Genomic DNA, 72,089 nt, shown 5'->3' on the forward strand with positions numbered 1-72,089 from the left:
GAAGAATACTACAGATGCATTGAAAAAATCTGTGAGCTCTGAGAAGTTCTCTTGGTGTAGAGAAACAATGGGTGTTTCAGGGCTGGAAAAATGACTAAGCTCTCCTGTGGCCCCTTGTGGAAAGAAAACAACTAGTGGGAGATTGTTGGGTTATGTTATATTCTTTCCACGACTAACCGATGTAGTTAAACGGGGGGTTAGAGGGGGGCGGAAGCCCCCCTTCGTTGTGCCGATTGCGCAGCGGGGGGGTCACAGGGGGGGCGGCAGCCCCCCCTGTCCGGGGGGTTTGAGGGGGCGGGTAGCCCCCCTCTACGGGGTCCAGGGTAGTGCCCCGGGAATTTTTTTTTTTTGGACCCTATATTAGGTTGGGCGAACCTACCTATGGTTTTGTGCATGATTTTTCGCACATGGTATTGGACGCAATGGTTTTTCGGTCCATGGTATTGGATGCTTCCGCATGTATAAATATGTATTGTAACATTGAAAGGAACATAATGAAAAATCAAGCTGGTAGTCCCGGTTTTGGGATCCAGGGAAAAAAAATCTCTGTGCATATGTGTTTTATGGGTTATGATCTCACATTGTTTATTTTCTTTGTTTAAGAATTCGTATGCAGGTAATTTCTGTATAGGGTTAAAACCTACAAGGCAGCAATCACTCCCACAGTAATGGGATTAAAACTCAGCAGAGAGGACAACAGCAAGGATTTTGATCCTAGTTTGTACAAGAGTATTGTTGGCAGCCTTATGTATTTAACAACTACTAGGCCTGACATTATGTTTGCTGTTAGTTTAATTTCCAGATTCATGGAGAGGCCAAAGGAGGCACATTGGCAGGCAACAAAAAGAATTTTGAGGTATGTCAAAGGTACCAAAATGTTTGGAATTTTATATAATGTCTCAGAACATTCAGATTTGGTTGGATACACTGATAGTGATTGGGCTGGAAGTGTAGATGATCGGAAAAGCACTTCCGGTTATGTTTTTCATATGGGTACAGGAGCCATTTCATGGGCTTCTAAGAAGCAGTCCATTGTAGCATTGTCTACAGCAGAGGCTGAATATGTGGCAGCTACAGCAGCAGCATGTCAAGCAGTTTAGATGAGAAGGATGTTGAGGAGCTTAGGCCAAGAGCAGGCAAAAGCGATAGTGATTTTTTGTGACAATAGCTCAGCTATTGCATTGTCAAAGAATTCAGTGTTTCATAAGAGAACGAAACACATTGATACAAGGTTTCACTACATTAGAGAATTGGTGAACAATGGTGAAATTGTCCTAGAACATTGCAGGACTCAGGAACAGGTAGGAGACATCTTGACAAAGCCATTGGATCAGAAAAGCTTTGAATTTTTGAGAAAGTGTCTGGGTATGACTGAATGCCCAGCAGTTGAAATTAAAGGGGAGTGTTGAATATGTAATTTCAACGCAGCCGTACCAACGCCCAAACCGCGCAGCAAAACCAAAAACCACCTTGAGGGATATTGGACCGCTTTTGTGTGAAAGTAGTATCTGTATATTTGAGCCCGATACAATATAGTGCAGACACGTGGCTCTCAGCATACGTAAGCATTTCTGACTTCTCGGGATGTAATGGTCAGTCATGTAATGGCTCCCGATATTCTCCTCCACCATCAGATCTTCTCCATCATTCTCCGCCGTCCATCGTTTCGAAGTTGCATTCGAGCCAGCATTTAGTACTTGCATGGATTAAATATTAAGTTTGAGTTTGATCGCCCCTCCTGTCTGCCAAGAAATTAAGTGAAACTCTTCCAAATCGTAGAAAGTAGGTAGAAGTTTTTAAAGTTTTTTTTACGGCACGTAAAGCATTTATTTATGTTTATTGTATGTTTTGATACATATGTTTTGTATTAAGTTTTTTTTCATAATGAGCCAAGTGAAATATGCTCGTTGTTGTATTGGTTGCACACGGGAGAGTTGTTGCACGCAGCTCATAAAAACAAGGGAGCGCACATGAAGCAAGGAGTTAATTTTGCACAGCAGTGCATAAAAGAAAAGCAGAGGAGCACATTCGTTTTGTAAGAATGTGTAAATTTTGTTTTACAGTAGTATTTAAAAGAAGGTTTTTACACCAGTAAGTAAAATGTTTTCACAACAATGAATGTAAATGAGAATTTTACCCAGCACAGTAAATTCTCAGGTGGAGACAGAGTTTAGCTTTTGATGGATGAATGTAATTTTTTTTTGGTGAATCCCTCTCAGTAAAAGAGGATGAATATGTATCAGACATTTTGTTTTAATGAATAGAAATGTTTTTATGGTGATGTAATACTCTATTCTTCAGTCATTTTTTTTAAAAGCTTCCATGCGCACAAAAGATCCTGTGGAGAGGAGACAGAGCATTGCCTCTGTGGAGTTTATTTTGTTTGTTTTTGGGATTTTCTCATAAAAATCCCCAACATAAAGCTTTTTGGTGGGTTCCCAGGTAAAGGTATTATAAGCATAATTCCCTTTCAAATAGCATTCATAATTTCCTTTCAAATAGAATTCTTATGCTACAAGAACAGCGTAATGGCCGCTTGCCTACACAACATACCTGCCCTAACTGTTCGTGTGTTTGTCATTGTGTGGTTCGCAATTTCTAGCATCTTGTTCTGCATGTGCATCAGGGAGTATCAATTTCTTGCGAATTCTCAGGTCGTTCCGCTGGGGCTGTCGAGAAAGAGTAAGCAGTGGACTGCAAGGTTCCCAGAAAGCAGATTAAGGTGGTAAGTGAAAGTTGAGCTGGATATTTCTTTGCAACAAAAGCATGCAAGTTTGCAACTAAGCCGAGTTAGAGCGCTCAACCAAGAGGTAAGTACAGAACTTCTGACCCTGCTTTGCTAATCTATTTGGAAGACAATAATAATCTATTGGAAGAAAATAATAATCTATTTAGGTTGCTCACACTCAGACCTGGCAGGCTGCTTGCACATCCTCACAATATCGATGTGCTTCCCTAAGGCACCATGAGTTACCAGAAGAATATGGGTGAACCCAAATAACGATGGAAATGTAGTCCAAATAACGGTGGCAATGTACATGCACTACATGTGGCGGCAATGTACATGCACTGCAAGTGGTGGGCTTCAAGCTTCTTGGTCGACAACCGTGGCAATCTACATGCATAGTTGTTGTAGGTGGAAAAAAACTTGGGATAAAATCATTTGTCCCAATATTTGGTCATGGAAAACAAACTTTGGATAAAAGTAGTGTCCCAACATTTTTGCAACCGAACTTTGGATAAAATAACCATGTCCATCGTAATGTGCCTCGAAACAAGTGAGGTTTCCAATAAGAGGTGCAAGTGAAAAGTTTGGTTAAAATGTCATTGCGCGAAATTGAAATGCCCAAACCTTAGCTTAAATTTCGGTGAACAATGTGGTCAATGGCAACTAATACCTGGTCAACGCTTGATCGAATGTTATAGTCCCTGCTATGCCGGAGGCAGGGACTAATAACGATATGGGGCAACAAATACCAAAATTTCTTTGAACTATAGGGATAAGAAGCTCCACACCTTGATAATATATAATAATGAAATACAAGTGGTTTCGAGAATGAACCCTCCTTTAACAATAGAACAGGTGTACCCGAGTGAAATAAGATGATCTTAAAATGAGACATCCTTAGAATATATATAGGAGAAAAATGGTGCAATTAGAATTAAAGGGTGTATTTTAGAATGCTAATGTAATAAAAATATATAAAAATATAAAATCAATATAGTATGCATACCATGGGGATTTATGCTTACCAACATGGTTTTTTTTACAACCTAACTTTAGGTGAACTTTAAGATCCTAAAGAAATATGAATGTGAAAGAATTATTTACCCCAAAAAATTACTGGTTACACTTAAGTAATTACCCCCATAGTTTAGCAAACAATTCCTACTTATAAGTAATCAAGAAAATAGTATAGAGGAGACTCTTCACTCTCATCATTCATTTTGATAGAGAAGAAAGTTTGACTAGGGAGAGAATAACAAGGAAAGATATATTTAATGAATAAAAAGTAGAGATTTTCATGAAAAAACTATCTTCTACCTAATATAAACTATGTAAGAATGGAATGGGGACTACAGTGTTGCAATAGGGACTAATATTGAAAATGAAGATATCCTCTCAATTCTTTCTATATTGGTCACCCTTCTAGGTTATCTGAGAAGAAAAATTTAACTAGAGATGAAATATAAAATTAAAAATCAATTTAGAATCCTACTACTGAAGAGTATAAAATTAAAAATCATTTTAGAATCCTACTACTGAAGAGTATAGAGAAGAAGACTATTTTTGAGGTACTAGAGAGTATAGAAAGGAATGTCTACCTATGATGTATGGTGTAACAAAGCAAATGGAAAAATTGGTATAACTTACGGATTAATTAAAGAACTTAGTAGTAATTAGCAAATGAAAAAATTGGTATAACTTACGGATTAATTAAAGAACTTAGTAGTAATTTTGTTGATTGACATTAAAAACTATTAGTAAGGTGGAAATTGAATTGGTAGCCTTTAATCATTATCCCTCACCATAGTGGTCTCATAACTAACTAAGGGGGTGGAATGAACAAAGTATTTCATATTTTTATAAACAACATTGCTAACCATGTTAGATTCAATGGACTTATATTTTACATAATCTAATTTCTTTCATTTTCCTTTTCTTTATTATTCAATCATTATTTTAACTTGTATAATATAAATTTAATATTGATTATAATAATATGCTATGATGTTTCATTGACTATTTGCATTGATTATAATGAATAAATTTATTGGTTGAAATTACTTAGTATGCAAATTGGTTATGGAAATGGTTTAGAAAGGAATGAGTACTAATGGTTTGATAGAAGGACTCATTAGGGCAATTTTGATGTCACAATGAGCCTCAAAGAAAAAAATGCACTAAGAAAATTCACTTTAAAAGAACCAAGAGGATTCAAAATGATGATGACCTTCCCATGGGTAAATATTTTGGAAGGAAAATAAGAAAACAACACTTTTTAATTATATTTTAGCTTATCTCCTTATAGCTTTAATCAAATGTTAAATTCAGTTACCTATTGAATGTAGAAATAAATTCTACATCCAATAGGTAGAAACTCAACATACTTCTTAGACCACATTATAAAAAAAAAAGTGCATTGAAACAAGTACCTACTCTACATACTTTTGATTATACACCCATTGACATGAAATTACATGAAAAACATGTTCAACACACTTTTGTCGTGTGTTTTCAATTTTTAACAATGTGGGTCTACTTAGCAGTATGTATAGTGGCCACTTGTTAGATGTGGAATTTAATTATGCATCCAATGGGAGTTTACACTTGACATTCGAGTAAACCTTTGAGGAGGTAAGCCAAAAATACAATTTAAAATTTTGTTTACTTTAGTTTATTTGTTTAGCTTTATAACTGCTATATTATTATTTCAACTATTATTTTATTATTATTTGTATGAAACACATTTTATACCTCATAATTCCCCCAATGATTTAGGGGAATGAGTCCTCTACTCATTTGATGTTGATAAACTAAGAATTTTAGTTTCTAGGAATGGTTATTTAACTTATGTAATCTCATTTGGAAAAGTGGAATTACATAAAATTCTTGCTATGTGTAGTTTGACTTCTTTGCCAATCTTTCTAATAATTTTAATAATGTATATATATTTTTAAAATTGATAGTAGTAGTATTAGTATCTCCTGAAAAATATGGTATATACAACAGTCTTGATGCCCCACACATGGGAAATGAAGGGCATACAAGTTCAAAAATACCATTTATTTTTCTTCACAATATTGCTAACATATTTCCACAGTATCTATAAGCCTACACATATATTACACACTCTTTTTGATTAAAAAAAAAGGGAACATATAACATGTCATTTGAGGAGATGGGTGCTTGCCCTACTCTCTATTAATAAACACAAACATAGGGGGTCCAACATAAGGGGCATCTCCCTAAATCTACTAATAATATGTGTGCATATGAACATCAATTTCATCATCTAGTAAAATGGGATTTGAGGGAGTAACTATAAAAGCGAGAACGTGATCAATATTATTCCTTGAAGTGTTCTAGGTCTTTGAGTAGTTATTAATCATGATACCAACATTAAAAATATTTAGGTCAAAAGCATCAAACTTTTGGACCATCACATGAGATTATGGATCATGGCTTACTATTGAATACCTTTCTCCATTACATGAGCAATCAAGCACTTATTTAACTAATATATCTCAACGTTTTCCAAAATATTAATGACCTTTGTTCTAGAATAGCTAGATTCTGCAATCCATTCTTCAAAATTTTCCTTAAGATATTCCATGGATATTTTTTACTTTGTTTTTTGATAGCATACTCCATGTTACCCAAATCATAATTAATTACCATAGAGAATCTAGAAAGAAATCCATATCTTATTTCATCAATCGCATTTGGATTTTATGATCTGATATGGTCCTTATTGAGAAAGGGGTAGCTTTACAAAGAAAAAAGTGCTTTTTCTAAGGCATCATAAGTTGCATTTAGGGCTACAATATTTTCATTTAGTTCTCAATAGAGGGACCTAATACTTAACATTATGTATAGAGGTCCAAGTGTATGGGTTTGAAGTAAGGGATCATGGAATTTGGTGATAAAAAATAGGGTTAAGAGTGCAAACAATCCCTTAAAAAATAAAAGTGAGTAAGGGAGCCTTAGATTGGGATTTCAGAATTCCTTGGTAGACCCAAAAGTTGGCCAACTCCTAATTATTCAGAATGTGTGAAGAGAAAATCTAGAAGAGCTAATACCAACACTAATATGGCAATAAAACGTAACCTGATAAATAAAGAGGGCGACCATAGATAACTAGGTTCTCAAGAGATAGCAATTTCTAAGGACATAGGTAACCAAAGATGATATTAGTGAGGATTGACTAGGGATAAGGATGGATAAGTGGTAAGGGATGGTTAGATTGGAAAAAGGATAGCCTTAAATAATTTTCCTAAGTTTTATCCCAAATTTATTTCATTTTCCGAAATTCCCCTTAATATAGAAGAAATTCCAAACCCTTAAAACTAGGAGGAAAAAAAAAATTGGATGATTAGAAAGAAGCCAAGATACTAATAAAAAAATTGGAATAAATCCATGGGAGCCAACCCAAGAAAGAAATCCACCAACATCATTATATATTTAGAATTTGTATTCTAACATAAACCACACATCTCTGAAAATAAAGCTTTCCACAATGAACCTAACCATTGATTTTTTCATAATAGTACACTTTTTCATCATCCTTTTGAAGTCATTCCTTAATATACTAAGAACATAAAAAATTCTACACTAGACTTATTCATCCTTCTCTATGGTAGCCTACTCATGACATTAGAATTTACTGTTGACACCTAATCTTTGGGATTAGGTAAATCCATGTAAATATTGTAAATACAAAAATAAAGAGAATTGGAAGACGAAGACACATTGGGAGATGAAACCCAATAGTCTCTCTCTCCATGTATATATTTGTATTCCATCTTAATTCAAATTATATTCATGTAGTTAGCTCCTGGAATGACATGGTACCAGAGCCAATCCCATTTTAGTTTTCTTTTACATTATAACTCCTGTATGCAGCTAATTTTCCTACTATTTTCTAACATATTCTTTGCCTCCTGAGCGCTTGCTCTTTGTTGTTCTTTTTGTTGATGATTGTTCAATGTTCTCTGCCTTGATGACACATCACATGCAAAAATAATATTTTTTTTTGTAAATAAGATAGTATATTAGTTGGTAAACTGACAAATTACAAAAAGGGTTGTGTGGGAAAGGACCTGACACAATACCAAGCTGAAAATCTAGTGTTGGTCATAGCATAGGCTGTATTTATAGTATGAGCCAGACAAAAGAGGGGAAAAAGTACAAAAGCGGAGCTGAGAGGTGCTCTCATTACAACGTTTTCAAAAATGAGAAATTAGAAGCCGAGAAAGGAAAAGAACGCCTTATGGCGGCTGACCATGCAGAAATTGTTAACCTCTATGACAAACAGAGCTTTGCGAAGGCAGAAGAACATACACTTGGGAGGAAAAAGAATGGAAGGAAACCAACTGCATCACTCCTAGTTGGTGGTGACCCGATCCTCATCCAGATGAATGGGAGTCTACTGAGAGCTTCCCTCCCGCTGCGTGGTAATGACCCGACGACTCGTGGAGGCCACAAGGTCCTCTTTCTTGATGCTTGGGGATCCTGTAGTGGTTTAATGGACCTTCGCTCTTGACTTCTTATTGATGAAAGTATAATTCAGAGCGTCCCAAGTGATAAATATGCAATGGTGGATGGCTTCTACATACACTACAAACTTTTCAGTGAGCCAGTCGATCTTAGTTTCCAGAGTCTTGGAGTGCTCCTATTGTTCCTGCATAGCAATCCCCATGATGGTCTTCATTTGCCACCATGTTTCAAATGTATGCGTGTAGAGGTTTTCACATGCCCGGGTGAGAGCAGGTTCCAAAATCCAAGCAAATTCCAGATCGACCTCCTCTGTGGTGACCTTTCTAAGGAGAATATTGGCATGTGCCTCTAAGTATGAAATTCGCTGTTGAGTTTCTAGGTTAACCACTGCCGTGTAGCACAGAGCTGCATGCCTAGCAGCAATCTCTGCACAAGTGGTAGGGGTTGAGCCAAAGGATTTCCAATGGGAGGCAGCGCAAATATGTGCACCTCCCCTACTTGGACTAGGGGTGGAGCCATTCCTCGGAGCAATGAGAGAAAAAAAGGGACTAGAATGTAGGGGGAACCAGAGAGAGAGGGGAAAACGGAGGAGGGAAAAGGCAACGAGAAGAATGATGGGGAGAAGGGTGAGGGGTGTATTTATAGATGCCATGAGGAGGAGGGAGGCTAGAATGAGGGAGAGGGGGTGGGAAGCGGGAGCATGCAGAGATCTGAGGAGGGGCGGTGGAGTAGTGTTAGGGTAGAGAGGATGAGACTGAGAGATGGCAGTCACACGAGGGAGAGGGGAGGTGGCATTGCAGGCTCTCGATACAGGCGAGCCAAGGATGAATTTATACTCAGGCGCCCTCCACCTGTCATTCTCATTGAGAAGAGAATCCATCTTTTAATGATGAAAATTACGTGAACAATTATTGTTCAATAGAGTAGTCATCTTCTTCATTGATTGATACGCATTGCTGATGGAGTTCCCCTTCCTCCAATTCCTGCCATGCTTGGGACTTCGGGCATAGGGTACCATCCGTACCCTCATTCTCCAGTTTGTCCACGAATTTATTTCCTTTCATTATGATTTCTTGGAAGTGGAGGCCTGCCATGCTATCAATTCCCTGCTTTATCCATCGTATTATTTTGTTTAGGCACCGATTTTTCGAGATCTTTTCCACCTCAAAACACTATTGAAGTTTTTTGCTAATTTGGGTAGCCACCATGGAATCTCCTTCAACTATTAGAGGACTGAGGTTTAGGTAGTGTGCTATGGTGATGCCATTTTCTAGGGCATGAAGTTCACTGGCATTGTTGGTGGCTGAACCTATATTTCCCTAATAAATCCTTATTATATCCCCTTTAGAGTTTCTAAAGACCCCTCCAAAACCTGTTGGGCCTGGATTCCATTTAGCTGCACCATCACAGTTGAGCTTGAAAGCCCCCTTCCCACCAAGTGTTATTTTTATTATCATTCCTGGGGAGGGGAGTGACTTCACGGACCTTGATATGAAGGAGATATAACATTGAGGGAATTCTCACTTCGTGGGGGGTGGGATGGCCTTTGACAGTCTGAGTGGGTAGAGATGTCACTATTTCATGGAGAGCACTTTTTATATTCACAATAATGAATTCCTCCTAGATGGAGAGGCTGCGAAAGGTTCTCGCATTGTGTTCCTTTCACAAAGCCAAACAAATCAAACTAGGAATTAAATTCCATGCATGGTTAACCAGAGGATGGGGGGAAAGGGTTGTTATCTAATTCACAGTGGTACTTTGAATGGAAGAGGGGTCCTGATTTGAGCTTTTAAAGACCAAATAAATCGAATTTCAAATATTGGACGTGAAAGTGTAGACATTTAACAAATGACTTGGGGTTACTTCTTCTTGTTGGCACAAGGGGCATCTCAAGGGGACAATAAAGCCTTTTCTTCTTAGATTGTCCCACGTTAAGACTTTTCTATGCATGACTAACCAAAGGAAGATAGAAATTTTCATCTAGTGCTTACCGTCCCATATTGCGTTCCACTTCAGATGTGGTTGGAGTTGGTCATGCTTTGATATGTATTTGTAGGCTTCGCTTAAGATGAAGTATTCTGCTGTGTTTCCCCCCATCTAAGATTATCCTTAGCAAAGTCAAGGAGGATTTGTATTTTTTGTAACTCTAAGGAGAGGTCTGACCAGTTTTGGGGGTTCATATGGGGAGTCCATTCGTTGGGATTGATCCAATTTCTCCATCTATCATTTTCTTCACTTTTTCCCCAGTACTGGTTGACTTTGATATTCCCTCTGTTTTTCATTTCAGCCTTGATATGTTGATAGTGATCTTGATTAAGTTCTGGCCTTTATTTCTAGGCATCCTCCTAGAAAAGAGCCTTATTTCTGTTGTGTATTTCCCAAAAACTATCTTTGAATTGTATCCCTATTCTCTCAAGCTTGATTCAACATGACACAACCTTTGATGTTTCCATTGGGCCTGATGATTTTCTCTTGCATTAAGGAGGGAGTGTACTTTTCCTTTCAGAGGGTACCCTAAGGGGAGTTGGGGTTAGCAATCCATCTCCATTGGTTTTTGGCTCCCAGGGCCTTTCCCAGGAGGTCTATATCTCTAAGATTGATGCCACCATATTTTTTGGCCTTGCATATTTTTTGCCATGCTACAAGAGCCCATTTATGTTTGACCTCTGCCCCTCTCCATAAGAAGTTCCTCTAAAGGTTTTTGATTTTGTTTGAAAATAATTTTGGGGTGGCCAGAGCTGAGTACATGTAAAGTTGGATGTCCTAAAGGACAAATTTAACCAGGACAAGACGACCAACCAAATTTAGATATCTGAAGGTCCAATTGGCCAATCTTTTCTCCAATTTGTTTAGTAGGTTCTCCCAAGTGGCCAGGGGAGTGGCCTATCTGTAATTGGAACATCAAGGTAAGTGGAGGGGAGAGAGCCAATAGGAATGACTAGAAGTCTGGTGATGTTCTTGAAAATGGGTTACAGAGTGTTAAAGAAAAACAACTTGGATTTAAGGGGATTGATGGAAGTGCCAGAAGAAGTAGAGAAGTCCATCACGATGGACATGAAAGAGGTAACCTTTTTGATGGATGGGAGGCCCATGAGAAGAGTGTCATCCACAAATTGTTGGTGAGCTGTAGGGGGGATAGAAGCATGGGGCTGCAGGCTAGAGAGCTTATATTCATGCACGAAAGCAATGATAGAGCGACTTAGCCCTTCCGCCATTGTAATAGAGAGGAAGGGAGAGATTGGATCCCCTTTCCTGATACCCCTTGTAGGATTGAAGGGTTGTGAAGGTGATCCATTCACGAGGATGGAGAAAAAATCTCCTGACACCATAGCCATGATCCACTTGATGCTTTCTTTGTGGAAGTCGAATGCATCCACGATCTGTATCATATAGTTCAAGCTAATTTTGACAAAGACTTTGGACATATCTAGTTGAATCATCCTGCTAGATATTTTTTGGGATTTTAGAGAATGAATAAGCTCATGAGAGAGGATGATGCTATCCATGATTTGTCTCCCTTCCACATAGCCAAACTGTTGGTGGCAGATAAGGAGAGGGAGGATGAATTTAATTTGACTGCCAAGAACTTTTGAGATTATCTTTTATATGACATTGCAGAGGGCTATGGGACTGAATTTGTCTAGGTAATCCCCATAGATTCCCTTGGGTATCAGAGTCAGAAACGTGGAGTTAAGGGCTTTAATGACAGAGTTTTGAATACGAGATTCCTCCACCAGGGTATGAACATCCAGCTTTATGACAGGCCAGCAAGATTTGTAGAAATCAATGGTGAACCCATCCGGCCCTGGAGATTTTCCATTGGGCATTCCCATGACCACATATTCCACTTCCTAGAGCGACGCTTTCCTTAGGAGCATTTTTTTATGGTCCTCCTTGAGGATTTTGGTAATATTCTTGGTGGTCTTGTTGATATCATGATCCTGATCATTCCTTGGCTCTTTTAGAAGAGAGCTGAAATAGTTTATGGGCTCTGTTTCCAACTCCTCTTAAGAGTGAATGAGATGACCCTCTTGGTTATGCAAAGCCAGAATTCTATTGTTCCTCCTGTGTTGTATCATTTTTTTGTGGAAAAAATCTGTGTTCCTTTCCCCACATTTCAGCCAATTTATTCTGGATTTTTATTACACAACTTTTCTTCCTGAATGGCCCTTTCATCCCATCTTTGTTGTAGTAGTTGTTCCTCTTTCTTACTAGTCAGCCCTTCTTCAATTATAATTTGTTGGAGAAGTTCCAGTAGGTGTTCCAAGTTTTTTTTATCTATAATGATATTTCCAAATGTTTCTTTGTTTCATTTTTTGATTTCCTCTTTGATATGTTTTGACTTTTGTTGGAAAGTATACATTTTGTTTCCAGTTATGATGGGAGAGTAAGTCCACCAATGTTTCTTTTTTTCCATAAAATTCGGGTGATTCAACCAGAAGGACTCAAATCTAAAAGGCTTATTCTTCAGACTCATGGAAATTTTAATCTTGAGAGAGATAGGCCAGTGATCATAGCCTGCTTGTGGAAGGATTCTCACCTCCATTTCCTAGGAGGTGAGATAGGTTGCTTCATATCGAAGGAAACAGACTAAATGGCAGGTTATTTGATAGTCTCCTCTTCTATTATTCCACGTCAATAATCCATTGCTAGTGGGAATGTCAATGAGGTTGAGGTTTTCAATGGTGGCAAGGAAAGCCTCAAAGTCCTTATCTAACTACCAGATTCCTCCTTTCTTTTCAAATAAGTTAGTTATCATATTGAAATCACCAACTATGATTTTGATAGGGTGGTGCAGAGGGTCAAGGAAATTGGATATGACTTGGAGAATTTTGATACTGTTTATCGCCTTGTGCGAGGCATAAGCATTGGTTATACTAATGGTCTCGTTGGTGCCTATGATTCTCAGGATCACTGTCAAGGAATGGTGAGGGGCCAGAGAAGATATTTGGTCAAGTTTGGAATTTTTCGAAAGAGTCATTATGCCCCCCACCGTTCCTGTAACCATATTAAAAAAGAAGTTGTAAGGCTTGAAGCACGAGCTAAGGAAGGGAGGGCGAGTCGAGTCCAATTTCATTTCTTGAATGAGTAGAATGTCGGGATGATTAAACAGGACTCTGCTTTTTAAGATGCATTTCTTCCCAGGACTGTTAAGTCCCCTAATATTCCAAGAGATGCAATTCATTAACATGGGGATGGGTATAGAGATAGATCCTTTACCTTTCCTTCATTGATTAGCTTGGCTCCCTGTTCTTGAAGGAGCTGATTGGTGGTCTTTCATCCTCACTTTCTACTTGAGCCTTTTAGGTTGAGTCCTTCTACTAGGATGTTGGATAATATGCCTTTTGAAGCTATACTTTCGTATGCTCGATAGTTGGCTTTGAGTTTTAATTCTTTCAGGAGGAGATAAGATCCTTTGATTTTTCATAACTCTTGTTCTGATATGGCATTTATTCCTTTTTGTTTCCATTCCTTTGGAATTGTTGCAAGGTCTACCCGTGCAAAGCTTCCTCTATTGAGTTTTCCTCTAGAGTTTCCTTTGTTTCTGCTTGGTGCATTTATGTATCCTCTAGCACCTGCTCCTTACCTCTATTGGTATTACTTGTATCCCTTCCATCTTGGTTGCCATCTACTGGATGAATTTATTCCTCTCCTGCTTCTTCTACTATCATTTCATTAGGGTCACTTTTCTCTTGGTTAATGTTCATTACCTTGAACTGATTCTGGCTTGCTTCTTTGTATAAGTTCTTCTTGGGAATGGCTTTGCTCCTGTTATTCTTGTTCCTGGAGATTACTTTGGTGAACCCTTTTCTGTATTTTTGTTTATTTGCTTGCTCTTGAATTTGAGGGGTTTTATTCATGGGACAGTCTCGGAAAAGATGCCCATGCTCGTGAAACTTTTTGCATCGAAAGGGAATTTGTTCATAGTCTATACTCTGCAACCAAACTTCATCCCTGAAGATTAATTTTATTTCTTATGGCATGGCACCACAAACATCTATATATACATAGATTCGGTCATAGGAAACATAGTGAACCGTTCTGGTGCCTTCAGATTTTCTCATGTATTCCCCCAGTTGGTCCCCTTTACCTTTTAAGATTGAAGTCACCCAATAATTAGTTGGTAAGGAGTAGAGTCGTACCTAGACTAGAAACCTAGTAAAATCCTCTTTTTTGGTGTGAAGTTCTCCCTCTAGAATCTCATGTATAAACTGCCTGAGTTGTAGAAATAGGGTCCTAAAGAAATTATGTCTTTGTCTTCTGGGAGGTCAAAGATGACTATAAAAAGTCCTTTGGAGCCTAGCAGAAGTCTGATCTTCCCTTTGGGTGTCCATTTTCTCCAAATCTAGCAGTTCAGGGCTCTTTCGGTTGGCCATATTCCCATGAACTTGCATATAACTACGTGTTCCTGCATGTACTCTCTATATTTAGCTACCCTCGAGTCCTGGATTTCCAGTTCTGGGATTTTCTTGGCTTTGGTATTACAGTTATTCTTGGTCTTTTCCCCTTGATCTTGTGGTTTCTCTTGAGATTGTGAAGTATTAACGTTGGCAAGGAAGGGCGAGTCTACGACCTTTCCCTTGTTTGCCTGAGTGTCCTTAGTTGATCTTTTCATTGTGTATTCATTCCTTTTTGGTAGCTCATTCTGTTTTGGATGAGTAGTTTCTTCTTTGTGAGAGCTTCCTCCTAGTGGTGTATAGAAGGCAGAGCTGGAGGCAAAATTTGTGAAGAATTATGCTTGGTTTGGCGGCCGACCAAAGACCATATCCTTGAAGGAGCGGGCACCAGGATGCTATAGCAGATCTGCCATGGTAGGCAGGGCCCTGAGGGCTAGAACCAAAGGCACATAGGAGAGATCACAGAGCCCACACAAACCCTAGCGCACACTTACTGTTCCCTATGAAAAAAAATCAATGAGGTCACTAAGTTTCTTAGAGGATGAGAAACCGTGTGAAAATAATATTGTGGAGGAACCAATAATGGAGTTAATATGCCGCAGTTTTGGGTTTTGAAGAAAAAATACAATGTGTATGTGGGGATTGAAAGACCCAACATCCTAGGCCCGGGTCCATGAATTGAGATGGGTTTCGAAATGAATCAATCCATCCTTCATCCATGAGCTTGAGTTGTGGAATCAAGTCCTATGGCTTCCAGTTCTTCATCGTATATTCTTCACACACTTTTCCCTTCGCTCCTCTGATTCAAATTTTTTGATTCGCTGAAGGCCGGTTTCATAGTTTTTAGTGGACTCTGCAATTGATGCAGCATAAAAATGTTTGTCTATTCTCTACACAAGGAATACAAACTATTTGATTTCTTTATGTTAGTCCACCATTGAAGTTTGTTTTTAAATTTGTGAATCTATATGGTGTGAGTTGTCTATTAAACCATTTTTATATGTGTGCTTCTCATTAAAGCCCATGTGCCCTTACCTATTGTCAAACTTATTATGTGTTAAACTGTATACAATCTCTATGAAGGCCATGAATGTGTCTTGTGCTAGGACTATTTATGCATTGTTTTTATGTTGAAAAGGCCGAATGGTATGTTGTTGAATGACTTATCGTGTTTAGAATTAAAAATATTTGTTCATTGAGTGGTTAGTGATATTTTTTTGAACCTTGTATATTTTGATATATGACATGCGAGCTTGGTTAATATATTGATTCATATATATTGGAGCATTGACTTATATATACATATTTGAAAAGGTCAAAGATTATTTGAAGACCGTGTTGGTTCATACATAGCTCATATATATGTATGTTGGTTCATACTATAGAGTTTGCACCATTATTTGATGATTCTCTTGAATACATAGTTGTGTACCAAACATTTTATTACAGAGACATCAGTTTTTTTGTCACAAGTATTCATAACCTTTGATGATGCTTTCACTAATCTCCATTGTGGGAGTAGTTCTCTCTAGAAAATAGAACTATCATGAGTGTTCGAGGAAGATAGAACACACATTAATTTTTAATGAGTTATGGAAAGGAATTTGTGAAGGAGAGTGAGGCAATCCACTGGAGAAGCCCACTTCTGACAAGGAGCTTTCCATTTGGAAAATAAATTAAAAATACCAAGGCATATGACTTGATTGTAGCATCAATAATTGAAGAGGTGAGTCACCATATTTCACATTTTTGAAATCATTTTGAAGCCTTAAAGAAATTAAAGGAATTGTACGAGTCACACTCTGAACTTGAAGTTGTTCAATTGATGATAAATTTGTTCAGCCTGGACTTGAAAAAAAATGATGACGCTCTTTCCTTAGTATTAGAAGTAAGATCCATTATGCATGACATAAAATCCACTGGTGTTGAAATAGATATTCCTCTGATAGCTTATGCCAGGGCACTATATCCCACATATTCACATTATGTTGAGTCATTACAAGCAAGTGGTAACCTTAAAGACATTACCTTTGACTCCCTTGAAAAGAAGTTTGCTGAAAGAGAGAAGGAATTGGGGAAGAAGATAACTCCACCTTAAAGAGATTACCTTTGACTCCCTTGAAAAGAAGTTTGCTGAAAGAGAAAAGGATTTTGGGAAGAAGACAACTCCTCAGTCTATTAAAGAAGTTATTTTCCTTGAACAAAAGGGGAAGAATCATGCAGAATATTCTTCTAGAGGAAGAGGTTGCCAAAGAGGAAGAGGAAGGAGGAATTTTAGAGGCGGGGGGGGAGTTCTAAGGAGAAAACATTGATCTTAATTGCATACCATGCAATAGAGATGGACATGATTCTTCCACTTGTAAGTCTCCCTGGGACCAGATTGAGCAGGAAATAAATGAAAGAAAAGGTAAAAAAAATGACAAAGGGAAAGGTTAAGCACTCGAATCTCATTATGTTGTAGCACATTGCAACATTGGAGTAACTAGAGACTTATTCAATGCTTCACTTGCTTCATGGAAGGATGATTGGTTGCTTGATTTAGGAGCAACTTTCCACATGAATTACAGGAGATATTTCTTTAAAGAATTAAATGACAATGTTGATGGAGTAGTATAATTTCCAGAAAAGTTAAACTTCAAGCCATTAGGGCTTGGCACCATGATGGCATGGCACCATTAGGTTCAAACTACTTGGTCTTCTAAAATTTCTTCTACATGATGTTCTATACCTCCTGGAGCTGAGGAGAAAATTGTTGTCTTTAGTCCACATCGACTAGCAAGGAAACTCCATTCATAAATTTGATGGAATGGTCGAGGTCAAAAAAACATCAGATCACTCACTTGTCATGATGGGGATAGAAGAAGAAATACTTCTGAATCTGCGAGGAATCTCTACTCATGCACAAAATATCTCATAAATTTCTCACTATGATGTAGGTACATTTCCATCAATTCTTTTATGGCATGCTATATTTGAACACTTGAACTATGAAAACCTCTGTTTGTTGAAGAAAATTGGCGTGACAGGTTTGCCTACAATTCATAGGAAACTTAAGCAATGTGATGCTTGTACCTTAGGAGAGCACAAAAAACATTTTTTTCATGATTCTCATTCCATAGCACATAAAAAACTTGAACTCCTTCATTATGATAAGTGTAGTCAATATATGATGACATTTATTGATGACTACACCAGAATGTGTTCGGTTTATTTGTTGAAGAACAAATGTGATGCTTTTGAAACCTTCAAGAACTTTCATGCACGGATTGAAAATGATGCACAATCTCATATTGGCTCTATTCACACTGATCGTGGAAAATAATAAGCTTCAATTGAATTTAAAAATGATCTTCGCTAGCATGGGATCCAACATGAAATAATTATGCCTTATAATCCCCAACAGAATGGAATAGTTGAAAGAATGAACAAGACAATCTTAAATATGGTACGTTCCATGATGTTTTTAAAAAATGTTAAAATAACGTTTTGGGATAATGAAGTTCTATGTGTTGGGTATATAAATAATAGGTGTCCATCTAATGCTATAAAAAAAAGGACTCACTATGAAATTTGGTATAGCCACATCCCTTTGGTCAGGCATCTCAAGGTTTTTGGTTCCACCTGTTATTCCTTGATACCTAAGGAACAAAGAAACAAAATCGGTGCAAGCAGTCACAAGTATATATTCTTATCTTCTTGAGGTACTCAAATACCTCCAAAGCATATCATCTCTATGATGAAGTCAATAAGAAGTTTATAATATCTAGAGATGTGATATTTCTTGAATCTCCCAATGCTAATAATGATGTTGAGTGACAACTTGATCACTTGGATAGATTCAAACATGTAAAATATTTTCAAGAGTTTGATAATGAGATTCCACATCTTGAAGGGGGGGTTCACATCCTAGATTAAACTGTGGAATCTTCTTCTGAAGAACTCTCTCTCTCACATGAAGCTCTAGCCATTGATGATACATTGAGTGATGTGATTGACAGATTTGGGAGACCAAATCTTGATTCAGCCCCATCTTAGAAAGGTACTCCAAAATGGATGACAAAGAAACTTGAAAGTATTCGTGTTGGGCATGGAATCCCCCCACAGCATGTTTTGGGGCTCAAAGCCCAATTTTTGGTCAAAGGTTTTGTAAAACTCCACGAATTTCATGCACGGAGCGCGAAGTATAGGATGAGTCATAGGGATGTCCACCCTAAAGTATTGTAATGTAATGTAAAGTCATGTCGGCCTACCCATGGTTCGTAGACCGTGGGATTGTATAAATAGAGCGAGGCTCTAAGTTGTAAAGATAGCTAATAAGAGGAATTAGAGAGAAGAATACGAATGGTTTGAGCTTAGAGTAGGAGTCTAAGTGTATTGGGTCGTAATAGTAGGAAGAGGCTCTGTAGCTAAGTGTGCAGAGGCCTAGTAGAGTCCGCAGTTGAGTGCGTAGACCCCTGTAGCTAAGTGCGCAAGGTGGTGTCGAGTCCATAATCTGGATTGAAGATTAATAAAGAGAAGTTGATTCCTATTTCTATGTATCTATTGTGCATTGCATTCTATATGTTTATACTAATTTATTTATCATGCACTCTGATATGATTGTTGAATATGGTGTAATAATCATTAGTCTTACATAAAGAAGTTAATTAATCAGAGAATAATATATTAAATAGCAGGGAACTTGGGTATTATACGGGTTGAACCCCAAATAGGGTTGCACGGAAGCAGCACCACAGGTTGCGAAGGGATAGTAAGTGCGGGTAGCAATGGGCCAAATCACGGACCTCCAGAAGCTCATCAGACATCCCTAGGGAGCTGAAACCTAGTTCTAGAACCCTCCCATGCTACTTTGGGTGAGACCTCAATCCATGCTCCATGAACTGTTGCCGAAATGGCTAGTAGTATTGGAATTTTCTTGGCTAAATCACCTCTGAACCTGGGTTAGGCCCATACAAGCCAACAAATGGTTCCATTGTTGGGACTGGGAGATGCATAGAGGATGTCTGATGTCGTGCCACTGGAATCCAACAAAGAAAGAAATTGAAGAGTGATTGGACAAGAAGATTCATGAGTTCGCGACACAGGAAAACATAAATCTGCAAGTATATAAGGAACAATGGTTGGAGCACTACTTGTATACAGAAATCCACGAAATTTTCTTTGCATTCTTTTCTTTTGAGCTGTATGAGTGGATCGCGAAGATAGAAGATAGCCAGGGAAGGTGTAGGCTTGACAAACCAATAGTGTGGACTCCAGAATTAGTGTGTGGACTAGAAGCATCAGGAGATAAGATAGCGCGAACTGTGGGCCATTCTCTCGACTGAATAATAGGGGGATTTATCACTGAGTTTGCAGTAGACACGACCGTCAGCTACAATGAGGCGGAGTGACGTTTTCTCAAGGGACCGTGAGGTAAGTATATTAAATCTTTGAACACTTGGATTATGATTCTATTGTGTGAAAAGCGGGTTATGCGAATAAATTAATGTTTGAGACTACACGAAGCGGGATGATCTATAAAAGTGGAAGTAGTGAACAGTTGGAAACCAGTCCCTTAATTTCACCCTTGTAGGAAAGCGAGGAAGACCTCATGAAAGTTTCTCCAAGAAGCGTGGTCAGTCTGATAAGGCAGTGTCTTCCGCGTTTACCACCTCCACCCACATCGCCACCTGTCTCACCCTCCTCACCTCCATCTCCACCCACCCCACCTTTTCCACCACCACAGTTCAGTATGGTGAGTGCGATCAAACTACCGGTATTCAGAGGAGTGGGAAATGAAGATTCAGACCAATTTTAGTTCATGGTAAGAGCACTATGGGCGGCACAAGGTGTCGTGGATGATAATATCAAAAAGGCTACGCTGGAAAGCGTGCTGCAGGATCACACATTAACATGGTATATCAAGCATTCTAATGACCACATGAATGCAGGAATTGCAGAGATTCAAGCCACGCTCAATGGGGAATTTAGCAGGCCAAAATCAGAAACGCAATCAATCATCAGGTTTAAGGAGATCACGATGCTCCTGGGTGAGGCCCCCTAGGATGTGGACCAAAGGCTGAAGAGTACGATCCACGAAGCCAATATGATGTTAACAGATGCACATCATCGTGCATGGTTCGTGGCCTCACTTTCGCCACACATAAGGACGGCGTTGTCACAACAAAAAATTTCCACCCAAGTCGAAGCATTGGAGATGGAAATGAGATTACATGAGACCCCTATGCAAGACCTTGGGTTGGGAATCCAGCAAATCCACATGCAAATACAGAATCTGTGTTTGGAAATGCAAAGTTTGAAACAGGATGGGACACCTCGGCTGGAGGCGCATGAGGAAGTATGGCGCATAAAATGCAAAGGCCAGGGGCACGACAAGGACCATTGTCCAGTGTTTGTGAACTACTTGGCAGGAGGTGAGCAGATGTCGTTAAGACCAGAGGCACAAGTAAGGCCGAGCGCAGAATCTACACTATGGTGCATGATGTACCATATAGGAGGAAAACACACCACAGATAATTGTCATTTGTTGCCGAAGTATACACAGACGTCACAATGATTATTTTGTAATTTTTGCATGTTTGTAGGCCATGATGAACACACCTGCTGAAGCTAAGAACTAATGATGGATCAGACTCCTGCCTATAGGGTACAGGCTGAAATCCGAGCCTTGACTCAAATATAGGGATGTTTTGTGTTGGATTCCAAAGACGTGGTCGAGGTCGAGGTGGAATGGGACCAGGAAGGGGTCGTGGACAACTAATTTGTTACAATTGCGGAGGGCCAGGGCACTATGTCTATGATTGTACAAACCCGACAAGAATATCATGTTGGTACTGTAATTAGTTCGATCATGAGGCAGAATACTACCCATTGTTGATAGCGAGGATGCATGAAAAGGGGGTACTCCAACCCCATCTGACTCATAATCTACAAATGATGAGGTCTGAGCCGCACGAAGAAGACCCGAATGTAAACATGATGCTCAAGAGCGATATGGCCATGTGAGATGATAAGGGGAAGCAACCAGAAGAAAGTGTGTGGGTTTGCAAGGCTCCTACAAAGGAACCCGAGTTTGATTTAGAACACGCGAAGGAGACATTCATGGAAGCTAAGAAGAGCTTCATGGAGGCCTCCACTTCAGGTAGTAAGGATCAACTAGAACTAGGGATAGATCCTTCAATGCTTACTACCTTTATGGAGACATGCATGAAATTACTGCGTGACATCAAGGTAGTCAAAGGACTACAGGAACTTATCACTAGGTGCACGGGGTCAGGAGAACCACGCGTGGTTCAGAAACTTGCAAAGCATGCATTATGCACAGGAAGGGAAATGAGGTTGACTGCAAAAATCTACTAGTATGAAATGGATCAGGTAATCCTGGATTTGGGTTCATACGTTAATGTACTACCAAAGAAAACATGGGAATGCATGGGTAGACCCATGCTACAATGGTCCCCTATTCAGTTACAAATGGCGTACCAACAGAAGATTTTTCCCATGGGAAGATTACAAGGGGTAACAATCGATATTGAAGGTGCAAGCACACAGGCGGATTTTCAAGTGATATAGATTTTCAATGACAGTAATCCCTATATCGCGCTACTAGGAATAGACTGGGCTACTGATATGAATGGAGTCATAAATCTAAAGAAGCGCAAAATGATCTTTGAGAAAAGAAAAAGTCACTACGCGTAGTAGTACCACTAGATCCAGCTAAAGCAACACAATACACTAAATTGGTGTGCGACGATGATAATGATGATGATCTCGATTGTATTTACAAGATAAATGTGCAAGAAGAGGATTGGGTGAATTTGACTGCAGATGGAAGGATTTTGTGGGAGCGTGAAAGCTCCTGCACTTCTGACTCAGAAGAAGAGATAGAGCGATGGTAGAATTGGTTGCACAAAGTAACAACACTTAATTGCAACATGATGACTAGATCACTACATTACGTGACAATCGACATATGATGGATTGTCAGCGGTGGATGAATTCCTGAGCAAATTTGAAAGTGCAGTACCAAAACTGCAGCGGTTCGATGCGTTGAAGTGGGCACTATGCGCAACACTCGCACGATGGTGGGGTACGCATGAAGGAAATTTTGAGGACCAGCATGGATGCAGAAGGATGATGCACCTACATTTGGAAAACCCCATCTCCGAATGAAAAAAAATCAATAGGGGCAGAAGAATGTGAATGCCCACCTTTCTTGATGGGTACAGACATATGTCATACATCCTGCACAAGTGCACACCAACCATAGAATAGGGAATCAGAACAAACCATAGTAGTAGGAAAGGTGACACACGCTACTAATTCTCCACGACGAAGCATTCGATAGGGTGTGCAGGGTACTGAACAAAGTTCACCACGTGAGACGAACTGATTGGGACCTGTGTGTACCAGTGGGTCGATGGGCCTAAAGGACCATGTGCAAAACCCTAAACACGGAGATGATTCCAAAGGTGCGGAAAAAAGTAGAGACCGTAAGTTCTCAAGAAAATAAAAAAAGGAATCCGCACGTAATGAATCCTGCAGTTGTGACAGTGCATGATGATGAGGAGGAAGAAATTACACATCTACGCGAGGTATAAAATATAAGGATTTAGGAAGCCATCCGGCGAGGGAACCTTAGACTTTGTGAACTCGAAAAGGACCGGGTACGATTGAGGAAGAAAAGCATTTGGATGGATGCTGAAATCAAGAGGCTTGAAAATGAGATCACGCAAGCATGTCTCGTTGATAAACCAAGGATGATAAAGCAAGATACAGATGATCATACCACTGCATTAGAAGATTGTCGCAGATAATTTATGACTCTCCTGCCATGGTGTTAACGGGAAAAGTGTCTACTCAGAATGCCCCTATCCCACTAAGGTGTGACAGTACCTTAGAAACAAACAGAGAAAACTATTTTTGTAGTCTTCTTTATGAACTATAAACGAAGAGGAATAGGATGAACCAACCTGTGCCTTGCGCTAGTCCTTTGATCCAATCTCTCTCCTCATTGACAGCTTACAGCTACCTGCTCCCTTACTTGCCCAGCTTCACCAAGTTCCTGCAAGATAACAGAAGAAGAAAAATACACAAAGACATGGATTTATATTCATAAATAGCTTAGGATCAGATTTAAGCTAAACATGCAAATATAACAAACATCATTGATACACAAGCATGTAGGAGAAACCCAAATAGTTTTATTGATATAATAAGAAGGTCTAGGAGGAGTTACAACCGATGATTCCTGATCCAACATCAACCCCCCAGCAAAGGAATCCCCTCTTCACCTCCAACATAGCATAAATCACCCAATACTTTGATCTCTATCTCAAAACCAGCAGCAATTCTCTGCAATGTACAAAATTCCAGCCTCTGGATCTCTGGGATGAGGGATCCATATATAGATGTATTCAAAGAGGATGAGTCTGCTTATGATTTGACTAGTGGCTTCTCTCTGTCAGTTCTTGCTTCCACTTGGAGACTGAGAGCCTCTTACTCATCCTTGGTCGAACTCAGTGAGGCAAGTGTCATTGGGGAAGATTCTGGAAGCTTCCATTGTCTGTCCACCTCGCGGAATGACACTTCCATTTGTCATTTCCCGCTCAACGCACCCTGGTAGTGCATTTAGGTGCGTTGCAACGCACCTAGCTAGTGTACTTGGGTGCTATGCAACGCATCTACCTAGTGGAGCAGTTGAAATGATCCTGATTTGACTGATTCTGAGCAGTTTCTGGTGGAGAACTTCTGGGAGAAGCTGTAATTTGTTGACCTTGTTCCTTTAGGGGCCAGAACAACACTTTTAGGGACTTAGGATCCCTTGGTTTATGGACATTTCATGCTTAGAGTTGTAAGGCACAAAAATGTCTATAACAGTTTCCCCCTAAAGTATGAGGCCGTTTATCGGGTGAAATGCTTTATTAGGAGGATCCGAAGTTCTTTCAATGCTGGGAGGAGACCTGTAATAAGATACAATACAATACATTATCTTCATACTGTTTTCATGATCTAGCTGAGGCGGGTATTCCCATGCTCAGCTTTATAAATTCATTTTCATGTACATAGGACAGAAAATCGTCTGATGGTAGACTGATGATTCTGATAGAGCCATCATCCTTTTGGTAGGATGATTATCTATGCGGCAATGTTGTACATTTCAATGTCTTTATTTTCTTGAATATATATCGCAGCCTGGATGGATGAAACTAGATTCGGGGTCTTCAATCTCGTCCGATCTTCACTCGAAGTACAAGTCGATCCATGTGAGAAATGTTTTGAAGTCGGACATGGAAAGACATCGCTTGATTACCAGTCAATGATGTAAACTATTAACAAGCGCGAGAGGAATCACCGATAATGATGATGACCCTCAAGGTACTGTAGTACAATTCACGTGGTGTGAATAAAGGACTTGGCGTCTAACACCACGCAAAATCTTTCGGTCGAAGGTCATTGATCTATACCTGTCGCCGAAAGTGAGAAACTTGCCATTGAGGCATGCAAGCTTCAAAGTACTGGATGGGGTGTTCCTAGATCAACTTCTTGGATAATGAGCTGATGTCGACAAGAAGCGATCCGTCAAAGGAGGGCCTTGATGAATCCCACCAAAAAGAGATAAGAATAGATCTTGAAAGTTTGCATATTCAAATGCCACTCCTCTAAATTTACTTTTTTCAAATAAGATTGTGTGAAGCTTGTCAAAATGCCACAATCCATGATGATCAAACAATTTAATCTTGATTCATTCATGATTTAAATTTCATGCCGATAGATAGAGAATAAAGATCTAGCCAAACTATTTAATATTGGCAGATCAATAGTTAGGTAGAGAATAATAATGAGCTCATCAGTTTAATCTAAGCCATTGGATGTTATAATATTAGAATTAGATAGTTTGCTTATCAAAGAAAAATAAGAGGGTCAGCAAGCTCAAATGCACCCAATAAATGAAGAAAAAATGTTGGGGTAAATGATGGGTAAGCAGAAGTAGTTTTCACAAGGTATGGAAAGCAACAATATCTTTGTTTCTTATCATTGATATCTTACTAATTTCTGCTTCCTAATTCCAAAAATCCCTTCCCTCATCATTTCCTCTTATTCTAACATATTTCCCTTGTAAAAATATCCCTACCCCTTCATTTTACCGTTGCCCCTATTTCATCTCATTTTCCCTAGTAAACCCACTAAAACTCCCTTATCCTAAGTATAAATAAAGTATTGGGCCACATTAAAAAAACCCTCCATGATACCCTTTTAACTTCTATCCCTAGTGTATTTATTCCTGGGTCCCGCATTTTATTAACCCACCGTAATATGTTCAATCCCGCAATTACTCTTTAATTAATTACATTTCAATGTAATTAAACCTGACCCCACTCCCCCATTCATCCCTCGCAACTCCGTCGCACGATAGTCCTCCAATCACCCACTTCCAGATCCAACGACCTATATCCATATCGCACGCTCCCATCGTCCAATAGTTAAAATCCCAAAAGCACGTGAGAGTCTTGGTTTTCCCCAAGAACCCTTTTGCTACATGGTAGCCCCATGTTATATCATGTACTCTCAAAAAATACTACCCTCCACTCAAAAGTGGTATGATATGCCACAAAACCACCTCTCATTCTACGGCAACCCCCTCAAAAGACCGACCCCAACTGTGTCCTCCTACCTGAAAGCCTCCTCCAACTGCTTCACTATGTATCCCTGGAAGGCCTATCATCCATTGATGTGTGGTAAACCATCTAACCACACCTTCACAATGTGAAAAATCACAGATTTTTTACAATATGAAATTCCACCATTCCCTTACATCTGTTTAAAATGAATAAATGAAAAGCCTTTTCTAAACAGAAGTGAGCCATCCACAGTCCGGGCTCTGTCAACAGACATCTTAGTTCAATAAAGCCATTGATTTCCTTCACCACATACCTATTCTTTATTAATGATTGTTTTATTTTGTTGGTGATTAGCAGAACGGGAACTTGGACAAACAATTTTGATACTAGTTCCAAAACCTATTTACTCCAAGATTCGCAAGGAAATGTATTCAAAAGATTTATTTAGAAGGAAAAGACAATTATCACAAAGCAAGAAGAAAGCATTCACACAGAGGGAGTAATGGTTAAAACAGTGATAAATCCTATAAAGTAAAAAGGAAAAATATGTATATAAAATCCCTCTTTTTACCCCTTACTTCACAAAACCCTATTGATATAAAGTTTTGGACTTTATATTAATTTCTCCCTGCAAGCCTATACTACCTCTTCCCCTTGCAAAGTCAACCAATTGCCCACCCCGCACAGAGAATTAAACCCCCTTCATTTTTATTTGCCTCAACATTCGTAAAAACAAATGAATGGCTAAAATTTCATATCGCATGCTCAGCTCATCCAACACTTAACACTAAAAAATCACACGAGATTAGTGGGTTTCCTAGCCCATCCTTTTCTATGTGGCCGCCCCACGTTATATCGCATTCTCTGAAAAAATACCACCTACCACTCAAAAGAGGTGGATTAATTTCAAGTGAAATATAGAGATATGAGAATGCGGTAATATTTCAGAGCTACGGGTAAACCATAATTGAGGTAAAATTATAAAGCTACAGGCAATATGAGACTAAGGTAATGGAATGAGATCCAAAGGTAAAATGGGTAAAATGGTTTTATAGCGACACATGAAATAAAATTCATGGATGCCATGAATTTATCAGAGAAAATAAAAGGGAACATTTCACATGAAATTGATGTACATGAGAGCAAAGATAGCGTTCATGTAAATGCATTTCATGATTAAAGATTAAGGTGAAATTAATTTACAGGCAAGGTGAAATCAATTTACAGGTGTAGGTGAAATTAATTTACAGGCATGGTGAAATCAATTTACGGTGTAAAATCATGTTGCGGGTAAAAGTAAGAGAGAAAAGTGAGAATACTCTTCCAACCATAAAAATCAACACATGGCTTTGCAAAAAAATCCAGGTATTAAACAAGGGTAAAAGGAATTTACATACAGATAAAATGAATTTATAGAGGAAGGAGTAATAGAAACAAAACTACACATGTTTCTGTGAATTCATGGAAAGGGAAAAAAACACCACGGATTGGAAACAACACATGGTTGTGTTGAAATTTAATTATAAATTTCATTTAAAATATTTTGGAAATATTATTCAAATATATATATATATATATATATATATATATATATATATATATATATATATATATATATATATATATATTCCGAAATATTTTGTTACAATAATGGATGATAAAACAATAGGGCAGTGATAGGATCACCCATCAGTGAGGGAAATGTTAGATTATCAAGCCATAGGATCAGCAAGCAGTTAAGTGAACTACTAAGAAAAAGAGAGATACACCTGCATCTGTTAGTTAATCTGCCAGCACAACCGCAATTTTGCGTCCACATCCTACCTACTCCAACTTCCACCACAACAACATTTGCACAACACATTCCACCAGAATTATTAATCTGCAGCAGTTAAAGCTTTTTACTTCATCTATAGTCTAAAAATGTCCTATCTGTTAGATCCCTATAATACTAGTGATTACCCCATTACTATTGTATTTGTATCCCTTATTAATATTGTTGTGCCCCTATTGTCCCCATATTGTTATTATTGTGCCCCATAGAATCCCTCTATTTTTATTTTTGTGCCTTTATATTATTATTGTTAGGTTGGCTGGGTTATATTGTGACTCTTTAGACTCCTATATATAAAAAGGAGGTTTTTTCATTTGATTCAACAAAGAATCATTCATTTTTGTAATGTAAAGGAGGTTGCCCCCTCGAAGAGGCTGGCTTATAAGGCATTGATCTATCTTTTCTATCTTTTTGTGAGCTGGTTTCATAACATTTGGTATTAGAGCTTTGGATTCTAGGGTTTCACTGCTCCAAACAGGTCATCGTGGAATTTTTGTTATAAATTTTTTTCTGCGATGTTTCAAAAGCACAAAAAAAACCCATTTGAGACGAAATCGCACTAAACCTTGGGTCTGAATTTCAGATCCTTTTGCACTGTATTTGTGGATATATGATCTAGGGAAGTTGGTATTTTTGAAGACTCCTGAATTACATTCCAAACAAGTGACTTGGGGAAAAGTTTCATAACTTTCTCTTTGAGCATTGGATTGAAATTTCTTAAGAAGGTATAGAAAGAGGACGGACAGTATCTTCTTGTATATATTTTTCAGAGCCAAAGGTCGAAACAGGGACATGTGGCATGTCGTACAATTTTTCTCTACTGAACTAGTCTATAATTAGGTCACTGTGGGAGATTTGGCAGAACTCTTCCTTGGAGAATCCTCTTTGGATCAGACTGGTGGCATTGGAAATAGGACACAGAGGGCTACTGTAGGTCGCAATTTTGGAACTGGATGATCCAAAATTACAAAGATACATCAGAGGCAATATCAAGCTCCTACAAAGTGAAAAAAGGTGTGTAGATTTTTTTAAATTTTTGCTCAAGCTTGGTTTGAGAAATTATTGTGAATGAATTCAAAGGGCATAGTAGAGCATTATTAGCGGTAACTGATACCCCGAGGAAAGAAAATTAAAACACCTAGTAAGAAACCTGAAAGCTCTAGCATGACTTATGAAGAAGAGGAAGAAATGCAACATGATATATCAAAATTACGAGACCAAGTGCAACAAATGTCACTCGCACAAAAGGTAACATAATCTAAGATAGATGGTTTAAATAAAGATGTAGAAACTAAGATGAATGACGTGGAAGCTAAGATGGATGATTTGAAGATAGATTAGAAGACAGATTTGAAGACAGGCATGACAGATTTGAAGACAGATTTGACAAATTTTCTACAAGAAATACTTACTAATGTTGAAAGGGTAGTAAAGGAAACACATGATGCGAACAAAAGAAATGTTAATCATGATTTCATAGACTCTAATGTTGGATCGAAGAGCCACCACATTCCAAAAATTGATATGAGGAACTTTGATGGCAAGGATCCCACAACATGGATATTACAGATGGAGAAATTTTTCGATCTCAATAATGTGCAAAACACACAAAAGGTACGTATTGCAACTTTATATTTGGAACCAAATCAGTTTTTATGGTATCAATGGCTTCGCTCTCATAAAAAAATTATCACTTGGGCAATTTTTATGGAAGAATTGACAACACATTATGAGGATACAAAAAGAAACACTTTTTTTAGCCAATTGATAAGTCTCAAACAAAAGGGTTTAATAATGGAGCACATTGAGGAGTTCCAAAAATTGAACACAAGGGTAAAAATTGTTCTAGAGGAGCATAGGATTGATGTGTTCATAGGGACTTTAAAGGATAATATCCAACATGATGTTCGCCTTTGGGAACCTGATTCGTTAGAGAAGGCATTCAGGTTAGCAAGAAAAATGGAAAGCAAAATTATGGCAACGAGGAAGCATACCACTCACAACTATAAATATGGAAGTGTTGTTGCCCCTAGTCTTCCACAACCTATAAGGTTGACACCACAAAAATTGGAAGAAAAAGGAGCAAAAGGGCTTTGTTACAGTTGTGATAGCAAACAGACTAAAGGTCATAAGTGTTTTGAGAAGAAATTATTCTACATAGATTGTGAAGAGGAAGAAGAAAAGGAGCAAGGAAGATCAAAAGAAGATGATATAATCCAAGAAGAAAGCTTAGATAAAGAAGAAATGAATCCGACCATAACTTGTAATGCATTGGCTAGAATTAGCACTCCTCAAACCATCAAGATAGAAGGACAAATTAAGAAGAAAAAGGTAATAGTGTTGATTGATTCAGGAAGTACCCACAATTTTATTCATTGTAAGATAGCAAAAGAATTGAATTGCTTCCTATATCCAGCACTAGAGTGTCAAGTGATGGTTGCAAATGGAGGAACAATAAATTGCTCTGGAAAGTGCCATAATATCAAGCTATCCATGGGAGAATATGTATTGACTAGCCCAATGCTTTCCATTCCAATGGAAGGTGCTGATGTTGTACTAGGAGTCCAATGGCTACAATGCTTAGGTACAGTAGCTTTTAACTCTCAATAACTTTTCATGAAATTTTCTGCGGAAGGAAAGGAAGTTGAATTAAGGGGTATTTCAGGGAAATCGAGAAAGATAATCAGCTCTAACAGTATGACAAAGCTTCTAAAAAATGAACAAAGAGGTGTAATTGCACAATTATGTTCAATAGATGTTTCCACATCGAAATCATCTATTTCTCTAGATCTCCAAAAGGTCTTGGAAAATCATTCCAAGGTATTTGAGAGTCCGAAAGGTCTCCCACGTATTCGTGATAATGATCATGCTATTCATCTGATTCCAGGAAGTCTTCCTCCAAACATCAGGCCGTATAGATATCCATATGCCCAAAAGAGTGAAATTGAACGTATGGTTGCAGAAATGCTGGAGGATGGTACCATTAAACCTAGTCAAAGTTCTTTCTCCGCTCCAGTAGTATTGGTGCACACGAAGGATGGATCATGGCACATGTGTTCGGATTATAGGGAGCTCAACAAGCTCACTATTAAAGATAAGTTTCCCATTCCTGTCATTGATGAATTACTGGATGAATTGCATGGATCAATTTACTTCACCAAGTTGGATCTTCGTTAAGGATATCATCAAATCATAATGAAGATTGAAGACATTCTGAAAACAACATTTAGAACTCATGAGGGTCATTATGAATTTTTGGTCATGCCTTTTGGCCTTACCAATGCACCTTCTACATTTCAAGGTTTGATGAATTCCATTTTCAAATCCTTCCTTAGAAAATTTTTGTTAGTATTTTTTGGTGATATAGTAATCTACAGCAAGTCTTGGAAGGATCATGTTGAACATGTTGACAGGGTGCTACAACTATTCGAGGAGAAACAATTATATGTAAAAATATCCAAATGTTTCTTTGGAGTACAAGAGGTGGAATATCTGGGTCATATTGTATCTCATGAAGGAGTTAAGGTAGACCCTAGCAATATTAAAGCCATTAAGGAATGGAAAATCCCCAGATCCATAAAGCATCCGGGAGGATTTCTCTGGTTGACAGGGTATTATCGCAAGTTTGTTAAGAATTATGGGAGAATAATAGTGCCTCTAACAACATTATTGAAGAAAGATGCATTTTCATGGACTCTAGAAGCAACAAAGGCCTTCGAACATCTTAAAGAGGAAATGTGCCAAGAATCGGTCTTAGCTACACCGGACTTCACAAAAACCTTTATTGTGGAATGTGATGCTTCAGGAAATGGAATTGGTGTTGTTTTAATGCAAGATGAAAGACCCATTTCTTTTGAAAGTCATCCAATCAAGGGAAAGTTTTTACACAAAGCTATTTACGAGAAGGAAATGTTGGCAATACTACATGCACTTAAGAAATGGTGACCCTACCTATTGGGAAGACACTTCAAGGTAAAAACGGATCATGATAGCCTTAATACTTTTTAGAACAAAAATTATCCTCTGAAGAGCAACAAAAGTGAGTCACAAAGATGTTGGGTTATGACTTTGAAATCATCTACAAAAAAGGGAAGCAAAATGTGGTGGAAGATGCACTCTCAAGAAAGGATGAAGACGTGGAAGCATTGTTGTGCGCCATTTCTATTATCCAACCAGATTGGATAAACGAAGCAAGGGAGGAATGGAAGAATGATGAAGAAGTGTGAGCGCTTATTCAAAAGTTACAACAAGATTCCAGTACATATGATACATTTAGCTGGAAAAATAATTCATTATGGTACAAAGATCTCTTATACCTTTGGAAGAATTCCTAACTCAAACAAAAGATTCTTATGGAATTGCACACTTCTCCCTTAGGAGGCCACTCATGATTTTTAAAAACTTACCACAGGGTTAAGAAGGAATTTTTTTGGGGCCTTAAATTGGATATTCAAAAGTTTGTGGCAGAATGTTTGGTTTGCCAACAAAATAAAGTTGAAACAATTAAGACCCAGGTCTATTACAACCTTTATCCAGTCCAAGCCAACATTGGGAGGAGGTTTCAATGGATTTTATCACAGGTTTACCCAAGTCTGAGGGAAAGAGTGTCATCATGGTGGTAGTTGACAGACTTACCAAGTATGCACACTTTTGTGCATTATCACATCCATTTAAAGCCAGTACAATTTCTACTTCATTTATGGAAACAATTCAAAAGCTACATGAAAACCCAAATATTATTGTAAGTGACAGATATCACATTTTCACTAGAAATTTTTGGACAGAATTATTTTAATGTCTCGATACTTCGTTAGCTCATAGCTCATCTTATCATCCTCAATCTGATTGGAAAACTGAGATAGTAAACAAATGTTTGGAAGGATATCTTTGTTGCTTTGTATATGATAAAGAGACACAATGGGTCAAATGGTTGCCTCTGGCTGAATGGTGGTATAACACTTCCTTCCATACAACAACAAAAATGACCCCATTTATGGCACTTTATGGATATCATCCACCATCCATCACATCATATTTAAGAGAAATTTCTACGGTTCAAGTGGTGGAACATCACATCGAGCATTAACAATAAGTCCTCCAACTCTTAAAGGATAACCTCGTGTTGGTGTAGAATAGAATGAAACAACAGGCAGATCAACATCACAGCGAAAGAAGTTTTGACGCATGTGATTGGGTATTCCTATGCCTACAACCATATAAACAAATGTCCCTCAAGCAAGCGTATAAGGATAATAAATTATCACCAAAGTATATGGTCCGTACAAGGTTTTGCAAAAGATTGGTACTATGGAATACAAATTGGAGCTTCCTGCAGCTTCTCGAGTGCACCCAATTTTCCATGCTTCATGTTTAAAGAAGGTTATAAGCGACAAGCTCCCAGTTCAAGCAATATTGCCAGAAATTGACGAGGAAGGAAAAATTATATTGCAACCAGAAGCAGTTAGAGAAGCAAGAACTCGACAACTACAAAATCGATCAATTTCAGAGTATCTCATCAAGTGGAAGAACTTATACGCTGAAGATTCCACATGGGAGGATGAGAATTTTATACAGAAGCGTCCAGAACTACTCAAGCGTTGAGGACAATAATTTTTTGAAGGAGAGGGGCATGTTAGGTCCCTATAATACTCTTGATTACCCCATTCCTTTTGTGGTTCTATTCCTTACTAATGTTGTTGTGCCCCTATTGTCCCCATATTGTTATTACTATGCCCCATAGAATCCCTCTATTGTTATTTTTGTGTCGTTATATTATTATTGTTAGGTCGGCTGGGTTATATTGTGACTCCTTGGACTCCTATATATAGAAAGGAGGTTTTTTCATCTGAATCATCAAAGAATCATTCATTTGTGTAATGTAAAGGAGGTTGCCCCCTCGAAGAGGCTGAATTCTAAGGCGTCGATCTATCTTTTCTATCTTTTTGTGAGCTGGTTTCATAACACTATCTGTTAGAGATAACATTTATTGTAAAATTTTGTAAATTTTGTATAAATACTTCTGTTTTTGAAGTATTAAGTGGATTTCTAAACATTTCTATAGGTGAACTCATCTACAACCTGGGGGTTTAATGTACTTTTTTAGTTGATAGATAAGTCAAATAATAAAAGTGTTTCTTTACACAATTCATGTGTTGATCCACTTCAGTGAAGTATATTTCAATTGTTCATGTTCTTTTCTAAAGTATTCCATTAAAATTGAATGTTTTCGAAATTTGAATGGTATAATAGGAATGTTATTGCAGAAATTGTTTAAGTACACTATGCTCTTACTATTACACATTTCTATGTTTTCTTCTGATACTCGGATTTGAGAATCCTTAATTGCTCTCCCATCCCAGTTGACCTCTTTCACTTCCTTCATTATCCATTTTAAGGAATCCTTAATTTCTCCTTTATCCCGCTTGAAAATCATTTCACCATTCCAACCTTGAGATATGATATTGCTCAACTACCTTGCCCTGTAACACTACTTTTATAATTTGTTTTTGTTCTATTTTCTTGATATATTGACTCCATAGCCCAATGGAAAATAGACATTCATCTATTCATCTAAATCAGTAATTCCACCAACAACTCAAACCAAAACCAAATCAAGGTTACATAACTAGCCTGAAATCAATTAAAACAACAAAGTTAAATCATAAAGAGAGAGCCCTCTCTGAGCATTAGGAATGCTAGATCCTAATCTCTAAAGTAGGTTTTTGGTTACCTTGATGATTTCTTTCTTTAACCTTGAGAAAATTATGGAGTGATAATAGGAGGTTCAAGTTTGCAGATAAGTGTTGAAGGTTTTCTTCAGGACTGAGAAGATGGCCTTCAATGGAATAATTCTCGAGTATTCCCTTGAAGGAAGCTCAAATTATGTTGCATGGAAGGACTGCATGCATGATGTACTGGAGGATAATGGGTTGAAGCAATTCATTGATAATGATATTCTGAAACTAGCAGCGTCTGATGCAAAGGTTTTGACAGAATGGAAGAAGTTTATTTCTAAGGTGAGGAGGATCATATTGGAGGGAGTACGAGACCATATTGCATCAAATATCCATGGGAAAGAGATTCTGTATGCAATGTGGAAAGCATTGATAGATTTTTTCCACAATAGTAGTGACCACAGGAAATTGACACTCAAGGACAAACTTCGAAATATCAAGACGCAAAGAAACAAGACCATTCCATAGTACCTGAGTAGGTTCACACAATGTCGTGCCAAACTTGGTCAATTCTGGGTTACTATAGTAGAGGATGATTTGGTGAGCCTAACCTTTCTATGCCTTCCTAAAAGCTAGCACAACTACTAAGATTCAATGAATTGGAGGGAGAAACTACCAAATTGGGAATGCCTATGGTCTGATTTCAGGAAATAAGGTGGAATACCAAACACGAGACTTCATCCAAGGGAAAAGATGAGGAGAACTATGCCTTGAATAGAAAGGAAAACAAAGGGAAACAGAATAAATACCAATCCAAAGCATAATCTAGTCAAGGGGGCAAGAAGAAAGACTTGTCCAGAATCAAGTTCTTTCACTATGATGAATTCAGGAACTATGCCACAAAGAGTCCACACAAGAAGACAAGCAAGAAGACCTCAGGAGAAGTAGTGGGTGAAGCTTTGGCTTCAAAGTTTTAGCTTGATTTTACTCTCATTGCATGCATGGCCAGCACAATGATGGGAAGCGTGTTCTATCTTGACAGCGGTGCCTCGTTCCCTATGACGGGGAATAGAGATTTTTTAGTGATTTGGAGGAGAAATATCTCCAGATGCACATCCAGGTGGGAGAAGATTGGAAGGTACAATGTGACAAAGATTGGTACAATCACCTTTCAGAGGGAGTGAGGCTCCCCTCTTAGGCTCAAGGATGTGATGTTTGTTCTGGGTCTAAAGAAGAATCTTGTCTCAATTGTAGTTTTCGAAGACCATGGTTACAATATGATATTAAGCAAAGGAAAGGAATTCCTGAGATACATAGTCACGGGAGAGGTGAAGCGGATCAAGTTTCATGTGACAAACCACTACAAGCTAGATGTGGAGGATTGCGCTACATTTAGCATAATGGTGGAGAAGGTACATAGCCGCAATGTCGGAAAATTTTTACATAGAATACATGGCCATTTTCATCATGGAACTTTGAATATCATGCAATAGATTACCACAGGACTCTCGAAAGGAGCATTAGAGAAGCATGATACATGCAAAGGATGTACCTTGGCGAAGTACACAAAATCCACTTTCCATGATCAGGACAACAGAGCACATGAAATCCTTGAAAGGATCCACTCAGATGTTTTTGGAATTTTCTCAATAGCCTCCACTACCAGGAACACATATTTTTTCATATTTATTAATGAGTACTCGCGGAAGTGCTAAATATTTTTCATGCAGAAGAAGGATGAGACTTTCTCCAAGTTCTTAGAGTTCAAGGCACTCGTGGAAAAATAAATGGGAAAGAATTTGATGGATCTCAGGAGTGATAATGGAGGTGAGTACATGCCTTATGAGTTTAAATTTGTTTGTGAAAAATAAGGCATTCAATGAGAGTTGACAATGCCCTAGAACCCACAACATAATGGGGTGTCTTAGAGGAATAAACAAAGAATTTTGGGAACATCACAGGAAATGTTGCATGACCAAACCCTACCTCTACACTTGTGGACTGAATCATGCAACACATTGGTCTATTTGCATAACAAGATTCCTCATCGGATTCTTAACATGATCACACCAGAGGAGGCTTTCTTGGGGAGGAAGCTGAATGTGTCACACTTTAGGATCTTTGGAGCCTATATCTATTTCCATGTCTCCAAATATCCAAGGAAGAAGTTAGAGCCAACAACAAAGTTGGGGGTATTTTTGGGTTACACAGTAACTTCCAACAACTATCGTGTGTATTTTCCATCCCTTAGAATGACAGTTGTGAGATAATAGATCAAATTTGAAGAAGACAAAGCCATGCAGTGCTCTTTTGAGAGTGAGCTCTAGATCCCATAAGAGGAGGAGATTTTATCTCCAAAGGAGGAGGCTCAAGATGCTGTGGAGGATCCACTAGTTGAGGAGTAGAGAGTGGAGACAACCACTCAAGCATAATGATCCAGAGAAGGAAGGAAGAGAACCAGAGAAGCTAAGAGACTTTTTCATGACACGAGGGAGAATGTGGGTGCTCCTTCAAATCAACATAGTTAGAGAAGCTCACTAAATCGGTACATTGGCTACATGGCTCTAATGACTAAGGTAGTAGTGATTGAGCCATCCTCTTTCAGGGAAGTAGTAGAGAAACCTGTACGAGTTGATTCAATGGTGGAGTATGAATCCATTGTGAAAAATAGTGTTTGGGAAGTGCTCCCAAGACCAGCAGACAAATCAGTTGTGGGTTCGAGATGGATCTTCAAGGCAAAGCATACAGCAAACGGTAACATAGAAAAGTACAAGGCCAAATTTTTGGCCAAGGGGTACTATCAGCCAGAGGGGATTTACTATGAGGAGACCTTTGCTTCTGTAGTAAGGTACTCATCCACTTGATCAATCCTTGCTTTGGATGCACAAATGGGGTGGAAGATCCACCATATGGATGTGAAAACAACATTCCTCAATGGAGTTATTTAGGAGGAGGTGTATATCAAGGAACTAGAAGGCTTTGAGAATTTTGATGGAGAGTCTCATGTGTGCAGAATCAAGAAAGAATTGTATGGTCTCATGCATCGACCCCATGCTTGTTACACAAGGATCGATAACTATCTCACCGATTTGGGCTTCACAAAAAATGAAGCGGATGCAAACCTCTATCATATTTTGGTAGAAGGTAAATTGTTGATTATTTTTTTATATGTTGATGACTTCATCCTAAATGGTGATGAGAAATTGAATAGATCTTGCAAGGAGGACCTTGCAAGAGAGTTCAAGATGAAGGACATGGGTCTCATGCACCACTTCCTTATATTGGAAGTACAACAATGTGATGCTGAACTGTTGATCTTTGAGGGAAGGTATGCCAGTGGTATACTTCAGAGGTTTTGCATAGACAAGTACAAACTCATGGAGACTCCTCTAACTACCAACTAGAGGAAATAAGATGCCACTTCAGGTGAGGAAGTGGATGTGACTATTTACCAGCAGTTGGTGGATTCACTTATGTATCTCGTCAACACATGACCAAGCATGTATTATGTAGTCAAATAAATGAGTCAAGATATCGTTAGGTCAACCAAATTCTTTTCGAGGGCAGAAGAGAATATACTATACTACCTCAGTGGCACTACCTAGTTTGGACTTTGGTAGAGACTGACAAAGGGAGTGAAGCTGTGTGGCTTCACTAATGTAGATTTGGTGGGAAGTTCATCAGACCAAAATAGTACATTAGGTGGAATTTTCAATCTTGGGTCCGCAGTAGTTTCTTGGTACAATAGGAAGTAGAGATTAGTGGCATTAACCTCAACAAAATCAAAATACAAGGTTGCAATGTGAAGCAACATGTGAGGCGATCTGGATGAGAAGGATACTTATGGAATTTTTGCTCAGATGATGGATCCTACTGTAATTTACTGTGATAATCAAAGGTGTATCAAAATCTCTGAAAATATTGCTTTTCATGATTGATCCAAGCATATTGATATCTGGTATCACCATATATGACATTGTGTGCAGATGCGGATTATGTTGTTGTAGTACAATCCAATAGAGGAACAAGATGCAAATATTTTAACAAAGGCCTTGCCAAGAGGGAAGTTCAAGTTCCACTGGTGCAGAATAGGGGTCGTTGATAATCCATTTCTTAGTGAGAGGGAGTTATGAATATGTAGGAGGAAAATCTCAATTTGAGTTTGCCTTGGTCAAACTAGAGAAAATTCAAATTTACATTTTAGTAGAATACTTGGAGGTAGTTAACTAAGGTGGCATGGCACTTATCACTCAGTTAACTCAGTTAATTCAATTTGTGGAAGCTTGATTTTAGTTCAATATGTTTGATTGCTAATTTGTAGCAATCTCTTTTAGTTAATTTGAGTTATTGTAAGTTTAAATAGTTCTAATTTTTGGAAGAACTAGTGGAGGTTAAGTTGTGGAAGTGTAGCTTCAACCACACTCAGTGATCAAACCATTAACTCATTAATCAACCCAAAATAATTATTGCATGCAGATAATTCATGTTACACAGTTGAGATGGATATTCCAAGCTAGTGTACTATTAATTTAGCATATTCCAATGTGTATAGGTGGTCATGCAGTCAGAGGAATTACCAAAGGTAATTTCGTAATTCCATGGTGTGAAATTCCTAAAAGTTAGGGGCAATTTCACAAAGGAACAACACAAGGAAATAGGATCTTGGAGGGCTTGAAAATTGGCTAAGTATTGCCCAGAGTTAGTCGGTCAGGCATAGGGATAGACGATACACTTACAAGGTGTGCTTAGGCTTGAGAAAGTATATGTATTTATTCTCTATTCTCTTATTAATGCAATATAGATAAGTTTTGAGAATTTTCTTTACCCTAGATAAATATATATGCATGTGTGATGTTTCCTTTTGCATGTCTATGACTCTTATTCTAGATGGTGTATTAACTTCGACACATTAGTAAAGTAGCTTCAGGTCTTGTGATTTAGCACATTTCATGAGCAATATTGAATCTACACAATGGGCCAGTAATGTTTGAGTGTATTAACTGAATCAGACCAATAGCTTTCTTGTGTTTCCTTGGGAGTGTTGCCTTAGTGAACTTCCAAAGTACGAAACCCTCTACACATTTGATCATGTTCTATTCTCATTTCTAGAACTCCACTCAGTGTATCCATGAACAAATTGAGTGCTAAATGATGTATCTGTGCCATCCATCTATGCCATAACTTTCCCAAGTCTCTAGCACTACTATTATTGTTGTTGATCGGTTCCATTGGAGAATCAAACTACAACTTGCATAACTTGTTTCTTTGAACCTCAATCTACCTGACCTTCTTCCAACTTTTGTGCTTCATATGCACCTTATTCCACATGAAGTAGACATCGTTCCTCTTATCCTAGAGTGCAGAAACTAAAATTAGGTTCATGCCTAAACTTGAAACATAAAACACACCTGTAACATTGTTTCTCTTTCCTGACTTTCTCTCAATATTGATGGTACTTCTCCCAACTGGATTACATTTCATCTTGTTTCCCACTTGTACCTAGAAGTCCATCTTGTCTTCCTTGTAAATAAAGAAATAGAATATAGCCCCTATCATGTGCAGGGGACCTCCACTGTTGATATACTAGACACCTATCGATGTAGAGTTATAGAGGCAAGTTATCATAGAAAATTCATCATCCATCATGGAAGACAATTCATCAATGTCCATAGAAGCTACTATCTTCTTTCCCTTCTTTTCCTTCGTTTGGTTATGACATTATCTAACACAGTGTCCATGTTGACTGCAGCCAAAACACTTGACCTTACTCAGGTATTTCTTCTTCTTATCTTCCTTTTGAGCCTTGTTCCTTAATGGAACCCTTCTTTTCCTACTCCTTTCCTAGTAGGTCTACATTTTCTTGCTCCTGTCCACCTTTGGTGCTTTACCGCTACTACTAATTCCATTCATCAAGCTAATATTAAGCTCTTCCTTAGTTAAGTCACTCTATATGTGATCCCAACCTGGAAGTGTATCTTGTCCATTAATAACTTAGAAAAGCACAGTCCATTCCTTGGAAAACCCATTCAGTGTTATACGAAGTAGCTTGTTGTCACTTGGCTTGTCTCCTACTTCAACAAATTCGCCCCTAGTAAGTCGAACTATGGTTTGATGGAATACAAAATCCTCGCCCTTCTACATTTTGATGGTCCTCAACTTCTCTCAATGAATTGATTTCCTTTTCTCCATAAGATTATGGTATAGATTAACAATCACATCCCACATCTACTTCGTTGTGTCCTTCATTATGATATGTGAAATAATATGATCCTTGACACCATCAAGGATAATTTTCTTTGCTTCAGCATTTTCTTTCTTACAGGTGCCTAGATATTGTGGATCTATCGGTACTACTCTAGCACTCTCACATACTTTTTCATTCCATATTTGTCAAATAGGAATGGAATTTTGGCTTTCCACATGCCAAAGTCGAAGCCTTTATCTAATTTGTGTTGACCTACTAAATCCATCTCTAGAAATCTACAAATATAGAAAAACTCAAATAAATCTAGATAAAAATAAATTGGGTTATAAAATATCAACTTTCTCTTCATGTGCCTTGTACTAATTTACTCCTACAAACCCTCTATGCTAATCTGGTATGGAAAACCATGTGAAATTTCCTTAGTTTCTACAACTAGAATTTAATATTATATCCTCTAGGGATTATTTGTCTTCATAAATTTAGTTCAAAAATAAAAATTAATTCATTACTATAATATTCACAAATAAATAAAAGAACTGAGAAATAATGCACACACAAAATAATTGACACCGATATTTTTGGACAAATTTTTCGTAGAAAAACCACAATGTGGGGAAAACTGGTTCTATAAATGAGGCTCTTTAGCAATTTAAGAATTAAAACAATTGATTTCCTCTCACTAGAAAGCCTCCAATAAATAATTTACCCCACCCCTACTAGAAAAATCAAACTAGAGACAACAGTTTTCCTTCCGCAAAAATTCATGACCTCCTTATTGCAACTCACACCTCATGCCTCAAACTCACATTGGCAATATAGAAAAATTTTACAACCCTATTTGGAACTTGTAGTACCTCTATAAAGTCATTATGACAATATCTTTTGCCTCTTACAACTCACATGAGCATCTCACACTCCCTTTGGCTCTTGTCTCGAAGAACTAGAAATCAATCTGCTACGTAGTTGTGTCCACTGACTAATTCACACTAGGTAGTTTGATCTTGCTGAAAATAATTTGACCTCCTTTCCTCCTTAGAATGACTAGAAAACATGTGGAGAACTTCTCAGGAAATTCTCTTCCCAAACTCACTGATGAAACCCTACTTTTGGTGTCTCCCTGAGTGTCATTTCTATCACTGCAATTCACACTTCCTTAGTTATTTACACAACTCCATATACTTTCTCTTATAATATATTGTTGAGCAACAAAAGTCTACAATACAATCACAATTGATGGATAAGATCATTTTAACCTGATCACATAAATTTTTCAAAAGTCTTTAGTGCAAAATTGATTTGGCTCAATTAATTTGATTTATTTAACCAGATTTCCTAAATTAGGCTTAAGAAACTATTTAATAATTGGATAGTTAATTTAATTAAGAAGTTTTCCTTCAAAATTTTTCCTAGGTCTTGAATATAATTATCCTCCTATCTTCCTTAACCTCTTAGCCACCATCGAGACTAGAACACTAGTCTGTTATTACCAAAAATTAACACCACATTATGTCCATCCATCTCTCTCGTCTTCCAACTTTTCCCCTTCTCTCTCCTCTCTCTATCTCTCCTTTCTCCCCAATTCCCCCCTCTTCTATCTTCCCCATCCTCTCTCTTAGTTGTCTTGTCTCTTCCCCATCCACTCTCTTAGTCTTCTTACCACTTCCCCCTCATCTCTCTCCAACCCCCTCTCTCTTTCTCTATCACTCTCTATCTCCACCTCTCATTCCACCTTTATCACTCTTTCCTTCCCACTGTCTCCCACTATCTCTCCATCTATGTCCCTTTGTATCTCCCTCTAAGTCCCTCTCTATGTCCCTTCCCTCATATATTTTTCTCACCCAATCCCTCTCTCTTTTTCCATAAATATATATATATATATATATATGTTTGTCTCTCTCTCTTCTTCCCTCCCTCCCCTCCATCTCTCTCTCTCTCTCCCCCCATATTCCCCTCATTCTCTGACTATCTATATCATTAGGCCCCCCTGACACACACACTCCTTCTCTCTCTATCTACTTCTCCCTATCTCTTTAGCTCTACCTCTTTGACCCTCCTCTCATTTTCTCTATTTATATATCCAACTTCCTTACACATACACTCTCTTTATATATATATCTTCCTATCTCTATATCCATATCTCTCTCTCTCTCTCTCTCTCTCTCTCTCTCTCTCTCTCTCTCTCTCTATATATATATATATATATATATATATATATATATATATATATATATATATATATATATATATATATATATATATATATATACATCACCTTCCATCCCTCACCCTCTATATTCCCCTTCTAATTGTTTCTCTAACTCCCTCCCTCTCTCATTCTAGCTTACCCCACACTCTCCATATCTATCTATGTCTCTCCCTCCCTTTTTCTCTAACTATGCATCATCTCTCTCTCTTCTTTTTCCCCTATATTGCTCCCTTCCCCACCTCCTCTATTTCTATCATTGTCTCCCTCCATCCTTTATCATCATTCCCCTTCCTCCTCGTTCCTCTCTTTCTTTCTCCCTCCCTCACTCCATTAATCCCTCATTTATAACAACCGCCTCTCTCTCTCTCTCTGTATGTATATATATATATATCGAGAGAGAGAGTGTGTGTGTGTGTGTGTGTTTTAAGGGGGTTGTTATAAAACACACACACTCTCTCTCTGCCTCTCGATATATATATATATATATATATATATATATATATATATATATATATATATATATATATATATATATTCCCACCACTCTTTATCCCCCTATATGTCTTCCCTAACTCTATCTCTATCTTCGTCCCTCCCCCTCAACCCTTCCTCATGCATGTGTGTGTGTCCCTCTTCTCCCCTCTCACCCACTCTATCTCTGACCTCCATGTTTGTCTCTATCTTCTAGCCTCTATCCTTCTCTCTTTATCCCTCTTCCTCTCCCCATCTATATCAACATCTATCACTTCTTAACTTTCTCTCTCTCTCTCCTCCTCACTCTATCTCTCTCACTATCTCATTTTGTCCCATAACTCTCTCTACTCCTATTTACCAATTTAACTTGGTCTCTATCTTTATCCCTCTCTCCCTCTCTGTGTCTCTCTCTTTACTCACTCCCTATCTCTCATTCTATCACATCCTCCCTCCCTATTATTCTATTTCTCTCTACCTCTCTCCCCCAACCAATCCTTCTTTCAGCATAGCCCCACTATGAATATCTCTCTCTTTGGTTTACAACATTTTAACTATCTCCCTCCCTCTATCCTTCTCTATCTATGTGTCTATCATAATCTTTCCCTCAGTCACTCCATGTCTATCATTCAATCTCCCCCAACCACACCCCACTGTCATTCCCCTACCTCTCAAGGTTTATTCTCGAAACCCCCCCACCCTTTGCCTCTCACTCACAGACAAACTCTCTCTCTTTCGTCTCTCCTCCCTTTCCCTCTCTCTGTCACTCTATCCATACCTCCCTCCCTGAGTTCCTCCTTCAAAATGACCCAATTCAAACTTTGTCGCTCTCTTCCCCCCTATGTCTCCTAGAACTATCTCTCTCTACACCCTCTTTCCCTATCTCACTTTTCAAATCTCACACACTCTCTCTCTCCCTCTCATTTCCACTCAAAAAATCATTCTTCCCCAACCCATGATTTCTCTCTCTGCCCGTCTATCTTCCCCCACCTAAGCCCCCCTTTTAGCCCCTCTAACCCTCCCCTTATCGCCCTAGACAATAACTCTACCTCAAACATTTCACTGCGTTAAAGTCCCTTGATGTAGTTCTGTACTACTAGGAATGGGAACACATTTTTTTTATTGGCTTGAATCATCAGGATTTGAACTATGAATCACATGTTTTAACATTACCTCATAACAAGGCCATTTCCAATTAGGTTTCCCCCATGGGAAATGCACACACATTTTTATTACTTGGATCATGCATGTTTGTTTAGTGTTAGGACCGCGCACACAATTTTTTGAATTTAAATGCCTTGGGGGGGGGGGGATTACATACGTGATGAATTGGTTTCTTCACATATATGTTCGAGATCAAAAACATGGTGTTTGGGTTGCAAATACATGAAAATATCAATTTTCAAGAAAATATATTTATATATCTATCCTTCACAATATTTTTTGATATGGTATAAAAATTCATTGTCCATGAAACTATATACACATATCAAGCCATCTACATACATTCTAATTGTATAATTTTTTAAAATATCAATAGTGTTTACTACTTTTAATACATATTTCTTTTGACAAATTAAAATATTGAAATACATCCCTTTTTTATTATGTGCATTAAAACTTTTCTTTGGGTGTTCAAAATTTGAGAAAAAAATATATGGTTCACTGGAGGGACGTTAAGACCTATAATATACGAATAAAAATGATACTTTGATAATATTAATGTTTTTTTAAGTTGTACTAATATAAGGTGTCATGATTTTGAGGATATTAAAAAAAATCAAACTAAGAACATAAATTTTCAAAAAATAGATATGCACGGAAACACTTTGTTTTCTATAACTTTACTAAATTTTCTATCAATATTCTGTCATTTGTGTACATAAAGGATACATTCATGAAATCATATGCATTAAATTTTGGATGGAAAATATCATGATAATGATAGGAAAACTTAAAATTCACATAGTTAGACAAGATTTCTACTAAAAAGTTATATATTTCGAAAGCTTATTCATTTATCTACATTTCATATTTTTACAACATCTTGAAATTTATTATATATGCATCTCTAGCCATTCATCCAAGATAGAAAATTCTCTATTTTTCAAGTTTATATTGCCACTAGTGTTATGAGAGACTATCATTAGCTTCTACCCACATCTAGGTATTCAAATCCCTCATTTCAAAGTGATGAATAATTTGTGAGGGGATGACCAAAAATAAGAAAGAAAAAGAAGAAAAAAAATTCAATAAAAAAGGGTTATTCGAGAACAAGGGGTTCAATTACTACATTTGAAACAAGTAATATCACTCTCAAACACACATTATCACTTAAGTCAACATTTAATAATAATACCAAGACAAACACCAAATTGATGAGCAAGACCCATTGTTTGTAGAAAAAGAAAACAAAAATCACTCATAAATATAATTATCATATACAAATCCATCATATTTATGATTAAAGGGAAAAAAGTGTATAAAACATTGTTCAATAAAATGATCTCACAATGTTCATAAAAAAAAAAGTACATTTTATAACAATTATTGTGTAGTGATTCTAAAAATTTGGGTTTTTATTATTATTATGGAATCTAGTTTTCAAGACTAAGAAAATCCTACATAAACAAGTCACAGTATCACAATTTGCAAATTTCTCATAAATTTAATAAAAAAATGGATTACCATAGGGAATGTATTTGGATATAATATTCTGATAATGAAACTCTAATTTTATGGTAAACAATTATCCACCAATATCAACTACTATTAAATATAGTGAACTCTAGTGAAACATGATCAAACACATATCAAAGTAAAGTATAAACATCCATCATCAAGAATAATAAGTCAGGTATAACCATGATCATCTCACATAATTAAATAATGAAATAATGAAGTTAACCAAAATCAAACCTATTCAAAATCTTTTAACCAAAATTAAACATATCAACCATAATTAATAAAAAATAAACCTAACGAAAGATAATCGATGTGCTAAGTGCAAATCACACTCAAATTATTATAATTAATACAACGTCGTCATTAATAAAGAATTAGACTAAGCCGATAATCGATGTGCTAAGTGCAAATCACACTCAAATTATTATAATTAATACAACGTCGTCATTAATAAAGAATTAGACTAAGCCGACGCATCCTTATATATAAGCCACAATTGAGGGCATAGATGTAATATATTTATCTTCCAAAATAGAAACAACCATTTTGAAAGATAAAACAAATCTGCAGATCATTAAAGCCGAAAATGGATTCTGAAGTCCCTGAAAGGTATCTAGATGTGTTGCTGCAAGAATTTGCGTATGATCCGGTTCGATTGCCGCTGACAGAAGATCCAGCTCAGGTTCTATACAATCGAACGACATTGGAAACTATTTGGGATGCCAAGCACGAAGCAGTTAACCCATTTACCCGTCAGCCCTTTGACATTAGCAATGTTATTCCACAGACTGAGCTGAGACAAGAAATGCAACGATACATACTCAACAACCCAAACCTAACCCTAAGGCTAGATGTCATTCCCGACTATACTCAAGTCCTGAGCCAAGCAGATATGGAAATTTTCATGGAAGGAATGATTTCGGATTATGAATGTCTTGTCGAAGCTAAGAAGGAAAAGAGAGACGTGCAGGTAAAGCATTATTGGAAAGTTTTGTGGCAGAAATTTAATCTGCTCCGTCTTTATTGCCAATATCGACCAGAAAACAGGAACTTGTTTTGTTCAATTGGAGGATACAAATACCTGTCGCTGATAGTAGATGACCGGTTTTCTAATTTATGCCGTCGGTACCTCTTTTCATGCGATGTTTTGAAACAACTGTGCAAAGAAGTCTGCAAGGTCGTGGATCTCATTGGTTTGAAGGATACTCATATTTCTCGAGACCTTTCGTTCTGGATTTTTTCGGTGCTGTGTTGCCTTGTAGAGGGATGCGATCAATTGAAAATCCAGGGCATGGTTTTAAGAATTTTTCGTCGGATGTTTTACGAGTTGAACTTTGAAATTCTAACTACAGATAGGTTGAATAACTCTAAGCTCAATCTTTTCTGCTCCTGGACAGTCGACGTCACTTTCCGTAAGTTAGGGCGTCAGAATTTCAGCGATATAGCTAATGAAGACCTGTACAACGGAATGTTAATCCTAGATGCTGCCTCGATGATATATGGAATGAACTGTATCAACTCAAAGTCTAATAACGTTGGCGTTCTAGTCGATTTAGTAATTCTTTGCATCTCGCGTTTGCATTACCTGCACCACGCAGCTATAACTAATGAAGGTGGGCCAAGAATGGTAAACAAAAAGAATGAGGATGATGAACGGAAGAATGTTGAGCTAATTAGTGTAGCACTTGAAGCAGGCCTCTCGTTAATTAATTCCATAGTCACAACCATGTCTGATGCAGGAGGGAGATCCACAGCCACTTCTATTTTTTTGGAGATCAAGGAGACACTGCTAGAATCAGAGATAGTAACAGAAATTGTCAGAATGGTGGAACTCGTCCTTGCTGGTTTCAAATGCCTGGGATCGTCTCATTTGCTATCAGGTATAGATATTGTAGTGGCGCTTCTGAAGGAAGAAGGCTCTGAAAGAAGGGACGATGTTGTACGAGTTTTTGGCGATTTTCTTGGAAGCGATATGGTGAATGAGTATCATTCAAATGTTAAGAAATCGCTGCAAGAATTTATGCGCAATGCTAACGCATCCGAGGAAGCATAGTGCAATTACATTATTAAGTGATCCATTACAGATTACAATTACATTAGCTGTGCTTTGATGCCATTTCCTTCCAATTTATTGCCCGTAGGCACACGTGTTATGACGTAATTTAGATGGAATTTGCATCCCAGTCCCTTAAGCATCGAAATAAGATGCGTGCATTTCATTTGCACGGTCTGGGGAGCATGTGTTCTTTTCCAGACAAGTACTTCGTCGTTTTATGGTATAATTAAAATGATTATGTTTTAGAGATCTAATAAAGTTAATTTGGGGGAGGATTAATCCTCAACATAAAATAGCCTGGATTTAATCTACCGCATAAATATTTTCATAATAATTTTAAAATATAAAATTAATATTTTTCAAATTCCCAATTCTTATATTTCACAATAAAGTTAAATAAATAATAAAATTCAGCAAATATCGAAGTTTTACATTTAGATTAAAGTTATATATAATTTGATTGTTTTAAACTGTGCTTAAAGGATATTGATATAAAATAAAAATTATGAATTTCTATATTTTAGATATAAAAAAAATTATATATGCTTGCCTCGGAGGTCAAATAAGGGAGAAGGTCAAAGAGCTGAGACAATTTTAAATACCGTGACAGAGGCATAAATACCGTGAGGTAGCAAGAGGCATAAGTATTCTTGTCCTAGGTTTTGTCTCCTCGGAAATTTAAAAAGGAGGGGCATAAGGCTTGAGTTCAAAGTTGTCGGGTTTCTAGAAGAGCACTCCTGGTCATGATGGTGGTCGCATAGTCCTTTTTTGTTCTCACCTAAGGGCTAAACTCTTAATTAAAAAGGGTAAGAGGTGGAGTTGCTGGAGAGTGAGTTCAACTACAGAAAAAGACACAGGTTGATCATTAAGAGTCGAAGAAACCCCTGTCTCTAGGGTTAAAAGATGGATAAGCTAAAACAGCCCAAACATAACCTTAAAGGGCAATGTGATAGACTTTACGATTTAGCCAGAGACAAATATTCTTGTGCTGGGTCTCTGTCTTTGGAAATTTAAAGAGGAGGTACAAAAGGATTAGGTTCAAAGTTCCCAATAGGTCGGAGATTATGACTTGTCGTTATGATTGTGGTCAGATAGTACTCCTCCAATGTTGCTTGAGGGCTAAAACCCGAGTTGAAAAAGGTATGAAGTGGATGTGATGGAGAATGAGTTTGAAACAGACACAGAGAGTTGTTGATGATTAAGGGTCAAAGAAATTTTTGTCTCTCAAGTTAAAGAAGGGAGAAGTTCAAAGAGCTATGAGATTTTAAATTATTTTTTTTTATGGAATTGAAGCTCTCAAAATTCATATAAATATTATGAATTTTGATTTGGTGTAAGAAAGCAATAAAATGCAATTGAAATATTACTTCACCAATTTTGAAATGTAATAAAAAAACAAAATTTTGCAAAACATAATATATGTGAAAGACATAGTTCTCTAGAAGCTTATATAGTGTAGAAATTTTTGGAAAACCATTTGTCATTTGGAAAATGACACTGCCCCTAATTTTGCTCTTTATCATGAATTTTGAATCACCAAAATTGATCTTCCAATAATAACTTATTCCTAATGTCAGTTGCATACCTTTCAAATTCTAATTTGGAGACTATCTGGATGGTTGAACATTTCATGAGTGTATCTCAATAATTTGAGACCTTATGATTTTTAAATTTTATCCTATAACACTTGAGTATATATTCTTGAACTTACGAAATTTCATATTTTGAATCAATATTGTTTGAAAAACGACGACTGCCCACTTACTATCAGTCGTCCGTGTTTAACATATATGTCAAATATTTATGACAAAGAACTGCACTAGAAATTGCTGTCGGGAATTTCTGGTTATTCCAAACAGAATACAGTGGAAAAATCCTCTGTTTCCACTGTTCAGAATTTTCTGATAAATTCCGAAACAACAAAAATATGAACAGAGAGCAATACTCTGTTTTCTGATAATTTAAAAACACAAAACCGAGCATAAAATAATACTCTACTTTGCCTCAGGATCACAAACTGATCAAAATAACATTCTGGTTTTGACACAGGAAAATACTCTGTTTTTAACTCAGAAAAACAGAAAAATTCGTTTGCTGGAAACGGTGTTTCAGCGACACAGTTTTTTTCTCAGTTGCTGAAACAGGTGTTTCAGCAACGGTGTTTCAGCAACGTAAAAAATTTTCAGTTGCTGTTCGTGGTGTTTCAGCAACAGGAAATTTTGACGTCAAGTATTTTTTGAGTTACGAGCTGTTTCAGCAACTAAAAATTTTGACGAAATAACTTTTGGTGAAACAGAAACGCACAGAAAGAAATTTCTATTTATGAAAATAAACCAACACATAAAACTAAGTCTTCCTCACGTAGAGGGATCTTCCTAACAGATTACAACAGGAACACTTCAGTTCCAGAAAACATTTATCTCAGAGAATTTCAGCACTGTTGTGCACACAAAAAGAACTTACAAAACTACACTTCTGTGCATTTCACTGTTCTGGAAATATTTTTCTTCACGCTGCTGCGTGCTCTCATCTGCTCTCTATCTCTCTCATATATATGTTTTACTTCTGTTTCTATTTCTATTTATAGTGCAGGAAAGGTTCTTCACCGCCTTAACTTGCTGATGAAATATCTGCTGTTCATAATTAACAGATTTGATTTCTTGCTGTATTTCTTGAGTCGGTTGTGCTGAAACCCAAGACTGATAAATGTTGTTACGGCTCGAGGCTGGTTCTTATCTCTTTCAGCCGTCTGCTCATTAATACGCTTGCTGAAAAGTAACGGTGTGGCGCTGGATCTGATCTTCTTCATTCAGGCAACACAAAATTAATTAAAGAGTGAAAAGATGGTAATAGCGGTGATTTAACAGATCGGGGGAAAAATGTGGGGCGCCGGATAAAGACAAATGAATAAAGTAAAACAGTTGTTGCTGCTGCACAGCAGTTGGAATTAATATTCCAACACTCCCCTTTTAATTTCAACTGCTGGGTTATCAGTCATACCCAGAAGTTTCCTTAAAAACTCAAAACTTTTCTGATCCAATGGCTTTGTCAGAATATCCGCAACCTGTTCCTGAGTCCTGCAATGTTGTAAAATGATTTCTCCATTGTTCACCAATTCTCTGGTGTAGTGAAACTTTGTGTCTATGTGTTTTGTTCTCTTGTGGAATACAGAGTTCTTAGATAATGCAATAGCTGAACTATTGTCACAAAAAATAACTGTTGCTGTTGTCTGCTCCTGACATAGACTTCTCAACATTCTCCTCATCCAAACCGCTTGACATGCTGCTGCTGTAACTGCCACATACTCTGCTTCTGCTGTAGACAATGCCACAATTGGCTGTTTCTTGGAAGCCCATGAAATGGCTCCTGAACCTATGTGAAAAATGCAACCAGATGTGCTTTTCCGGTCATCTACACTTCCAGCCCAATCACTATCTGTGTATCCAATTAAATCTGAACATACTGAAACAGTATAAAATATGCCATACCTTTTTGTACCTTTAACATACCTCAGAATTCTCTTTGCTGCCTGCCAATGTGTTTCTTTTGGCTTCTCCATGAATCTGGAAATTAAACTAACAGCATACATTATGTCTGGCCTAGTTGCAGTCAAATACATGAGGCTGCCAACTATGCTCTTGTACACACTAGGGTCAAAATCTTTGCTGCTGTCCTCTTTGCTGAGTTTTAATCCCATCACTGTGGGAGTAGTTGCATCTTCGAAATGAACAGGGTCATCAACATGACAATACAAAGCAAACAAAGAATTCATTCCTTCTTCATAAATATCACTCAAACTTCTGAATTTCTTACCTCTTTCATTCGGTGTGCAAGTGCTTGTAGATGCACTTGAATTTCCTCCTTGTGGTGTGCTTGGAGAAGCACTCTCATTTCTCCTCAAGGGTGTCTCTTGCTATTCTGTTGTTGGTGCTACTGTTTGGGGATGTGTTTCAGCCAACTCCTCATCATCATCATTATGAGACAAACAGTTTTTAACATTAACTGTTTTCTCTATGCTTCCATCCCAAGCTTCTTCTTCAATAAATTGAACATCTCTGCTCACAAAAAACTTCTTGGTGGATGGAATATATAATCTGTAAGCTTTGGATTCTTCACTGTATCCAATGAAAATACATTTCTCCCCTTTGCTGTCCAATTTCTTCCTTAGCTGATCTGGAATGTGTGCATAAGCCACACAACCAAAAACTTTCATGTGGGTGACTCCTTGCTTTCTCCCACTCCATGCTTCTTCTGGCACTTTGTTCATCACTGCTTTTGTAGGACATCTATTTAAAATATATACTGCACAGTGTACAGCTTCAGCCCAATAATCATTTGGCAAATGCTTTGCCTTCAACATGCTCCTCGCCATATCCATGATTGTTCTGTTTTTCCTTTCAGCAACTCTATTTTGCTGCGGGGTGTACCTTGCTGTAAATTGCTTATGAATTCCATTTTCCCTGCAAAAACGTAAAAATTCTTTGGAGATATACTCACCTCCTCTGTCAGTTCTCAAAACCTTGATACGCAGCCCACTTTGATTTTCTACAAGTGCTTTGAAATTTTGAAATTTTTCAAACACTTCACTCTTATTCTTCAGAAAATAAACCCAAGTCTTTCTGGTAAAGTCATCAATAAATGTTAGAAAATATTGGCTACCTGCAAGTGATGGAGCTTGCATCGGTCCACATAAATCTGAGTGGACAATTTCTAAAGGTGCTTTTGCTCTTATGCTTTTTCCTGTTGGAAAACTTTCTCTGTGTTGTTTCCCCAATATACAACCTTCACAAAGGCTGTCTGGCTTTTCTATCAGTGGTAATCCTCTTACCATTCCTTTTCTACTCAACAAATTAAGACCTCCAAAGTTAAGATGTCCAAACCTCAAATGCCACAACCAATTTTCATCCTTTGGTACGCTTTGGAGAGCCTCTTGTGTCACTGCTGCAACTACTTCTTTATTTTTCAGATCTGCCCTTATTCTGAGAGGGAACATCCTGTTCCTTGTCATCTTCACTTCAGCAATACAACGTTTGCTGGGTAATCTTCCGCCTCTGTATTGGCTTCTGCCTCTTCCTCTCTTGTTTCCTCTACCTTGACTTCTTCCTCTTCCAAATGACATCTGGGTCTTGAAGGCTTGCTCTAGAGATGAGTTTTCATTTCTACTCAACCTCTGCTCATGTGTTATCAGTGATGCATGAAGTTCATCAACTGAAAATTTTGAGAGATCCTTTGTCTCTTCTATGGTGGTGACAATCACATCAAACCTTGAGGGTAGGCACCTCAATAGTTTCTCTACAATCCTCCTTTCTTCAAGAGTTTCTCCATGAGACCTTATCTGTGTGACCAAACCAATTGCTTGTGTGAAGAATGAGTCAATATTGTCTGACTCCTTCATACGCAGGTTCTCAAAATCTTTCCTCAGCAACTGTAGTTTTGCTGTCTTCACTTTCTCCATGCCTTGATAGGCTGTCTTGAGAGTTTGCCATGCTTCTCTGGATGTCTTGGCTGCTGCTATCCTCAGAAACACACTCTCATGCACTGCTTGATATAAGAATACAAGGGCTTTTGAGTCCTTCTTCTTATTGCTCTTCAACAACTCTTTCTCTGCCTGAGTTAATCCAATAAACTCTTCTTCATTTGCTGGTTCTTCAAATCCATATTCAACAAGTTCCCATAAATCATGTGAAACAAACACGGCTTTCATGGTTATTGCCCAGTAGGCATAATTTTTCCCATTGAACTGTGGGAGCTGGGTATTAAACATACCCACGCTGGTGCCGGCCATTCTTTCAATACTTGACTTGACAGCGTTTTCGCTCTGCTGGATAATTTGCTGCAGCAACAAATCTTCTTTCAGCTTCTTTGATGTCTTCAAAGAGCCTGGACAACCTTTGATACCATGTCGGGAATTTCTGGTTATTCCAAACAGAATACAGTGGAAAAATCATCTGTTTCCACTGTTCAGAATTTTCTGATAAATTCCGAAACAACAAAAATATGAACAGAGAGCAATACTCTGTTTTCTGATAATTCACAAACACAAAACCGAGCATAAAATAATACTCTACTTTGCCTCAGGATCACAAACTGATCAAAATAACATTCTGGTTTTGACACAGGAAAATACTCTGTTTTTAACTCAGAAAAACAGAAAAATTCGTTTGCTGGAAACGGTGTTTCAGCGACACAGTTTTTTTCTCAGTTGCTGAAACAGGTGTTTCAGCAACGGTGTTTCAGCAACGTAAAAAATTTTCAGTTGCTGTTCGTGGTGTTTCAGCAACAGGAAATTTTGACGTCAAGTATTTTTTGAGTTACGAGCTGTTTCAGCAACTAAAAATTTTGACGAAATAACTTTTGGTGAAACAGAAACGCACAGAAAGAAATTTCTATTTATGAAAATAAACCAACACATAAAACTAAGTCTTCCTCACGTAGAGGGATCTTCCTAACAGATTACAACAGGAACACTTCAGTTCCAGAAAACATTTATCTCAGAGAATTTCAGCACTGCTGTGCAATACAAAAAAAACTTACAAAACTGCACTTCTGTGCATTTCACTGTTCTGGAAATATTTTTCTTCACGCTGCTGCGTGCTCTCATCCGCTCTCTATCTCTCTCATATATATGTTTTACTTCTGTTTCTGTTTCTATTTATAGTGCAGGAAAGGTTCTTCACCGCCTTAACTTGCTGATGAAATATCTGCTGTTCATAATTAACAGATTTGATTTCTTGCTGTATTTCTTGAGTCGGTTGTGCTGAAACCCAAGACTAATAAATGCTGTTACGGCTCGAGGCTGGTTCTTATCTCTTTCAGCCGTCTGCTCATTAATACGCTTGCTGAAAAGTAACGGTGTGGCGCTGGATCTGATCTTCTTCATTTAGGCAACACAAAATTAATTAAAGAGTGAAAAGATGGTAATAGCGTTGATTTAACAGATCGGGGGAAAAATGTGGGGCGCCGGATAAAGACAAATGAATAAAGTAAAACAGTTGTTGCTGCTGCACAGCAGTTGGAATTAATATTCCAACAATTGCAAAAAAACCATGGTTGCCTTTGCGTCATTTTCATACGTCTATTTTGGTGTACCAGCTGTCCAGAAAAGTGATAAAAGGCTCTGCATTTGAGTGATAGTCACTTGTCGGCAACGTTAATGATGCTTAGATCCGTTACCATCGTGCTATTGCTGTATTGTTGTTTGAAATCAACTTAAACACCCATTGCTATGTAAAACCACTGAACAAAAATGTTACCTCCATAGTTAGGCACTGCGCAGTTCACTTCCACCATTGCCACCACAATGTCAATTTTTTGCACCGAGCCATATCACCAAATAAAAAAGTGGATTGTTGTATTAAAATTAATATGTAAATTAATTACATATTATAATCATAAATTGGCAATCATCCCATAATTGCACATTAACAAGTATGAATCGCTAACAACAATAACGATGGCGAGTAATATATTTTGATACCATTATGCATATTATATTCTAATAGGAATATGATATAGGAATGGGTGCAACCAAGTATTCCATTTTTAGAGTTGATCAATTGATTATAGGAACGGTTTTCAAAGAGTTATTGATATATAAAATATAATAAAATTTAAGAGAATAAAATACAGAGGGTTTCTTTGAATGCCATGCCATTCATCTTTATATTTCGACGACAGTTGGAAAGTTGCGTGCAACTCATTTTCATTTTAGCAGGTTGCTCGCACAAGAATGGCAGGGGCAACTCATTTTCATTTTAGCAGGTTGCTCGTACAAGCATGGCAGGGGCAAGGTTTAGTCACATCAACCTGTGTAATTGCCCGCACCAAAGCCCTATGTAATTGCCCGCACCGAAGATCTGGACAGTAAAACTGTTAGGCGACGTACCAGAATGATGCAAGAACTTGGCAAAATCCACCAGAGGCTTGGGAAGGCTCAGAGTAAACAGGCGTAGCCTTGTTCCAAAACCGCCCACAAGGATTAAGGCCTTCATGATATCTGCTCGAGTACAATAACCGTCTGCAAGTTATTGGAAAATATTGAAATTGCTTGGTTCTGAGTTAAATATGTTTATGCAAGAAATTGCTTGGTTCTGACTTCAATATGTTTATGCAAGAGGAGCAGAGACACAGAGAGCCTGGATGCTCATATGCGTGATGCGAATCCTATTGCGGAAAGCAAATTTCTTTGCCATAAACTATAAGAGAGACTCAGGTAGTTTCAATTTCTTGCTGATTCTGAGGCCGTTGCGTGCTTCTGAAACAAGGGCTTCTTACTTAATCGCTATGCCAGGTAAAGGTATTATAAGCATCACGCAGTTCCCCAATGAGTAGAGAAGAGATAGATAGAATATTGTTCTATATTTTCGTTGCAAGATGAAAAATAGAGCATACAGTCATTCATGTCAATGTATTTATCAATTTCAATAGTACAAATGCCCTGCCGTCGTCTTTACCAGGTAGCAGCAGCAGGGTATAAATATTAAGTTAAATCAGAGCATACAGTCATTCATGTCAATGTATTTATCAATTTCAATAGTACAAATGCCCTGCCGTCGTCTTTACCCGGTAGCAGCAGCCGTGTATAAATATTAAATTAAATTTGATTTAACTTATGGTATCTGAAATTTTGAAGAAGTGATAGCGTCTGTCTGGTCTGGCCAGATCAATCTAGGCAGGCTGTTAGCCCGGGGGACGATGCGTGTGGATCCTCTGGATTATGAAAAGCCGCGTGCGGGGAGACTGATCATAACTCCTTTACATGCATAACTCCTTTACCTGAAAGCTTTAATGCTTTTTCGTTTTGGTTGTGTTTTTTTCATTTGTTAGGGTTATTTTTTTTCATCGCCATTTCCGTGCAGCAAACTTCAACAGGGAGTCCAGACTTTTGGTTTTATAACTGGTAAAGTTGAAAGATTTTGATGGTGCTGGAAGTGGAAAGATATTCCTTTATACTCTCAGAGTTCTGTGAAAAACGTGGCATGTCTTTTTCAATTTGGCTTTGGCTGCTAGTTTCATCCATTTTCGACCACATCGGCTCAATCAATGCAACCACAACACAAATTTTATACACTTTCATCTAAGTTTTTTAGTATTTAATTAAGCTCGTACGATTTCAACTAATTCATGCTGAAAATCACACATTCTCTCTCGTAGATATTGCGGCCACTAAATTAGGGATCACGTCCATTCTATTTTTTAATTCGCACAATAATTTGCACAAGCACAAAGAAAGAGAGAGAACAATAGCTGATTACGGCTCCCAGCATTGGAGTTGCATAGCATGACATCGTGAAGAGATGAAACATCTCAGTTGCTCGGATCTGTTACAGACCGAGGTGCTCTAAAAGGAATAATGGGATTGCCTTGAAGCCATGGAAGGAAAGTCTCTCGCAAAACTCGTTCCAGAATATGAATTTGATGGAGGGTGGGAAGAGCCTTATACCTTCAAAAGCCAAAGAAGTCAAAAGCCAAAGAAGAATGAGGAGGTGGATGTCCAATAAAGCTTTGCTGTGGGTTCCTAGGTAAAGGTATTATAAGCATAATTCCCTTTCAAATAGCATTCATAATTTCATTTCAAATAGAATTCTTATGTTACAAGAACAACATAATGGCCGCTTGACTGCACAACATACCTGCCCTAACTGTGTGTGTTTGCCAGTGCGTGGTTCACAATTTCTAGCATCTTGTTCTGCATGTGCATATATCAATTTCTTGCCGATTTTCACGCTGTTGTGCTGGGGCTATCGAGAAAGAGTAAGCAGCACACTAAAGCAGATTAAGGTGGTAAGTGAAAGTTGAGCTAGATATTTCTTTGCAACAAAAGCCTGCAAGTTTGCAACTAAGCCGAGTTAGAGCACTCAACCAAGAGGTAAGTATAGAACTTCCAACCCTGCTCTGCTAATCTATTTGGAAGACAATAATAATCTATTGGAAAGAAATAATAATCTATTTAGGTTGTTCATGCTCAGACCTGGCATATTGCTTGCACATCCTCACAATATCGATGTGCTTCCCTAAGGCACCATGAGTTACCATAAGAATATGGGTGAACCCAAATAACGGTGGAAATGTAGTCCAAATAACGGTGGCAATTTACATGCACTATAGGAGGCGACAATGTAGATGCACTGCTTCGAAGCAAGTGAGGTTTCCAATAAGAGGTGCAAGTGAAAAGTTTGGTTAAAATGTCATTGCGCGAAATTGAAATGCCCAAAACTTAGCTTAAATTATGGTGAACAGTGTGGTCAGCGGCAACTAATACCTGGTCAACGCTCGATCGAATGCTATAGTCCCTGCTATGCCGGAGGCAGGGACTAATAACAATATGGGGCAGCAAATACCAAAATTTCTTTTAACTATAGGGATAAGAAGCTCCACACCTTGATAATATATATAATAATGAAATACAAGTGGTTTCGAGAATGAACCCTCCTTTAGCAATAGAACAAGTGCACCAAGTGAAATAAGATGATCTTAAAATGAGACATCCTTAGAATATATATAGGAGAAAAATGGTGCAATTAGAATTAAAGGGTGTATTTTACAATGCTAATGTAATAAAAATATATAAAAATATAAAATCAATATAGTATGCATACCATGGGGATTTATGCTTACCAACATGGCTTTTTTTACCACCTAACTTTAGGTGAACTTTAAGATCATAAAGAAATATGAATGTGAATGAATTATTTACCCCAAAAAAATTACCTGTTACACTTAAGTAATTACCCCATGGTTTAGCAAACAATTCCTAATTATAAGTAATCAAGAAAATAGTATAGAGGAGACTCTTCACTCTCATCATTCATTTAGATAGAGAAGAAAGTTTGAGTAGGGAGTGAATAGCAAGGAAAGATATATTTAATGAATAAAAAGTAGAGATTTTCATGAAAAAACTATCTTCTACCTAATATAAACTATGTAAGAATCGAATGGGACTACAGTGTTGCAATAGGGACTAGTATTGAAAATGAAGATATCCTCTCAATTCCTTGTATATTGGTCACCCTCCTGGTTTATCTAAGAAGAAAAATTTAACTAGAGATGAAATATAAAATTAAAAATCAATTTAGAATCCTACTACTGAAGAGTATAGAGAAGAAGACTATTTTTGCGGTACTAGAGAGTATAGAAAGGAGTGTCTACCTATGATATATGGTGTAACAAAGCAAATGAAAAAATTGGTATAACTTACAGATTAATTAAAGAACTTAGTAGTAATTTTGTTGATTGACATTAAAAACTATTAGTAAGGTGGAAATTGAATTGGTAGCCTTTAATCATTATCCCTCAGCCTAGTGGTCTCATAACTAAGTAAGGGGGTGGAATGAACAGAGTATTTCGTATTTTTACAAACAACATTGCTAACCATGTTAGGTTCAATGGACTTATATTTTGCACAATCTAATTTCTTTCATTTTCCTTTTCTTTATTACTCAATCATTATTTTATCTTGTATAATATAAATTTAATATTGATTATAATAATATGCTATGATGTTTCATTGACTATATGCATTCATTATAATAAATAAATTTATTTGTTGAAATTACTTAGTATGCAAATTGGTTATGGAAATGGTTTAGAAAGGAATGAATACTAATGGTTTGATATAAGGACTCATTAGGGCAATTTTGATGTCACGATGAGCCTCAAAGAAAAAAATGCACTAAGAAAATTTACTTTAATAGAAACAAGAAGATTCAAAATGATGATGACCTTCCCACGGGTAAATATTTTGGAAGGAAAATAAGAAAACAACATTTTTTTAATTATATTTTTAGCTTATCTCCTTATAGCTTTAATCGAATGTTAAATTCAGTTACCTATTGAATGTAGAAATAAATTCTACATCCAATAGGTAGGAACTCAACCTACTTCTTAGACCACATTATAAAAAAAAAGTGCGTTGAAACAAGTACCTACTCTACATACTTTTGATTATACACACATTGAAATGAAATTACATGAAAAACATGTTCAACACACTTTTGTCATGTGCTTTCAATTTTTAACAATGTGGGTCTACTCAGCAATATGTATAGTGGCCACTTGTTCGATGTGGAATTTAATTATGCATCCAGTGACAGTTTACACTTGACATTCGAGTAAACCTTTGAGGAGGTAAGCTAGCTTTATAACTCCTACATTATTATTTTATTATTATTTGTACGAAACACATTTTATACCTCATAATTCCCCCAATGATTTAGGGGAATGAGTCCTCTACTCATTTGATGTTGATAAACTAAGAATTTTGGTTTCTAGGAATGGTTATTTAACTTATGTAATCTCATTTGGAAAAGTGGAATTACAGAAAATTCTTGCTATGTGTAGTTCGACTTCTTTGCCAATCTTTCTAATAATTTTAATAATGTATATATATTTTTAAAATTGATAGTAGTAGTATTAGTATCTCCTGAAAAATATGGTATATACAAGAGCCTTGATGCCCCACACATGGGAAATGAAGGGCATACAAGTTCAAAAATACCATTTATTTTTCTTCACAATATTGCTAACATATTTCCACAGTATCTATAAGCCTACACATATATTGCGCACTCTTTTTGATTAAAAAAAAGGGAACATATAACATGTCATTTGAGGAGATGGGTGCTTCCCCTACTCTCTCTTAATAAACACAAAGATAGGGGGTCCAACATAAGGGGCATCTCCCTAAATCTACTAATAATATGTGTGCATATTATCATCAATTTCATAATCTATTAAAATGGGATTTGAGGGAGTAACTATAAAAGCGAGAACATGGTCAATATTATTCCTTGAAGTGTTCTAGGTCTTTGAGTAGTTATTAATCATGATACCAACATTAAAAATATTTAGGTCGAAAGCATCAAACTTTTGGACCATCACATGAGACTATGGATGATGGCTTACTATTGACTACCTTTCTCCACTACATGAGCAATCAAGCCCTTATTTAACTAATATACCTCAATGTTTTCCAAAATATTAATGACCTTTGTTCTAGAATAGCTGGATTCTACAATCCATTCTTCAAAATTTTCTTTAAGATATTCCATGGATATTTTTTACTTTCTTTTTTGATAGCATACTCCATGTTACCCAAATCATAATTAATTACCATAGAGAATCTAGAAAGTAATCCATATCTCATTTCATCAATCGCATTTGTATTTTCTGATTTGATATGCTGCTTATTGAGAAAGGGGTAGCTTTACAAAGAAAAAAGTGATTTTTCTAAGGCATCATATGTTGCATTTAGGGCTGCAATATTTTCATTTAGTTATCAATAGAGGGACCTAATACTTAACATTATGTATAGAGGTCCAAGTGTATATGGTAGAAGTAAGGGATCATGGAATTTGGTGATAAAAAATAGGGTTAAGAGTGCAAACAATCCCTTAAAAAATAAAAGTGAGTAAGGGAGCCTTTGATTGGGATTTTAGAATTCCTTGGTAAACCCAAAAGTTGTCCAGCTCCTAATTATTCAGAATGTGGGAAGAGAAAATCTAGAAGAGCCAATCTCAACACTAATATGGCAAGAAAACATAACCCGATAAATAAAGAGGGCGACCATAGATAACTAGGTTCATAAGAGATAGCAGTTTCTAAGGACATAGGTAACCAAAGATGATATTAGTGAGGATTGACTAGGGATAAGGATGGATAAGTGGTAAGGGATGGTTAGATTGGAAAAAGGAGAGCCTTAAATAATTTTCCTAAGTTTTATCCCAAATTTATTTCATGTTCCAAAATTCCCCATAATATAGAAGAAATTCCAAACCATTAGAACTAGGAGGAAAAAAAAATTGGATGATTAGAAAGAAGCCAAGATACTAATAAAAAAATTGGAATAAATCCATGGGAGCCAACCCAAGAAAGGAATCCACCAACATCATTATATATTTAGAATTTGTATTCTAACATGAACCACACATCTCTGAAAATAAAGCTTTCCACAATCAACCCAACCATTGATTTTTTCATAATAGCACACATTTTCATCATCCTTTTGAAGTCATTCCTTAATATACTAAGAACATAAAAAATTCTACACTAAACTTATTCATCCTTCTCTATGGTAGCCTACTCATGACATTAGAATTTATTGTTGACACCTAATCTTTGGGATTAGGTAAATCCATGTAATTATTGTAAACACAAAAATAAGGAGAATTGGAAGACAAAAACACAATGGGAGATGAAACCCAATAATCTCTCTCTCCATGTATATATTTGTATTCCATCTTAATTCAAATTATATTCATGTAGTTACCTCCCGGAATGACATCGTACCAGAGCCATCCCCATTTTAGTTTTCTTTTGCACTATAACTCTTGTATGCAGCTAATTTTCCTACTATTTTTTGACATATTCTTTGCCTCCTGAGCATTGGATCTTTGTTGTTCTTTTTGTTGATGATTTTTCAATGTTCTCTGCCTTGATGACACATCACATGCAAAAATAATATTTGTTTTTTGTAAATAAGATAGTATATTAGTTGGTAAACTGAAAAATTACAAAAAGGGTTGTGTGGGAAAGGACCTGACACAATACCATGCTGAAAAGCTAGTGTTGGTCATATCATAGGTTGTATTTATAGTATGAGCCAAACAAAAGAGGGGAAAAAGTACAAAAGAGGAGCCGAGAGGTGCTCTCATTACAACGTTTTCAAAAATGAGAAATTATAAGTCGAGAAAGGAAAAGAACGCCTTATGGCGGCTGACCATGCATAAATTGTTATCCTCTATGACAAACAGAACTTTGTGGAGGCAGAAGAACATACACTTGGGAGGAAAAGAAGGGAAGGAAACCAACTGCATCACTCCTGGTTGGTGGTGACCCAATCCTCATCCAGATGAATGGGAGTCTACTGAGAGCTTCCCTCCTGCTGTGTGGTAATGACTCGACGACTCGTGGAGGCCACAAGGTCCTCTTTCATGATGCTTGGGGATCCTTTAGTGGTTTAATGGACCTTCACTATAGAATTCTTATTGATGAAAGTATAATTCAGAGTGTCCCAAGTGATAAATATGTAATGGTGGATGGCTTCTACACACACTACAAACTTTTTAGTGAGCCAGTCAATCTTAGTTTCCAGAGTCTTGGAGTGCTCCTATTGTTCCTTCATAGAAAGCCCCATGATGGTCTTCATTTGCCACCATGTTTCAAATGTATGCATGTAGAGGTTTTCACATGCCCGGGTGAGAGCAGATTCTGAAATCCAAGAAAATTCCACATCGACCTCCTCTGTCGTGACCTTTCTAAGGAGAATATTGGCATTGGCCTCTAAGTATGAAATTCGTTGTTGAGTTTTTAGGTTAACCACCACCATGTAGCACAGATTTGCATGCCTAGCAGTAGTCTCCACACAAGTGGTAGGGGTTGGGCCGAAGGATTGCCAACGGGAGGCAGCACAACTGTACGCACCTCCCCTACTTGGACTAGGGGTGGAGCCATTCCTCGAAGCAATGAGAGAAACAAAGGGACTAGAATGTAAGGGGAACCAGAGAGTGAGGGGAAAACAGAGGAGGGAAAAGGCAGCGAGAAGAATGATGGGGAGAAGGGGGAGGGGTGTATTTATAGATGCCATGAGGAGGAGGGAGGCCAGAATGAGGGAGAAGCGGTGGGAAGGGGGAGCATGCAGAGATCAGAGGAGGGACAATGGAGTAATGTCAGGGTAGAGAGGATGAGACTAAGAGATGGCGGTCACACGAGGGAGAGGGGAGGTGGCATCGCAAGCTCTTGAGAAAGGCGAGCCAAGGATGAATTTGTACTTAGGCGCCCTCCACCTGTCATTCTCTTCTCAATGAAAATTACGCGAACAATTATTGTTCGATAGAGTAGTTATCTTCTTCATTGATTGATTCGCATTGTTGATGGAGTTCCCCTTCCTCAAATTCCTTCCATGCTTGGGACTTCAGGCATAGGGTACCATCTGTACCCTCATTGTCTAGTTTGTCCACAAATTTATTTCCTTTCATTGTGGTTTCTTGAAAGTACAGGCCTGCCATGCTATCAATTCCCTGCTTTATCCATCGTATTCTTTTTGTTTAGGCACCGATTTTTCGAGATCTTGTCCACCTCAAAATGTTGTTGAAGCTTTTCGCCAATTTGGGTAGCCACCGTGGAATCTCCTTCAACTATTAGAGGACTGAGGTTTAGTTTGTGTGCTATGGTGATGCCGTGTTCGAGGGCATGAAGTTCAGCGGCATTGTTGGTGGCTAAACCTATATTTCCCTAATAAATCCTGATTATCTCCCCTTTAGAGTTTCTAAAGACCCCTCCAAAACCTGTTGGGCCTGGATTCCCTTTAGCTACACCATCGTAGTCGAGCTTGAAAGCCCCCTTCCCACCACGTGTTATTTTTATTATCATTCCTGGGGAGGGGAGTGACTTCGCAGACCTTGATATGAAGGAGATATAACATTGAGGGAATTCTCACTTCGTGGGGGGTGGGATGGGCTATGACAGTCTGAGTGGGTAGAGATGTCACTATTTCATGGAGAGCACCTTTTATATTCACAATAACGAATTCCTCCTAAATGGAGAGGCCGCGAAAGGTTCTCGCATTGTGTTCCTTCCACAAAGCCCAACAAATCAAACTAGGAATTAAATTCCATGCACGGTTAACGAGAGGATGGGGGGAAAAGGTTGTTCTCTAGTTCACAGTGGTACTTTGAATGGAATAGGGGTCCTGATTCGAGCCTTTAAAGACCAAAGAAACTGAATTCCAAATATTGGACGTGAAAGGGTAGACATTTAACAAATTATTTGTGGTTTCTTCTTCTTGTTGGCACAAGGGGCATCTCGAGGGGACAATAAAGCCTTTTCTTCTTAGATTGTCCCACGTTAAAACTTTTCTATGCATGACTAACCAAAGGAAGATAGAAATTTTCATCCAGTGCTTACTGTCCCATATTGCATTCCATTTTAGATCTGGTTGGAGTTGGTCGTGCTTTGGTATCTATTTGTAGGCTTCGCTTAAGATGAAGTGTCCTACTGAGTTTTCCCCCCATCTAAGTTTATCCTTAGCAAAGTCAAGGAGGATTTGTATTTTTGGTAACTCTAAGGAGAGGTCCAACCAGTTTTGGGGGTTCATATGGGGATTCATTTCCTTGGGATCGATCCAATTTCTCCTTCTATCATTTTCTTCACTTTTTCCCTAGTACTGGTTGACTTTGATATTACCTCTGTTTTTCATTTCATCCTTGATATGTTGATAGTAATCTTGATCAATTTCTAGCCTTTTTTGTTAGGCATCCTCCTAGAAAAGAGCCTTATTTCTGTTGTGTATTTCCCAGAAACTGTCTTTGAATGATATCCCTATTCTTCCAAGCTTGATTCAACATGACCCAACCTTTGATGTTTCAATTGGGCCTGATGATTTTCTCTTGCATTAAAGAGGGAGTGTACTTTTTTTTTCAGAGGGTACCCCAAGGGGAGTTGGGGTTAGCAGTCCATCTCCATTGGTTTTTGGCTCCCAGGGCCTTTCCCAGGAGGTATATATCTCTAAGACTGGTGCTACCATCTTTTTTGGGCTTGCATATTTTTTGCCATGCTACAAGAGCCCATTTATGTTTGACCTCTACCCCTCTCCATAAGAAGTTCCTCTAAAAGTTTCTGATTTTGTTTGAAAATAAGTTTGGGGTAGCTAGAGCCGAGTACATCTAAAGCAGGATGTCCTAAAGGATATATTTAACAAGGACAAGACGACTAACCAAATTTAGGTATCTGAAGGTCCAATTGGCCAATATTTTCTCCAATTTGTTTAGCAGGTTCTCCCAAGTGGCCAGTAGGAGTGGCCTATCTGTAAGGGGAACACCAAGGTAAGTGGAGGGGAGAGAGCCAATAGGAATGACTAGAAGTCTCGTGATGTTCTTGAAAATGGGTTGCAGAGTGTTAAAGAAAAACAACTCGGATTTAAGGGGATTGATGGAAGTGCCAGAAGAAGTAGAGAAGTCCATCAGGATGGACATGAAAGAGCCAACCTTTTTTATGGATGGGAGGCCCATGAGAAGAGTATCATCCACAAATTGTTGGTGAGTTGTAGGGGGGATAGAGGCATGGCGCTGGAGGCTAGAGAGCTTATTTTCATGCAGGGAACCAGTGATAGAGCGAATTAGCTCTTTCGCCATTATAATAAAAAGGAAGGGAGAGATTGGATCCCCTTGCCTAATACCCCTTGTAGGATTGAAGGGTCGTGAAGGTGATCCATTCATGAGGATGGAGAAGAAATCTCCTAACACCATAGCCATGATCCACTTGATGCTTTCTTTATGGAAGTCGAATGCATCCACAATCTGTCTCATATAGTTCAAGCTAATTTTCACAAAGGCTTTGAACATATCTAGTTGAATCATCCTACCAGCTATTTTTGGGATTTTAGAGAATGAATAAGCTCATGATATAGGATGATGCTATCCATGATTTGTCTCCCTTCCACATAGCAAAACTGTTGGTGGCAGATAAGGAGAGGGAGGATGAATTTAATTCTACTGCCAAGAACTTTGGAGATTATTTTTTATATCACATTACAGAGGGCTATGGGCCTGAATTTGTCTAGGTAATCCCCATAGATTTCCTTGGGTATCAAAGTCAAAAAGGTGGAGTTAAGGGCTTTAATGACATAGTTTTGAATTCGAGATTCCTCCACTAGGGTATGAACATCCAGCTTTATGACAGGCCAACAAGATTTGTAGAAATCAATGGTGAACCCATCCGGCCCTGGAGATTTTCCATTGGGCATTCCCATAACCACACCTTCCACTTACTAGAGGGACACTTTCCTTAGGAGAATTTTTTTATGGTCCTCCTTAAGGATTTTGGGAATATTCTTGGTGATCTTGTTGATATCGTGATCCTGATCATTCCTTGGCTCTTTGAGAAGAGAGCTGAAATAGTTCATGGGCTCTATCTCCAACTCCTCTTGAGAGTGAATGAGATTACCCTCTTGGTTATTCGAAGCCAGAATTCTATTGTTCCTCCTGTGTTGTATCGTTTTTTTGTGGAAAAAATTTGTGTTCCTTTCCCCACATTTCAACCAATTTATTCTGGATTTTTGTTGCACAAATTTTCTTCCTGAATGGCTCTTTCATCCCATCTTTGTTGTAGTAGTTGTTCCTCTTGCTTACTAGTCTCCATTAGCCCTTCTTCAATTATAATTTGTTGGAGAAGTTCCAATAGGTGTTCCAAGTTTTTTTTATCCGTAATGATATTTCCAAATGTTTCTTTGTTCCATTTTTTGATTTCCTCTTTGATATGTTTTGACTTTTGTTGGAAAGTATACATTTTGTTTCTAGTTATGATGGGAGAGTAAGTCCACCATTGTTTCATTTTTTCCATAAAATTCAGGTGATTCGACTAGAAGGACTCAAATCTAAAATGATTATTCTTAAAACTTATGGAAATTTGAATCTTGAGAGAGATAGGCCAGTGATCATAGCCTGCTTGTGGAAGGATTCTCGCCTCCATTTCCTAGAAGGTAAGATAGGTTGCTTCACATAGAAGGAAACATGCTAAATGGGAGATTATTTGATAGTATCCTCCTCTTCTATTATTCCAAGTGAATAATCCATTGCTAGTGGGAATGTCAATGAGGTTGAGGTTTTCAATGGTGGCAAGGAAAGCCTCAAAGTCCTTATCTAACTTCCGGATTCCTCCTTTCTTTTCAGATAAGTTAGTTATCATATTGAAATCACCAACTATGATTTTGATAGGGTGGTGCAGAGGGTCAAGGAAATTTATGACTTGCAACATTTTGATATTGTTTATTGCCTTGTGGGGGGCATAAACATTGGTTATACTAATGGTCTCGTTGGTGCCTATGATTCTCAGGATCACTGTCAAGGAATGGTGAGGGGCTAGAGAAGATATTTGGTCAAGTTTGGATTTTTTCCAAAGAGTCATTATGCCCCCCACCATTCCTATAGCCATATTAGAAAAGAAGTTGTAAGGCTTGAAGCACGAGCTAAGGAAGGGAGGGTGAGTTGAGTCCAATTTCATTTCTTGAATGAGAAGAATGTCGGGATGATCAAACAAGACTCTGCTTTTTAAGATTCGTTTCTTCCCAGGACTATTAAGTCCCCTAATATTCCAAGAGATGCAATTCATTGACATGGGGATGGTAAAGGGATAGAGCCTTTACCTTTCCTTCATGGATTAGCTTGGCTCCCTGTTCTTGAAGGAGCTGACTGGTGGTCTTTCATCCTCGCTTTCTACTTGAACCTTTTAGGTTGAGTCTTTCTACTAGGATGTTGGCTAATATGCCTTTTGAAGCTATACTTTCTTATGCTGGATAGTTGGCTTTGAGTTTTAATTCTTTCGGGAGGAGATAAGATCCTTTGATTTTTCATAACTCTTGTTCTGATATGGCATTTATTTCTTTTTGTTTCCATTCCTTTGCAATTGTTGCAAGGTCTACCCATGCAAAGCTTCCTCTATTGAGTTTTCCTCTAGAGTTTCCTTTGTTTCTACTTGGTGAATTTATGTATCCTCTAGCACCTGCTCCTTACCTCTGTTGGTATTACTTGTATCCCTTCCGTCTTGGTTGCCACCTACTGGGTGAATTTATTCCTCTCTTGCTTCTTTTGGTATCATTTCATTAGGGTCACTTTTCACTCTGCCCTTGGGCATATCTGGCTCTATGACCTTCACTCTACAAACTTCCGATGGAAGAACCTATTATATTGCTCCTTAGTGCTTCGCTACATGCTCCGTTAGGTAAATATATGTCAAGGATCATTCCTCCTTTTTTTCTTTGGGACAAAGTTATTATTTTTTCGAATGGAGTTTTGGATAGATATATCCAGTTCTACAGACATGTTCACAAATCAACTTATCCTTATTTCACCAATTAACATAATATTAGGATAATTTTTGTAGGAACATCAAGGGTTGGTGAGACCTAAACTTTCATTTCCTAGTCCTGTAATTTTACCGAGTTTCTCTCACCACTTTTCCATTAAGTCTTTTTAATAGCCTTCATTTGTTTGGTTTGTTTCCCCTCAGTGCTATGAGTAAGGGAATTTACATAGGTAATCTTCTCCCTTTTATTAATCGAATTGTGTTAATTGATTTCTAGAGGGAACCCACAACTATTTTGTGCTAAATTTGATTTTTATCCTATTTGTAGGTTCCAATTTTAACTCACTCCCCTTTTGTATGCTTCAGATTCCCAATTAGGGACTAAACCCTATCAAGGTTTCGAGTTTCTTCTAAGTCCACATAGAATTTCTTCCTTAGTGTTACTCCAAGCCTTAGCCTAGTGAGGCATCAGAAGTTGGAATTGCTAATGGGTTATTACTCATGGAATTTGTTAGCCTTAGGGTTTGACCGATGAATTGTATCATTCATGTGATTTCTTTCGATTTCAGACAATATGGCCTCATAATCATATTCTCATTTTGTTAATGCACAAATTAGCAAATGTTGACTCATTATAATTAATTTAGAAAAATATATTTTTTGGGTTGGGCTCTCTCTCTCTTACAGTTAGTCGAAATATATATATATTATAATTTCCTATAGCCAATACTCCGTCCAAACCAAGTTTATGGTTACTATATAGACTTCTTATTGAATCTTGTTTACCATGAATTGTAGGTGGTTATATTCCTAAGCTGTATAAATTATAATTTAGTTAACATTTAAAGTGTTCACGTTTACAAAGGATGCAGAGATTGTTACTCAATATGGTTTTTTCTAATATTCTCTAATATTTCAATTTTTTAATGGTTCTCAAGTTATCCTCTTGGTGAATTATTTCGATGCCAACTATAACTATATGTATATATTTATTAATTGTACCAAAAATTTTCCATTGGTTATATGGATCTCTTCCTGTAGATAACTTTTTATCATCATGAATTATGAAAACTATGTTTTGTTAACTGTGCATAGACCCCTTCACAGTTTCTCCTTGATGTAATTTATGTATTTCATCTTTCCTGGGAAAGATAGAAACTAGGAGTGCCTACTTTTGTATAATTCCATTACTCATATATTGATACAATTTTTTCTTCAATGTTTGTTTTAAATTGGTTTTCTTTCTCAATTATGGAAAATAATGGTTGCCTTCAGAGAGGTTAACTATTTATTGCATATTATTATTGTATTCTATTCCCACTAGGAACTAGGGAGTATTCCTAGGTTGCAATTAATTAATATGGACCCGAGAACTAACCTAAATTTCCTATGAGAATATTGTTCCAGTCCCATTTATTATTCGCATCCGTCTACCACTCTTATTTTTATTTCCTTGGATTCTTTGCATGGTATATTTCAATTCAGTTTCAGAAGCTACACTTGCATATAAATATAGGGTTCCAACATGCTTCTCAACATATGTCAATTTCCCTTTTTAAGAATTATACTTATGATTCAAACTTGGATGCATAACACATTCATCATCATCGACAGAGACAACAACTTCCTTTACTAAAATAATATCTTACCAAAAAACATATTTCATCAAATTTTAATGTTTCTTTCATCTCGTCAACCAAAAAATTCACAGAAATAATTTACGAAAGCCAATTACATAAATAATTCACAAAAATAGTTATAGGAAACAAGTTATATAAACAATTTATAGAAATACATAATCTATAGAAAATTTATGCTAGAATCCCTAGAGATACTTATCTATTAAAGGTCAATTAGGTTACCACAAGAAATCACTACGGAAGGGAGGATGCTCCTCCCAACCATCGAGCATGGTATTCAAACGTAGTCCTCCCCATGAGCTAATTTCCTTTTAGAATAGTCTTTATTCGATAGAGACCACACTTTTTTGCATGGAAATTCCACTAGCCCCAACCAACTTAAGAATTTATCACTCAAAACTTTCACATACTCACAGGTTCATACAAAGATTCCATTGGCCACAGCCATCCAAAGAATTTCTATATGGAAGCATCCTACCTTACCTCAATAGCCTCCTACCTGTGGTAATAATACTCTTAACCTCTTTCTTGATTACCTCTGGTTCATTTCATACCCTCCTGGGGGGAGGAGTAATTGTCCATTAACTACCTAATAGATAAATCCTCATTTATCATTTCCACCTTCCCGTAATTCCATGGCTGACCATAAATAATCCTGTTAATTTAATAAAAAATAAAATATTCATGTATTAAGATTATATTAGGCCTTCTTTTACCCCTCAGTTGATCTAGGGAATCAAAAATATTCTCAGAAATGAAAGTGCTTAAAATCTCCTGAAAATGGTGACAAATCGTAGATTTCATTGTTTCGATTCCAACGATGCTTGAATCACCTCAATATGACACCCAATGAGGAATTTATCACGTTTTTAAGTTTTGGGAAAACAATAAAAAAGTCAAAGTCTAGGGTCGACTTTGCAAGTATGGATGCCACATGGTATTCCATATTTTGGTGGGGTGCTAATGTTAGTAGGGTAATTGGGTTGTATGGATTGGAAGGTGGGCCAACTCTATGAGGACAAGTGGTGATTGGTTATTGGTGGTTGAATTTGAATGTGTCCAATCACAGGCCACCATGTGGGCCAAATCAGAGGATGTCATGTAACTCTATGAGTGGCTTCCACATGTCCTCAGGAATCACTCCAAAAAAATTGTTAACTAAGCAGCAACTTTCATTGGGTTCAACCCCATGAATCTCAAAACAGTTAACTGACCACCCGACTGATTGGGCTACAATGTTTCTTGTTAATGTATGAGTGGAATTTCATATTTAAGATGTATT

This window comes from Pinus tabuliformis, chromosome 3_2 (assembly GCF_031772625.1).
Source record: "Pinus tabuliformis cultivar Carrire ecotype Pingquan chromosome 3_2, CPIR1, whole genome shotgun sequence".
In the NCBI taxonomy this organism is placed as follows: Eukaryota; Viridiplantae; Streptophyta; class Pinopsida; order Pinales; family Pinaceae; genus Pinus; species Pinus tabuliformis.